At 39.6% G+C, this 67,138-nt stretch overlaps 6 protein-coding genes, 1 long non-coding RNA gene and 1 other non-coding gene across 10 annotated transcripts; 3 read left to right on the top strand and 5 right to left on the bottom strand.

Annotated features, from left to right (window-relative positions):
- Positions 1-2,174: 2,174 nt before the first annotated feature.
- trnak-uuu (transfer RNA lysine (anticodon UUU)) lies at positions 2,175-2,247 on the top strand. The gene has a single exon. It is a non-coding gene; the product is annotated as a tRNA-Lys (tRNA).
- A 4,600-nt stretch (positions 2,248-6,847) lies between these two features.
- On the bottom strand, positions 6,848-9,848 carry zmynd19 (zinc finger, MYND-type containing 19). The gene is made up of 6 exons (XM_063480638.1): positions 9,593-9,848; positions 8,493-8,552; positions 8,298-8,404; positions 7,479-7,619; positions 7,138-7,318; positions 6,848-7,045 (listed from the first exon to the last, which is right to left on the bottom strand). Exons 1-6 carry the CDS (start codon positions 9,641-9,643, stop codon positions 6,902-6,904), a joined length of 684 nt encoding a protein of 227 aa, XP_063336708.1. The 5' UTR covers positions 9,644-9,848; the 3' UTR covers positions 6,848-6,901.
- A 9,017-nt stretch (positions 9,849-18,865) lies between these two features.
- bspry (B-box and SPRY domain containing) lies at positions 18,866-27,311 on the top strand. Its single transcript, XM_063480637.1, has 6 exons — positions 18,866-19,111; positions 19,749-19,847; positions 22,243-22,473; positions 23,581-23,606; positions 23,700-23,824; positions 26,272-27,311. The coding sequence occupies exons 1-6, from the start codon at positions 18,893-18,895 to the stop codon at positions 26,805-26,807; spliced, it is 1,236 nt and encodes a 411-aa protein (XP_063336707.1). The 5' UTR covers positions 18,866-18,892; the 3' UTR covers positions 26,808-27,311.
- Positions 27,312-29,268: 1,957 nt separating this feature from the next.
- LOC135933490 (uncharacterized) lies at positions 29,269-29,887 on the bottom strand. The gene is made up of 3 exons (XR_010573764.1): positions 29,823-29,887; positions 29,450-29,671; positions 29,269-29,342 (listed from the first exon to the last, which is right to left on the bottom strand). It is a non-coding gene; the product is annotated as an uncharacterized LOC135933490 (long non-coding RNA).
- Positions 29,888-30,023: 136 nt separating this feature from the next.
- Positions 30,024-31,534, bottom strand: LOC134631702 (ATP-dependent RNA helicase DDX54-like). Its single transcript, XM_063480260.2, has 4 exons — positions 31,528-31,534; positions 30,822-30,883; positions 30,362-30,493; positions 30,024-30,266 (listed from the first exon to the last, which is right to left on the bottom strand). Exons 1-4 carry the CDS (start codon positions 31,532-31,534, stop codon positions 30,024-30,026), a joined length of 444 nt encoding a protein of 147 aa, XP_063336330.2.
- Positions 31,535-33,108: 1,574 nt separating this feature from the next.
- On the bottom strand, positions 33,109-41,158 carry LOC134631701 (ATP-dependent RNA helicase DDX54-like). The gene is made up of 7 exons (XM_063480259.1): positions 41,082-41,158; positions 37,842-38,025; positions 34,401-34,549; positions 34,196-34,309; positions 33,996-34,106; positions 33,789-33,880; positions 33,109-33,625 (listed from the first exon to the last, which is right to left on the bottom strand). Exons 1-7 carry the CDS (start codon positions 41,156-41,158, stop codon positions 33,384-33,386), a joined length of 969 nt encoding a protein of 322 aa, XP_063336329.1. The 3' UTR covers positions 33,109-33,383.
- A 2,254-nt stretch (positions 41,159-43,412) lies between these two features.
- On the bottom strand, positions 43,413-50,482 carry coq4 (coenzyme Q4 homolog (S. cerevisiae)). Of its 2 annotated transcripts, none has more exons than XM_063478487.1 (7): positions 50,302-50,482; positions 48,601-48,756; positions 47,507-47,603; positions 46,361-46,463; positions 46,114-46,243; positions 45,504-45,597; positions 43,413-43,837 (listed from the first exon to the last, which is right to left on the bottom strand). In XM_063478487.1, exons 1-7 carry the CDS (start codon positions 50,363-50,365, stop codon positions 43,660-43,662), a joined length of 822 nt encoding a protein of 273 aa, XP_063334557.1. In that variant the 5' UTR covers positions 50,366-50,482; the 3' UTR covers positions 43,413-43,659. The 2 variants fall into 2 exon arrangements, with proteins under 2 accessions (XP_063334557.1, XP_063334558.1); XM_063478488.1 differs by having other exon boundaries at positions 48,601-48,753.
- Positions 50,483-65,269, top strand: traf2b (Tnf receptor-associated factor 2b). Of its 2 annotated transcripts, none has more exons than XM_063478485.1 (11): positions 50,483-50,609; positions 56,018-56,220; positions 57,291-57,369; positions 57,617-57,715; positions 59,642-59,803; positions 59,910-59,984; positions 60,151-60,229; positions 61,637-61,845; positions 61,955-62,258; positions 62,515-62,663; positions 62,751-65,269. In XM_063478485.1, the coding sequence occupies exons 2-11, from the start codon at positions 56,045-56,047 to the stop codon at positions 62,967-62,969; spliced, it is 1,551 nt and encodes a 516-aa protein (XP_063334555.1). In that variant the 5' UTR covers positions 50,483-50,609; positions 56,018-56,044; the 3' UTR covers positions 62,970-65,269. The 2 variants fall into 2 exon arrangements, with proteins under 2 accessions (XP_063334555.1, XP_063334556.1); XM_063478486.1 differs by lacking the exon at positions 50,483-50,609 and adding an exon at positions 50,884-51,035.
- Positions 65,270-67,138: the final 1,869 nt, after the last annotated feature.

Below are 67,138 nucleotides of genomic sequence, written 5' to 3'. Positions count from 1 at the left end.
GTCAACGGTTCAGGCTGCTGGTGGTGTGATGATGTGGGGGATATTTTCTTGGCACACTTTGGGCCTTAGTACAATCTGAGCATCATTTAAACACCACAGCCTACCCAAGTATTGTTGCTGACCATGTCCAGCCTTCATGAGCCCTCTATGACAACTGCATGATGCTATCATGTTAATATAGGTCAGACTATCTGAGGAATGTTTCCAGCATCTTGCTCATATCCTTAATGCCGTCATGCTTCCTATGCCATGAAGAATAAAAGTACATTTGAAGGCAAAAGGGGGCCCAGCCTGTCACTAGCATGTGTGCCTAATGAACATTGATTGTGCTGTTTAAATAAAAAGAAAAATAAGTGTGAAAAATAAGTTCAACAGTAAGTAAAAAATATATATAATATGGGAGACAACAAACAGTCATTCTGAAAGGAGTACTTATATATTAGAGAGGGTCCATTTAAGATTTTCCCCCAGACTGAAGAAATTTAAGTGCTGTACTTACACATGATGGGGAGATTTATGTTCTGCAGTGGTAAAGGTCCACAATTTAGAGCAACACACAATACCAGCATTAAGTCGTGCAGTAGACAAGGAACACACACACACACACACACACACACAAAGCAAAAAATGTATTCTTATGGAAATACACTTTCCTCATTTCCATAAGAATAAGGTTTTCTCCTCTTTGTTGTGCGTATGTGCAGAACCTGACCTCTGGGTGTTTCGGATGTTATCTCGACGTTTAAAAAAGATGGTTTAGCCAGTGCTACCCAAACTTCTTTGCCTAGCAGACACATAACAAAGGGCACCTAAACCACCACATGTGGGGCACTTTCAGCACAAATGCAGTCTTTGAACTATCAAACTTTTCATTCAGGATTGTATTTATCTCCTTTGTTGGGTACCACTGGGCTTCACTGTTGAACTACTTCACCAAAATGGTCTCTAATCTATACTCAGAAATAAAAATTCTTCTTATTAGCACTACAAAAATGTCAGATAGCTCAAATCTCAATAATCTGCAAGTGCCCAGACTCTCTGCTGATGTCTGTGACCGGTCTGTTGAACTCTGACACCACAGTGGCCTAAAAGATTTAAAGACCTGAGAGCAGTTTCTGTCCTAGAAGAAAAAGAACAGGCAGATGGAAAGAATCCAACTGCTGAGACCCAAGAAACAACACCAAGGGTAGAGTTACCGGGAGGCCACAGCAGAGCATCCGAACATCTGTTGCTTGTTACAGAGGAGAGAAAACAAAGGACGAAGGGCCGCTGGAGATACATGAAGCATAGACTGTAAGAAAGCATTAGCTCTCAAGGTGGTGACTGTGATAACGCATATAAGGTTTGATTTATTATTCATCATACTTTCACAATAAGAGCATAAATATTGAGATTAAAAGTGAGTTAATAGGCTTAATAGGTTCAGTCAGTGCCGAAGCAACGTGATGGAAGACAGCAGCTCCATTAAAGAGCGACTTCCCCTTTAATCTTCTCAGCTTCTCTGTGTTCATGCCTATAACTAATAAAGCAAATTTTCACAATAAAATGTCAAATGTAACTGAAAATAAATACTGATCTGATGACTTATTTTCTTCCTTTCCCTTTGATTTATCCAGTGGCTCTGTTTAAGACCCGGGTCTGTTGTCTTGAAACGTGTAAAATAATACACCTGGTATGTTTTTGGTCAAATTTTGGGTTTGATACTCTTAAGTGTATTTATTTTTACTTAAAGTGGACTAGCTTTGCTGATTCACAGTTCAAAATAATCTCTTTCCCGCCATTTAAGGCAACTTGCTCCTGATTGGCTGCCCCTCTCAGGCAGCACTGAGCAATGCTTGCAACACATGCTGACGTCATTATTGCAAACTTGGCTACATTTTATATGCATCTCTTAAGACATCATATGCATGACAGAAAATAAGGAATGGTATAACAGGGCTACACTTTAAACTGGTTTTTGTATTTTAAGTATTAATTTTAGTGGGTTATTTACAGGACATGCATATTTGTGTGAGTTTGGTCTAAATTAAAACAATAATAATATCAATAATGAAAAGGATATTTCACCCCAGGAGGTCTTTTGGACTGAATGAAAACATATACAGAGTATATGAAAAAAATAGCTAAATACACTACATACTGGTAAAATCGACATTTTAGCTATACCCGTCAGAGCCCGGATAGCTCAGTCGGTAGAGCATCAGACTTTTAATCTGAGGGTCCAGGGTTCAAGTCCCTGTTCGGGCGAAAGATTTTGACGTGGAAGAGAACGGAGCTGAGAAAACAAGTGCTAGAAGTTGAGGTAACGATAGAGAAAGTAGTAGCGAGCGGACTCTGCCGTACCTGATTTTGGTTTGTCCAAGTAACTGCAGGGTTAGCCCTGACTCTTCTGTACTACTTCTGTACTTTTTATTTTATTTTTTATTTTTTTAATAAATGTCGTGTAATGTTTCTTTGTCGCGGGAATGTTCGTATATCAATGTAATGACATAAAAAATATTATAAATATTGTTCTGCTTCATTCTAACCGGCTGGTTAGTTTGTTTTACACTCCTGGAAACACACAAAGGAAACCCGTTCAACCAATCACATTCATCGCACTTTGATCTGCGACAAACTGCAGCGATGTCCACGTCTTCTCTATCAAGCTGTGGGACAGCAAGCTTTAAAGTTTAAATGGATCCAGTTTAAAGTATCAGAGATCTAATGTGCTGCTGTCACCTTAGAAATAATCAACAGCACTGGGAGCTCACTCAGTGACAAAATCATTAACTTTATTTAAGCTGATGAATTTGCATTTACAGCAGTGTTGGATTTTGCTGGTATATTTTTATGCTCTTTAGATATTGTTTTTATTACCCTTTGATGACATCTCTGGAGTAGGTGGCACTCATAGTGATGATTTTCTGTGGAAGAAAAGTCATATGATCCGTGGACCTCCCTCCTCCCTTTCTGATTTGTCAGATGCTGCCAATGCCACCCTATTTGTGTGATCATTCATCTCGATCGTAAGTGAATTCAGAAAAGGGAAAGATGTCCTGGGTATGCTAAGTGAGCTTCGTAGTATAGGGCCCTGGTGACTTGGTAAGTACAGGTGAGGAGCTGATGAATTAAGTGAGTAGATGGAGGAAAGTTAGAGAATCGGAAAGTGCAGAGGAAGTGAGGGCAGCTATGAAGAGTGGAGAGAGAGCAGTTGCCTTTAAGACCAGATTGTTTAACACCATGCCTGAAGAATGAGGCATTGATGGTCAAGAAGCAGGCTGATGTGCAGCGCTGTTATAACTAAAAGAGTTGTGAAAGCTCAGTTATAAAGAGAAGTGATGAGCAGCAGTATGGCTGGTGCCAAGAGAGGAACTGTGGTACTGCATGAGGAAGTCTGGAGTGAGGGTGGTGAGACTGCGGTGAGGAGTGCAGGAGGATTGACACACAGGTTTAAGATGGGGAGTTGGATTACATCACATATTGACTTTGAGTTCATTTTTGTTTGCGATGGTGATGGACAGGTTGACAGATGAAGTCAGGCAGGAGTCTCTGTGGACTATGATGCTCACACCTGCAATGATGTATGGTTTTGAGGCAGTAGTACTAACAAAACTATTCTTAAAATGCTAATTAATTCAAGTTAAACAGAAAGGCAGCACATTTTCAAGTATAACTCAGGTGAGAACTGGTGATTGTAGTATTTTTTGATCGGAGCATGACAAAAGTTACACAGATGAATCCCTTCCACTCAATTAATGAATTATTCTAGTACTTGGAGGCATTTCTTTGTGATACCAAGAGTTCAGATAATCAAAAGACACTTTAGGAATCAGCAAACCTGCTCCGTTCAGGAGTCACCACAGCGGATCATCTGCCTCCATCACCTCTGTGATGTTCTTCTTTTCCTCCTGCCTTAAAACACTATCCCTCCTCTGCACCAAAACCATGTCCAAACCCACTCGAGCTGAGCTGTCCATCTGATGTACTCATTTGTAATCCTGCTAACTTCCAGAGAAAGACTGAGCATCTGCACCTCAGCCTCCTGTTTGTTATCACAGCAGGTCTCATTATGGTCTTCTAAACCTTCTCTTTCACTGTTATATCCTTCCGTCACAAATAACCCTCTGACACTCATCTCCAACCACTCCACCCTGCCTGCACTCCCTTCTTCACCCTTCTTGTGCCCTGTCCATTGCGTTGGATGGTCAACCACCAGTCACTTTTACTGACTTTTATTACTGATCTCTGCAGTGCATACCTCTACCTGCTCTCACTGTATGTGGCCCCTGTATGCACATCAAACCAAACTCCACCAAATGAGGTTCATTTTTATTTATTATCATTTAACATTGGAAAAGCAACTGTCGGTTATCCCAGTTGTACTTCCATTCACATATTGTAGCTCTTTATTTCTAGGTGATTAATGCGTATATTCTTACCAAAAAAAAAATAATAAAAATTTGTTTTAGACACAATCTGTACACTCTGTCCAAATCCACACCACACCCTTCACCTCATCTACGACAGGTACGCCAACACGGGAGCCAAATTTTAGTGCAGTGTTCAAAAACTTTCACATTCGCACACGCGCGCACACCAAGAAAAACAAATAAATCACATGTACACATGCTTATTAAGTGTTGGGAATTCTCACCTAAGAAACAAGAGGACACATTAAGCACGTGTGCATTGTAGGTAACACAAGGAAGGCAGGTGATTTGTGGATAAAGTCAACAAGGACCACCGTGTCTTTAAAAAAACAAAAAAAAGCTCCAGAGCAGGAAATGGTTCAGTTCATCAAACCACTTTCCAAACTAAAAGTCACAAAAAGAGGGCCGTGGGAGGGATTCAAGTTTTACACTCCAAGACGTCTCTCACGTGGAAGATTGTTTGTTTTTTTTGTGACATGACTGTGTGCAGTGTTCTCATGGGATTTACAAAAAAACAAAAAACACTGGGAGGGGAACAGCCAGGACTCAATCATCCATCTTAGAATCAGGAAAGTAAAATAAAGAAATCAAGTAACAGCGATGAAATGTTTCAGCCCCTCCCATCCAACCTCATCACCTCACAGATATACAACAAAAAAAAGGTCCCACAATGAGCACTTTTTATAACGATGACTGTTATGCCTTCAAATATCACCAGGACAAAAAAAAGTTTCACAATCAATTTTTTAAAATAAATATAGCTCCATTGATAGATTTTCTTCAAAAAACATAACCCTTAGCACAAACACGCATGCGAGAAACTGAGCACTAGCTCCTCCTCGCCAATCAATGCACACACACAGCGTAACCCTGGAGATGCAAAAATACAGTTTGAAAAGGCAGGTGTCTGTTCGGAAAAAAATAAAACGGAAGAAACAACCCCCTCCCCCCCCAAAACTGAGCCGAAGAGGGATTTATACCAGCTGACAGGAGTGGTAAGCTACGGAAGGTCAGAGAAGACTTTGGTAAAGTGGTAAAGATTATTCTTACAGGTTGAGCTATTGAACATCAAATAATAATTGCTTTTATATTACGCCATCAGTGCTCACTTTTACTGGGACAAATTGTGTGTAAGAGCATCAACAACACTGGTCGTACTGAAGCTGGTTTCTGCCAAAGTAGAAAACAAACAAACAAAACAAATAAAACCCCAACAAAAATGTAATTAAAAAAAAAAAAAAAAAAAAAAGCCAGTTACTTTCTCAGAAGACTGAGTTCATAAGTCAAAATTTCAACATAAAGGCAATAAATTTAAAAATGATTTTTAGTTGTTTTTCCCCCCCCCACCCCAATGTATTTATTTTATTTTATTTTTTTACAGTTGCAGAAACAAGCTTCCATAGAAACCACATTTTTTTAAAATGTTAACTGGAAATTCTAAAAAAAAATAAAATAAAATAACAAACCACCTACTTCCAGCACTGAAACTGAAGTCTTTAACCATTAAAATTATATATATATATATAAAAAATAAAAAAGTGACGCCTTTATTTGGCAGCTACTTTATTACAGAACAATGATCTTACTGTCAGACCACCAATTTATAATTAAATAGGACATTTTTAAATTAAGTAATATGGCCCCCTTTAAGTAGAGCAAAGATGTCCGTTAACCTCGACTCATTAGCAATGGTGACCACCTCAAAGTCCTTTTTGTACATGTTGGCAGCACAGGCGCTCACACACACAAACACATCCACCCATGCACGCCCACATTCACTCAATACTGGTAGTGTGACTCGGTGAAATCTCTGATAATCTGTGTCGTGGTTTGCTGCGTGGGGAATACAGACAGGGAGGCGGCGGCGGCGGCGATGGCAGCTAAAGTGTCAATGACTGTGAGCGCAGCAGCCGTGTGCACGAGAGAGGTCAGAAAAGGGAGCGATACAGTGAAAAGGTCCATGTCCCATTGTACCAGCTGAACAACAGATGCTGCAGCCCCCAAGTCCCCTGTTTGGACAGACGAAGTGACATCCAATGGGATGACGGCGGTCTGTATTCCGACTGTGGTCCGGAGAAGCTTGTTCAGTTCATCAACAAGATGACTTTCCCCTCCTTACATACAAAACCGTAGCAGCAGGTAGTGCCCGAGGTTCTCCCTCGAGAAAAAACAAAGACCCCCCCCCCCCAAAAAAACAAAAATAAAAACAAACAAAAAAATCCCATCCCTGTCATCCACATGAAAAGCAAGCTATGGAGAATTACCAGTCCTGGGAAGTGGCAGATGTCTTTTTGCGTTATTCTCCGTGCCCTCGTCTTCTCAGTCCTGAACTCCTTCAATCACTCAACCAATCAACATTGTCTCTTCTCAGGAAGCACCCCACCCCCACCCCACGTCGCACTTAATCCCCGCTCCCCCTCCCAAGTGTAACCCATTCCCTCCCCGATGATCATCCTCCTTCTCCCCTTCCAAGCAAGGATGAAGACGGATCACCGCTCGGGCTCAGACTCCAGGGCCAGCGCCCGCTTACGCTCACGACACTGTTTCTTGTGGGCCGGCCAGTCCCTCTGCTGGCACTGGGACCCGCAGTAGCGCGCCACCTGGCAGCGGCCGCATATGTTGAACTCCCGCAGCTGTGGAAAGACAAGGAAGAAGATCATCTTTGGCTCTGAGAGCACGGAGCTTTCGAATGGGAATGCTTTGCTACACGAGATGGAATACATACCCTCCTCTCAATGAGCGAACAAGGAGGGTAGTGACATTCGTAGTAGGTGCAGGAACACTCCTCTTCCTCCACCAGCTCCCCATTTGCGTTGTAGTAACGTGTGCGACTCAGCTCCAGATATTGCTCTTCCACAGGGTCGGCTGGTACCTGCTGGATGGCCAGCCAGTAGAGGGACTGCTCTCTGTACAGATAACATGAGAAATGTTAGGCATGCATTACTTGTTTGGATAACCCTGGAATAAATCACAAAAGGATTTAAGACTCATTTCCCCTAGACATCTGCCCGGTGTGTCCTTTCTAGCATTTTCACATGTACCTATAACCTATAACCAATGTTTTACCTCTGCTTGCTGGAAATCTCCTCTGGTTTAGGGCTCCAGCCTACTGGAACCAGTCGAAGGTTGTCTAGTCGGTTGTCCACCGTCACAGAGTTGATGTGGATAACTTGAAAACTAGGGGCGATGCCTCCTCTGTGCTTCTCCCTGGGTAAAGACATTAAAAGTTAGCCAGTCTGCAACCAGCAGGACAAAAATCTGATCTTGGATAAGAAGAGTGTTTATTCCAAGGACTCCTCAGTAAGGAGCTGATGCTAGCTCAGAACTTAAGCTCTGAAGACTTCTTATCCAATATGAAGCATCACTGAAAGCAAAGTCCTCTACAGAGCTTGAGCATGCACTGGTTTACTATACAACCTCTATTTCTCACGACTAGTGATAAAACTGAAAAGCTAGCTCGCTAAACAGTTGATGGTTTAAGTGACACCTGTGACGCTGCGCCGAGAGAATTCTTTTTGCCATTTTAGCCCTTCCCCTACTTTTGTTAAGCTGAAGCAATTCTCATGAGCACCCACTTATCTTATCTGACAACTTTTAGACTGATTAAACTAAGATGAGCCTTACAATGGAGGGCGCTTTCACAAGAAGCATGCTCATAGATTTTCCAGCAGAGGATAAACCACAGAAGAAGCTACTTCCAGCAGGCAGCTCCACATGTTTGATTTGGCAGGTTGTCTATTTTTAAATGCCAGATGCAAGTCCATGAGCTTGCAAACCTGAGACCTGTCGCTTGTTAAAGCAGTGTGTAAACGACTACGGTATGGAGTCACAGAAGAAAAAACAAAACAAAAAAACAACGCCTTGACACAGTTTAAACAGACTTACCAGAGCAGCTCGTGCAGCGGCCTTCCTGCCCAGCGGCCTTTGCCAACGTCAAAAGCATAAGCAAAGATCTTAGCTCCATTGCCATCTGCATCTACTTCCATGCGCGCCTGAAAACAGAAAAACACTGCTCTATATGTTTTTCTCCTCAACTGTATCCAGATATCAGAGCAGTAGTGAAAAATCAAACACGCTTACCTCAAAGGCATAGTTCTCCACCAATGGTATGTCCTGCTCATCGATCAGTGTGTACTTTGTCTGAAATAAGAAAATTCAGGGTCATTTTCATGTTTAAACCTACAACTGCAACAACAGCATCCCCACTCTCAGGGGAGCTTTATTGTTTGTGAATTAGCACTAGCAGAGTCATAAACAGGGGCACTACTTCTAGGACAAGTTTCAACCTTCCAAACTTTTTACACTGACCACAGCAGCAACACGTTTACGAAGCAGTCCCAGCTGTCTCACAGACACCTGAGCTCTTCTCCAGCAACACAACATGAAACAGATGAAACCTGTGTGACACTTTCTTCTTTCTATGATTGCATGTGTGTGTGGCATTTCCACGAGTGACATCATGTGTACAGCTGAGTGACCGGAGCCCTATCACTCAGCAGGTGGGCAGCCGGCTGCTCACGGTTCAAATACGGTTTATTCCCAGTGTGTCCCGTGACTTCAGCGTTAGCAGCTGGGAGAGCTTTCTGACCCACCGCTCGCCAGTTTCTGCTTCAAGCGTTAATTAGTACGATTAAAGCCAAAGCCGACACAGGCACAGATGTTGGGCAGTGTCGTCCTGCCGGTGCTTTGTCACACTGCACAAAAGAATCAGTTGATGGCAATGGCTTCCTCATTAGCCGACACTTGAGGGTAATCCTAGTAACATGGCTAGCGTGGCTCTGCTAACTGCACCGCCGAGTGTTTGGGTATGACACGACCGCCGAGGGGTTTCCACTCCACCGACAGCGGCTGTGACAAAAACTGAGCACGTGTTTACGTTTCTGGCGCTGTTTGGTCGTTAAATGTTAGCCAGCGGCTAGCGTAACGCGCTACATGCTAACTAGCGTTAGCGGCGGAGTTTGAGAAACCAGTCTGGCTCGGCACGGCCGGCTTTTCTAATCCGCTCAAACGCCTTTAAATCGGTAAAGCCGAACTACTCCCGCATTTGCGACTGCTTCATAATAATCAACTCGGTTGGCTAGAGCTGATTGAGCATCGCTAACTATATCTTTTCTGGTGACTTTTCTCTTCCCCGCGGGCCCTCCCCCGGCCGCACATGGCAGCCCTGGGATCCAGCTCACCTTCCCGGCCACACGGCCGAGCCGTACGATCCCGAGCTTGAAATCCGACATCAGGAGGACGGGCGGAGGCGACAAGAAGAAGCGCAGGGTCCAGCCTAAACTGTATTCAGGTTCAAAACTCGCCTCTCAGCCCCGTTTGCCAGGTTGCGTTAAATGGTTGGGTATATTCTCTGAGTCCGGATCTCTCCGGCAGCAGCCCAGCCTCGGTGACACACCGCCGCTGGCGCAGGAAAGCCGAACGAGCTGCCGCTGCTGGGAGGGGCGGGGCGGGAGGAACCTCTAACCGCAACGTCCAATCAAGCGTGACGTTAAGGCTTTTTAATACAACACGTCACCTCACGCTGCCAAATAGGAAGCGGCAGCTTCAAAATACCGCCTATTTTCAGTTATAACGTCATCACACTCTCGTGACCACTTCCAGCCATTTTCGCGCGAAATGTTTGATGGCTGGGTAGGATTATTGCAGAGGGCTTTGACGTCATGATGCGTCGTTTGCTGCTAAATTTGGCGACAGGCATTGAATGTGCATTGCGTATGCCTAAAGAGGAGGCTAACAATGATTCATAAGGTAAACATTGAGCCCAGTGGAATAAGAGAAACTGGTACACATGGATAAAAGAATATCATAAGACTGGAAAAATAGAGATAAATATAATAAAGAGCAAAGGACAAAAAAAGAGTCAGTAGAAAGCTGGGCCACTTACTGTTCAGGATCAAGGATAAAGTACACAGTGTATTCAGTTTATAGCTCAATGCAAGAACAAAAACATAATAAAATGAGAAAATTGGCCAGTGTTCAGATGACAGTTTACCATTACTTTAGCACAGGGGTGGGCAATCTCAGTCCACGAGGGCTGGTGTCCCTGCAGGTTTTAGATCTCACCTTGGGTTAACACACCAGAATCACATGATTAGTTCGTTACCAGGCCTCTGGAGAACTTCAGGACATGTTGAGGAGCTAATTTAGCCATTTAAATCAGCTGTGTTGGTTCGAGGACACATCTAAAACCTGCAGGGACACCGGCCCTCGTGGACTGAGATTGCCCACCCCTGCTTTAGCATCTAAGGAGCAAAAAACAAATTGAAAAACCTGATATGGAGAGCTTAAAAAGGTAATTGCAGTTCTTTAGGTTTGTGAAGACGTTTCATCTTTCATTGATTAATTTGTTTTACTAACAAAAGGTGGAGAGAAAATCTGTCATCTCGGTCCAAAATGTGAACATTTGCGTCCTCAAAAGACTGCCCATTGTCCTTTAAGTGCAGGCTTAGAGATGAGTCTTGGGCCCATGTGTTTGTGTTTGGTTTTTTTTTGCAGTTTGGTTTCTCTAATACTGAGGTATGAACACGCCTCACTGCACTGCCCAGCATACACTATGTTGTTTACCTTGTGTTTGGGAGTTTGGAGAAAATTCTTCCAAGTTTCTCTGACAAACCTGCTACACAAGGGTAAACAATATTGCTGTCCAGCTGTCTTTCTGTTTGTCCCTAGTTGGCGTCTGCCCTTCTCTTCTGTGCATTTTTGATGATTTAATGAAGGCCCAGTTGAGATAACCATATGTTTCAAGAGCTTTCTTTACATGTGTGGAATATAGCTGACCTAGCCAGACCTACCATGACCTGGACGACTGAGAACCTACACAGACACACTGAACCTGATATAGTTCTTTGTGGATTTTGAAAGATTGGTTTCTTTTTACGATCACTTAATTTACTGACTGCATAACATTTGCTCATAGTTAATAGAAGGCATTTCTTCCTACATTGTGTAGCATTTCTTGCTACACAACCCCATTACATTTTGGCTTTTCAGCACCTTATACTGGATTTTGTGTTTGTCAGCAGTTGTGATATGGTGTAAAATAAATGCACTGTTCCCATATGAGTGATCTTTTTCATCTTGTTGCTTCAGTTATTTCAGCTCAGTTTTTACTTCCAAATACTGCTTCATTTCAGTCTTTTGTTATGTGTGTTGAATCACGCTACAGTAAGCTGTAATTCTTCACGGCAGCATTCAGTCATGAGAAACAGAAATTCACAGGTCCTTATCCCCTCCTGTGAAAAACTAAGTAGACCTAGTGATTGAGTAGCTTGTAGAACCATCTTTAGCAGCTATAACTTGAAATACTGGTTTTCTGTATGGGTCTATCCGTCTTTCACATCACTGTGAAGGAATTTTACCCCGCTCTTCTTTATGACGTACTATTCATTTACACATAGCTCTCTTAAGGTCACACCACAGCATTTCTGTCTGGACTTTGACTGAGCCATTGCAACACCTTCATTCTTTTCTTTTTCAGCCACTCTGGTGCAGATTTGCTGCTCTGCTTGGGTTCATTGTCCTGTTGCATGATCCAGTTTTAGCCAAGCATTAGCTATCCTGGACAGACAGCCTCAACAGACAGGCGATAACAACTGACCATCTCTGTTCAAATGAACGAGAAGACTTTGTTCAAGTGCTTGTCTGTTCATTTGTTAGCAGGAATAATCAAAAGGATTTACATGAAAAAATTAAATAAAATTACCAGAAGTGGACTCTAATTTTGCTGCTGTGCTTGCGATGATTGTCATGTTGAATGACTCAGTTTTAATCAAGCTTTAGCTGTCGGACAGCTGGCCTCACATTTGACTCTAGAATAATTTGTTCTACAGAGGAGTTCATGGTCAACTCAATGACTGACAGATGTCCAGCTCCTGTGGCTGCAAAACAAGCCCACATCGCCCACATCTCCCACCTTTCTGCTTGACAGAGAGTATTAGGCATTTGTGCTGATATGCTGTGTTTGGTGGAGGAGACCAGGGTGGAGATGCTCCAGACATCTCCACCCTGGTCTGGTCTATTCAAAGGTCATTGCTCCACAGGTCTTGTAGTTTGCTTGACTTTGCAAATCAATATGCAGATGGTGGAGTTGCATGAACACACATGGATGCTCCAAACCATCCAGCAAACTACCAATATATGTGCTTTTCCAGAGGTGGTCACATTTGATTATCAGTAAATCAAATGCATGTCTTTAACATCCAGGTGCTACTTAACCCCTTAATTCCTCGAGAACCAGCCATGGGGGGTAAGAGAAAACTTTCCTCTTCATATGACAGCACATGGCAGTATACAACAGGTTGCACCAAAATCAGAGGGACTTTGGTGGGTTCTGTTTATGTTTTAGTCCTGACATTTGTACAGTTAACACCTACAGATATCCACAAACACCAAGAACTTGGCAACAGTAGGAAGGAAAAAATCCCTTTTAACAGGATGAAAGCTCCAGGAAAACATCAATCTGCTGCTGTCTGTTGGGACTGAAGAGAATGAGAAAAAAAAAGAAACTAAGAGTATAGAGACAAAGGACAAAACCCAAAATATGGACATTCTCCCATCTTTTCAGATGGGGACTGAAAAGATGGGAATGAAGAGGAATCCTCAGAGTGCCATGAGTCCCCCAAGCAGCTTGAGAATATAGCAGCAGAGGAACCCCAGGGTCACCTGATCGTACCCTAACAAGAAGCTTTATCAGAACAGAAATTGTTATGCCTAGAGAGTATCTGTCTTCTGAATCCAGACTGTGAGCTTGTTCCACAAGATTGTGATCTGAAAGCTGAAGGCTCTGCATCCCAAACTTCATTTAAAAACCCAAGGAACCATAAGTAACCCTGTAGTCTGTACTCTGTTTGGATAATATGGCATTATGAGGTCTTTAACATATGGTGGGGCCTGATTATTCGATACTTTGTATCCTGTCATTTTAAGTCATTACTATTAAAGTAATACTTGGTTCAAGAGAGCTCTGACTCTTAGCAGCCTGGCTACATTGCTGAAAAGAAATCTTTGGTTGATATTAGATATATATTAGAGAAGGAAGTAGATATAGTGTAATTACATTTATTAAGAGATGATCAAACAAAAGGCGGTTTTCAGGAACTACTAACCCAATTCCAAAAAAGTTGGGAGGCTGTGCAAATTGTAAATAAAAGCAGTCTGCAATGATTTGCTAATCTCTCAAACCCTTTTTTTAATTGACAACAGATCATAGAAAATATATCAAATATTTAAATATTTAATTATTTCATGAAAAATATGGGCTTATTTTGAATTTAATGTATGTAAAACATCCCAAAAATGTGTTATGTGGTAACAAAAGCCTGCAAAAGTAGGTGGTACTAAAAAGAAACACCTGCGGGAATATTTTGCTTCTGGGTATAAAAAGGGCATCTTGGCGAGGCAGAGATTCACCAGTCCACAAAAGACTGCATCCACAGGTAGTGGAACAATTACAGAATAATGATCCACAGTGTAAAAATGTGACGACTTTGAGTATTTTGTCATGAATAGTATGTAATATATTAAAAGGTTTAGAGAACCTGGAGAAATCTCTGCGCGCAAGGATAAAGGCCAAAAATCAATCTTGGAAGCCTGAAAGCTTCAAGTCCTCAGGTGGAAATGCACTAACACAGGTGTGATTCTGTCATGAAAATTACCGCACTGGCTCAGGAACACTTCCAAAAACCATTGCCTATCAACACCATGCATCCAAAAATGCAGGTTAAAGCTCCATCATGCAAAGAAGAAGCCATATGTTCTTTGGTCAGAATTTGAAATTGGTTTTGGAAATTCTGGCTGCTGCATCCTCTAGACTAAAAAGGATTGGGACCATTCGGCATGTTATCAGCACTCAGTTCAAAAGCCTGCACTTCTATAGTGTGAGGTGCAACATTTCTCTACCAAAAGCCCATCAGCTAGCCTTCTTAGTTTCTAGACCTTTTGACCTGTTGTTAAAAGAAACACAACCCTGTCCCAAACATTTTTGAGATCTGTTGCTGCCATCAAATTCAAAATTACTTTTCCAAGTTCAAACATTTTGTTACTTTGTACTTTGTAGGACTGAGAAGCAGCACTGAACTCATAATACAGCTTTATTTATGGACTTCCCTACATAAAAATATAAAAGAACTTAAACTGGGGAGATACTAGAAAATTGCTAACTAGGAAGTTACAAAGGTGAGACAAGGGACAACAAAACAAAGGAAGACTAAGACAATATATACACACAGATAACGAGGGAGGAGGAAACGGGCGGAAAACACAGCGGGAGCAAACCAGGAATAACATGACAAGGGAAGTTAAACTCAACACAATGCACACGAGACAAGAGGTTATCACAATAAAACAGAAAACATAACTACCTTTGAGACTGAGCCTAAAACATGCAAACTTTACAGGAACAGAAGACAAACATGGTGACAGAACATAGAGAGACGCAGGGATGTGATCCTTAAAGATAAAATGGCCACAAAACACACAGACAAACAACACCTTGGGTCAAGACCCAGGGATCATGACAATTTACAGCATCCTAACAATTTTGCAATTGCAGAAAAGAGACAACAAATTAAACTCGCAGGTAAGAAATGCAGTCTTAGATGCCATTAGTTTTATTCTTCAAAGTGAATGTGCTGAGGAAAACATGGAAAATCTGGAATATGAAGCCATTAAAAATGAATCATTTTTAAGGAAGCCTATCATGTAGAGTCGTCATTTAAAATAATCTTTGTGGTCTCTCAGTCTGGAACCTCACACCAACACACGTTATGTTTAGTTAAGGGCAGCCAGCGCCCTCTGGAGATCAGGAGCAGTATTACAGAAACCTCAAACCCAGCAGCTTGAGTTAGACTGAAAATGTAGAAGAAATGCTTAATAAAAGAGCAAATATGTAAGAATTTCTGAATTTCTTGATTCCTTTTCTTTTTAAGTTATTCTCTTGCACAGATGGCCTCACATTTGACATATACTTTGGTATACAGAGTTGCTCAGGTGCTGTTACTGCAAAACAAGCCCAAATGATCTCCCCTCCCCCACCATACTGACAGTTCATATGAGGCGTTTGTGCTGATATGCTTTGTTTGATTTTTGTTAAATTTAGATTTTTGTGGTGATGTTCTTTATGGCCAAAAATTGTCTCTTTGGTCTCATCTTGCAAAGGACATTGTTCCAGAAGTCTTGTAGTTTGTTCAGGTGCACTTTTGCAAAGTTAAGCCGTGCTGCCACCTTCTTTTGAGAAAGAAGCGGCTTTATCCTGGCAACCTTTCCAAACACGCCAAACTTGTTCAGTGTTTTTCTAATTGTGCTATCATGAACTTGAACATTTTTCATGCTGAACATTTTTCAGGCATGTAGAGTCTGAAGTGTAGCTCTCAGTTTTTTTGTAGCTTCTCTGAGCACTGCACACTCTGACCTTGGAGTGAATTTGCTGGGACGTCGACTCCTGGGAAAACTGGCAACTGTCTTGAATGTTTTCCACTTGTGAATAATCTTTCATACTGTAAAAATGGCATAACGGTATAATGTATAACTTTAAATCATTTGGTAATGGTCTTATAACCCTTTCCAGATTGATGGGAAGCTGCAGTTACTTCTTTAAGATCACTGATCACGAAGATCATATCAGATGTAACTTTATTTTCTAATGGAACTCATCAGGATGCATCAAGAGACAGAAAGGCATGAGCTTCATTTGTTTTTTGTTTTTTGTCTGGATTATTAAAAATCTTTTTATTGTTTTCCTTCTTTTACTGTGTAATCACATAGTCATCATTCTCCCACAACAAACTCAGTGTGCTGGAAACCCTTAATCATTTCATGATATAAGCACCTCTTTGTCTTGTGTTTACTTGTTTCTCCTTTACAAAACAGCTTTTTATGTCAGTACAACAATGGTAGCCCTGTTTCTCTGCTGTTCTCAGTTCAAAGTGAACTGAGTGGAAACCCACCTTATCTGAGCCAAAAGGCATGACGCTGTCCTGTCAATCACTCCTATTCATTGCTCTAAAGACATGGCTCTGGGAGGAGTGGGTGGGTCGGGGGTGGGGGTAGGGGTGTCTCTTCCTGCTGGTTTGAGTTTCTTGAGATCTGATCTGTTTGCTCCAAAATGTACAGGTGACTTTCTTGTTACTATTTAAAGTGCTTTTGACCATTATTCATTTTTCCAAAGGTCTGTCAGTTTTTCTTTGGACATCAGCTGCTTTTTCACTTTTCACTTCACTCCTTGTACGTGACCATTTTCCAAGGGGTGTTTTTTATTTGCTGAACCGCGTAACACTGGCAAGTAAATCATTCAAGCATAAGAAAAGCATCTAACTGAAAGGATGAACCAGAGCTGTGTCTAAACATGAAAACTGGGCAAAGAACCAATTTTAAAACGTATCTTAAGGCACTTTTTTTTTTTAGCCTATCACAATAGCACATCTACAAAAGAAGTCAAAGATAGCACAGTTTGACAGGCATAACATTGCTCCAGAAAGGGGATTGCTAGTTAACTATTAGCTGAATACTTAATATATGTCAGCATGGTGTGCAGTGTGACTTAAAAAAATGGAAAAATCTGGAAAAGTGGAGGACAAAAAAGACATGCCAAACCTAAAACAAAACCTATCTACATTTCCTTAAGAAACAGGAAATGAGAGATACATCTGGACCTTCAGTTGATCTATCTGCAGTTCACTAAAGCCTCATCAGAAATGGTCTCAGCTGGCTGTCATTAATCCATTCTTAAGGAAGGGAAACAAGGAGTAAAGGCTAAGTTGTGCCAAATTACACAAGAACTGGACTTAAAATCAGTGGCAACAGGTCTGATGGAGTGATGAATCCAAATTTGAAAGTTATCTATATATGGAGTTCATCAGGGGAGAGTCACAACACTGTGTGTCTGTGGAGTCTTTAAAAAAACTATTAAACACTTTTCTGTTTAATCAGGGCTATTTTTAGTCTGTTTTTCTTATTAATTGTGTTTTAATTGTTGTACAGCTCTTTGTGATGTTTATATCTGTGAAAAGCTCTCTATAAATAAACTTTACTTACTTATTTACTTACCTGAATAGAAAGACACACAGTGGAAAACTATGACTCATTGATTAGAGCATGAACCTCAACATTAATGAAGCTGTGTGGGATCATGTGGGCAGAGAACAGAACAAAAGGAAACCAACAGCCAAAGAAGAGCTTTGGATGTCCTCAAGAAGCCTGAAGCTCAATAAATCGCTGCACCTGTTTCTCATCCTAGCAAAATGTAATGAAATAAGAGGCGGCTAAAGAGTTTTTTTGGATGGCACACCTTACAAAGCAAGTGGCATTTTTTGTTAATGGACTTGGCTGTGGTATGATATGTGATAGCAGACCATCTTCCAAAGTGTACATTGGGTATTCCCAGGTCTCTCTGGATTCACTGGCTTTTCCAGGGAGTGGGTGTTGCTCAGTATTGCTAAATGAACTGTCTCAAGGTGTGGCCGCACCGCCGATCCCTGCACATAGTCATAAAATGAACCATGAGTTTCTATCACACCTGTCCTTCCTGAAAAATATAATTACGCTCTGCTCACACACAGGTATCTAACAGACACTCCAGTGTCTTATTGTTGCATTGATACGGTCTCAGAAACTCACCATAAATGAGCCAAAATGAGGAAATAAAGCCTTTTTATTTTACACGTGAGAGTTTTACTTTGTTTGAAGTATAGCAAAAATCAATTTGACACATTTTAAGTATATAAAAAGTATACCTAATGTCCCCTGACCTGTTCTACAATATCCCACTCAGTTTTTACTCATGCTGAATTTTAGGGACTTTGCTCAGTTAGTAGGATTTTTTAAAATTATCTGAATTTCTTCTGAAATAACCACAATGTAGGGCTATGAATGAAAGTTGACTAAGGTTGAACTCCTGCCCTTTGAGCTGTGCTTTATTAAACGAAGTAATTGTTTTAAAACCAAAGGTGTTATCTGCATATTGAAAAAGAAAAAGAAAAAAAAGGTTCTAAAGTGTCCAAAATCAGGAACACCAGTGAAACAGGGAAATGAGAGACACCATAAATATGTAACCGCAGGCTATTAGGCCATAAGGCACACAGGCCTATAACACCTGCTTGTATGATGGCATGATTTCAGACTCTGCGGACGGCTATCAGGTGACGCTCGTGTGAAAACCAGCGGGGCAGAAGCTTTTTTTTCTTTTTTCTTTCTTTGAGCTCTGACCTCTGAGATCCCTGTTACTTCCGCGTTCCGCTCACCTGTTACACCTGTGTTACTGCTACGCTCTAGATGCGGCGACTCCTCCTCCGCCGGTGCACCTGTCCTGCTTTCGTGCCATGACCGAGGACTTCGAAACGTGTGATTTAACATGCTCGTCCCCATCGGGTGACCCAGAGGAGACTCTAAAAGCTAAAAGCTGGAGTATGGAGTGCGAGCAGCCCATTTTCTCCGTGCTGGGAGGCGGAATGAAGCTGCAGAAGACAGTCGACGCTCCGCGGCCGACTATGAGTGGCAGTCCCGGAAAAACCTCACTGGCTGCGGCCACCTCCGACACCGAGTCCGGGATCTACTCTGTTGAGAGTGAGCTGTGTGTGGACCACGAATCCGAGCTGGACTGGTTCTGCGGCACCGAGCAGAAACTCATCTGCTCCCACTGCGCCACCGTGGGCTCCTGCCAGGGACACACCGTGACCCCTCTGGCCACCAGAGTCACCAGAGTCAGGGTGAGTCTCGGGCAGCCAAGCAACAGCTGTTTGAATATATTTCACTCATATGGGATTTAATAGTGATCATTTTCAGTTCAGGGGTGTATAGCTACAATAAATACACATTTTCACCCGGAATAATCTGCCTGCAGGTCTCCAAATGGCTTCAGGAAGGTTTCACTTTGTCTGAGTGGAACTACCTTTAAGGGCAACTATTTTCTTCTAACCCTATTTACCATAAAATGACATTTTTCTGACTAAACTTAACAAAATACATGTTTAAAAAGTAAAAATACTTTGATTTAATTGAGTTTTTGTGAAAGATTTTGCCCATCGTGACTGAGAAAGTGTGGATTTTTATATTTCACCTACAGTTGTATAACCATAACAGTTATCCAGATAACAGTTAATATGAAACAAAGTGGCCCGGGTGTTTCCATATTTGTTAAGTTAATGTTTGTGTAGTTCTTACGGCTTTTTTGGGTGTGCCACACTTTAAGTGGCTGATTCCTCTCAGCGGTATTTGAGAATACAGGATTTTCTTGTTGTGTTTCCAGCTGATGAATTCCACGTGGTTTTTAATGTGTTTTTTATTCCTGAATTGCAGACAGTGTGCAGCCTATTTAGGTTTTTCTTTTTTTCTTTTTGTTATCAGAACAAACTGGTGGACGTGTGTGAGAAAATGCAGCTGCAGGCCCTGAGGATTGAGAGGTTTATCGAGCAGACACTGGCAGCCAAAGAGCAGAAGCTTCAGGTGATCCACACCCACCCAGGCTCACCACACACTCATGATGATCTCAGCATCCAAATGCTATGTAGCCTGTTTAGCAAGTGCATTGTGTTGACATTGGCTGGATCCTGTTTCAGATGTGACTTTTTGGCCACGTTTTGGGTTTGTGTATAATGATAGAAATTTCTACAAGCTGCTATCTGTTTCTACTGATTAGTCAATTTATTGATTTTTTTTTACTATTAGTATGATATACATATATAGATCAACTCTCTGAGCCCAAAGTGAAGTCTTTATTTTGACTGTTTTGTCCATCTAAACCCAAATTATTCAGTTCACATTAGAAGCAGAGAAACAGAAGCAAATCCACACATTTCAGAAAAACAAACAAAACTGGGACATTTCTTTGATAAATATGCAAACTAATTGATTATTGGTAAAATTTTCTTTGAATTTTTTTGCACGTAAAACAAAACTTAACATGCATTTACCCGTTTATTCCTTTACATGACCGTCTGTGTAAGTTCTATAAATATTAGGAGGCAATTATTTATTTTCTCTGACAATTAAGTGTTAACCCGGGAGTATAATAATGAAAAGATAATGATAATATATTTTATAACATATGCTTCACATGGTTTAAAAGACTTTGATATAATCACTGACTTAAAAATATATAAAATTGTAACGGATGAAGACTGTAACAACAGAGAGGAAAAAAAAATACTTGAAGCATGGGGCAAGTCTTGCTGATTCAGTGCACGTAGCAAAGTCTGCAGCCTCTCTTAGCTTAATGGGTGTTCAGGGCAAGTCGTGCTTGTGCACTAAAGAGACCAAATCGAGCCTCAAGCAAACAAGAAAAGCCTGATAAGTGGAAAACTACCACCACACCTGAGCAGGAATCAAATGTTTCTGTAACAAAATAGCTTTACACAGTGGGGGAAAAAAAGAGCGTGGTCAGTGAATCTCTGTACACTTTGCTGTGCTTGGTCAGATGTGCGAGTCACGAGTATCATTAACGAGCTGTCGTCCGTGCCCACCGTCAAGTGCTTGTGTCACTGCTTATGAGCAGCAGCAGCTTCCATTAGGCGCAGGTGTAGGCCAGTGTTTGAGTTATAGGATAGAATACCAGATAGGAAGTGGGCATTAAAAAGAGAGACTACATCACAGTATGACGAATTTTATCAGAATATGCTACGTGCACTTGAATTTATTACAGCAATGCATTTGACTGCAAGCAACTTTCTAGCTGTACGTTCACACAGTGATTTATTCTGAATACTTTATGAACTGCAAATCCATGGCTCATTTGGAATCACCAGCTAATCTAGCATGCATATGTTTGGGCTGTGGGGGGAAAGTTACCGCCACGGGAAAAATTCTCTTCACAGGTAGTCCAGCAGGGATTTGAACCGGGAACCATCTTGCTGTGAGGCACAGCAAATTTTCCTTGGAGATGTTTAGTGATGACACAATCAAACAAACTGAAACGTGATAAAATCATAATAAAACCATATCGGAAAACCTGCTACACCACAGCATTTTCTATTTACTTTTTATTTTTATGTAATTTTGACTTTTTGTTTTTAATTCACTTTAGTTTCAATCGGTTTCCAAAGTTGTTGTTTTTTTTTAAATTTCAGTTTAGTTTGTTTGGCTTTAGTTTAGTTTTTATTAGCTTCTGTGCTAGTTTTAGTCTTTATTATTGAATGCAGGGCATGTGTCAAGGGCGAGATTTTGGAAACTCAGTGCAGGTGTTACAGTAAAAACTTTTTAAAAAACAGACTTGTAGACCTTCAAAGTCTCAATAAACACATCCACCACTGACCCATCAGGCAAGTTGTAATAAAATTGTTACCAAAATAATGGATACTAAAGGAGGGATGTTACTATGATACTAATGAGATTTCACAAAACGTTTCACTTAGATTACATTTTTTTAAAGTCTGTTTTTTTATTTTTATTCTATTTAACTAAAAATAATACCCATGCTACAGCAGGCCAACATCTCAGATAGCTGACACAATTTGATTGGCTCACGGTGTGCCGTATGTATATTGTCATGTTATTCAGTTCAAATATGAAGATGTGAAAATTAGTTGTGGGACTGTGGATGTGGGTTTTATGGCATTTTTCACGCATTTTTGATATTCAAAGAACTTTACAAGTGACCCTAAATGATTAAAAGAGAGTAAAAACCATGTGAGACTAATTCACGTGAGATGCACAAGGATAAAGATTTCAATTTTGCAGACAGTAAATGTTTCATTTTCAGTTTTCTCATGCCAGATTTGAAAGGAAATCATTTTAAAATCATTGATAAATCAATAAAGGATTTATCATTTATGCAGTTGGATTCCAAACCACAAGTATTCACTTCACACTCATGCATTTCTTCTTCCCTGCTGTCTGTATGCAGGCAGCGGCGAGCAGGGCGAGGGAGCAGGTGCTGGCTCAGGTGAGCGCGGCACGTGAAGCTCTGGAGGAGGAGGAGCAGCGTCTCTTGGAGGAGGTGCAGAGAGAGGAGGAGCGTGTGGAGCAGTGTCTCCTCACCCAGAGAGCCCACTGGGGCCAAGCGTTGACGAATCTGACGCAAACACGCTCCCGCCTGGTGCACACGCTGACGAACACTCCCGACGCACAGCTGGTGGTGAGAGACTCGGGAAGCTTTGGCAGGAAGGGGTCAACAGGGGCGACTAATAAGTGTATCCTGATAACCAGTGTTGGTCAAGTTACTTGAAAAAAGTAATCAGTTACTAATTACTAATTACTTCCCCCAAAAAGTAATCCTGTTACTTTACTGATTACTTATTTTCAAAAGTAATTAATTACTTAGTTACTTAGTTAATTACTTTTTAAAAACACGATTTACAACCTGAATAGGTGACAAAGCGATAGATCTTTCAGTCCAATTCTACTTTTTCTGCATAATCCATCATACAAAATGTAATCAAATGGAAACGTCTCTTTTTAAAACTTTAAACTTTAAATCTTTTAACTTTATGCATCAAGCAAAAACTTAATTATATGCAACATTCTCTGACTGGAAGAAATTTGTTTAACATTTAAACCTATTTTCTGCACATTCCAGCACATAAAATAAAATATTTTTTTGTATTTACACTCACTCTTTCAAATAAATGCAAGTAAAACACAGCAGAAAATAAATAAAATCAAAGACTCAGCAGTCCTGTTGCTCTATTTTCACCTATAAAGCAGGAGTGGGTTAGGCGGAGGTTTACCCTGGTGCAGGTGTGCCGCAGCGGTCAGTTGAAGACTCCGCGAGTTTCTCTGTGAATTTCACATTACGTCGTAGCGCACTCGCTGCTTGCTTGGAAGTTTAGGGGTTGTTTTCGCTGTAAAAAGAAGTTTTCTTCCCACGCACAACGGACACTAATGTTTTTGTCACTTTTTATGGAATCAAACTCAAAATAAGGTCAGTACTTCCACGCTTTGAACGCTGCATGCTATACTCTCTCCCGCACTCGATATATTATGATCTGCACACAGCTGTTGTCACGAACGTCGCACTCGCTTACGTCACTGTCATGAGACATTCTCGCAAAAAATCGCAGTTTTAGTAACGCAGCGTTCCTACGTGAAAGTAACGGTAATCTAATTACCGTTTTTGCAATAGTAATCCCTTACATTACTCGTTACTTGAAAAAAGTAATCAGATTACAGTAACTGCCCATCTCTGCTGATAACAGTCATAATCACTGAGAGTAATCACCTGCTTAATGTTTCATTTTTTCAGACCAGTGTCCAGGAGATAGCTGAAAGGTAATGTTTCTTTTTTATAAAGCAATATTTTGTGAATACTATTTTCTTGCTCAGGAGCTGTATCATTAAACCTCTTTTCTCTGCTTGTCTCAGGGTGGAGGAGGCAGAGGGGGTCGGGGAGCCCTGTGACACAGACCAGCTCAGCCTGAACCCGTGCTGCACTGAAAGCAAGCTGCTGAGGGGTCTGTGGGCTACTGCAGTGCTGCTCGGGCCAAACGGTCAGTAGGTTTATATAATACTTATTAATCATTTTATGTAAACGCAGCGCGTTCAAAATTCAAAAGCATAAAAGTTTTCACTGCAGCACTACAAGGTGTATTTACCAACCTTAAAAATCTATGAACAGAGTGGATTTTGTAGAGTATGCTCAGATCCACTCAACAGAAGGAGTGAGAAAATCTGCAAGAAAGAAAGGTGAAGAAAAAAGTATAATATCCGATTACAGTTTATACAGATGTAAGAAAATGGCTCCTGTTCCATTATTGATTCTCATTGGCTCGACTTTGAGTGTCACCACCATCGCTAAGCAGCATATCAAAGATATTACATTCATGCTGAGGGTCAAATGGTTATTCACGTTGGAGGTATTTCCCCTGCTTCGTGTGATAAGTGTTGGGATCATCAATCAAAAAAAGGAATTATTACACAGAACACTTCTCTTAAAAGTATTGCAGTATGTTACTTAATTACACCTAGGAGGAAGTAATTTGTTTTACTACTACTTCATTTCACATTTCTCCATAAAATCACCTTAAATGCATTGTCTCATAATCAGCATTTAACTTTATAAACCTGAGGCTGCAGACACACACATTCTACTTTAGACACATGAACAGGTAGAAACAGAGGCTACAGCCTGACTGCTCATCATGTTGTTACCTGTTAAAGTTCAGGGTCTGGCTGTTGGGCTGGGGTCAGTGTTCACTCAGCTTTAACATCACTCTGGGTTCTTGGCTAGCTTAGCGTCTGTGTAGGTGCTTGCAAAGTCGAGATTGTGTTAGCAGCATAATGCAGATGTTTCTGTCCTGGATGCAACCCTATTCTTTAACAACAGTACATTATATTCCATAAACTAAATATCCAAAATATGGTTAAAACCAATTATGTTTTTTTGTTTCTCACATAAAAGGAAAGTAGTTATTGTACCGCCGCAGTGAAATGGCAGAGTCAAACGTAACTGAAACTCAATGATTATTCTAAAATACTAAATCTAAAATGTGACGGTTAGTAAACTTATGCCTTGAAATGAGGCATAAAGATAATTATCATTTTAATTTTAGTTTAGCACAATATTTTCTGAATTAATTGATTTAAAAAAGTTGTGTTATTTATTAGAGAAATAACAAACTGAGTTCATGTTTTTATACCCAAATTTGATCTGGCACTTGTGTCTGAGAGGTCAGGAGTTCATGAAGAACAACATTCAGCTACTAAAACTAATTATTCTATTCAGGAATCCAACTAAATAATTTGGCATCTTAATCTAAAAATAAATGTGCTTCATTTTTTCCCTGCTTTTTTGTAAAGTAGTGAATTTGAAAATTTAAATTATATAATTACATTTACAACAATTATACTAGCATTAAAAATATAATTTTATTAAAAAAATGTTGGTAAATATCATTACTCTTCATTTGCAGCTGTTGCATAAATGTTACATGTGTTGGTCTACTAAATTTGTAATAAAAGTTTTAAAAGCAGGGATGTTAGAGCTTGTTTATATAAATAAATTGAAGATGAATCAATTCTGGGCAGGAAGAATCCTTAGAGTCCTTATTTGTGGGTCCCCTGCAATGCTCACGTCCTGCTCTACTATATAAATGTTATTGTAGTCCATTGTAAGGTGGTTGCTAGGCAAGTTTATAAATGTATGTGTGTAAGGAGTTTTTGGGGTGTGGTCCATCTCCTAAAAAAACGGATAGATTATCTTCAGTTAGGTGTTACTGTGGTGAAATCAAAACAAAACGGTGCTTTTCTAAGGTGTTACTGATGCACAAATTCTACAAGTGGATCATTTTAGGTCATTGGTAGGTGGTTGCTAAACAACATGATGACATCATAATGCGTGATATAGATAACAACCTTCAGACACCTAAGATATACATGCGTGCTACTCCTGCTATGTAGGGTGAGTATGCAGAAAGACAGAGATTTCATAATAAGATGATGACAACATCACTCTCATTGTCAATACAGACACAGACTGACGCCCTACAAAATATCCCTGTTAACTGTAGCAAATTGAACATAAAGCACATACAGTACTTACATTTATTTTTTAGCGACACAAATTTAAGCATGTAATCACACATTTATCTCAAAAGATGATCTGATTTCCTAATGTGTGTGTGTTTGTTGTGCCTGGACATCTGAATGTAGGGTAAACTGAAACACATTATACTGGTGCAAGTTAGAAATTCAGGAGTTACTGGTATATCAGGAAGATCTGGAAGATGAACGGGGCAGTACTGTAAAGTAATTCCAGGTATTCTGTGTTTGGAGAAGAGGCCATGTGCCATCTGTTTGGCAGCGCTCAGAATTTGCTTGATGTCCTGTTTATATTCTCTATATTCTCTGTATTTACTGCATATTCTCATGTTTAATAGCGAAACAATATAAAAACAAAAACATGATAGTAATCCACCCTTTTCCTTTCTTCTCACAGCTTATGGATCATCATGTTTAAAGTTCGATGAGCGCACAGTCAGCCCTCTTCTCTCTCTGTCTGAGGACTTCTGCACTTTAACTTTCCTCCACAAAAAACCGCGCCAGTCTCCACCCTACGACCCAGCACGATTTGACTCTTGGCCCAACGCCTTAGGCTCGGTGTCTATGTCCTCTGGCACCCACAGCTGGGTGGTAGACGTGGGCCAGAGCGGCGCCTTTAAAGTCGGGGTCTGCTACGCCTCCCTGGAGCGCAAAGGTTCTGGGAACGAGGCTCGACTGGGCCACAACAGTCAGTCCTGGGTGCTGTCTCACTACGACGGAGACTACTCCTTCTGCCACGCAGGGAAGAAGGTGCCGCTACAAGTGGCGAGGAGGCCAGAGAGGGTGGGCCTGCTGCTGGACTGGCAAAGTCAGATGCTGCTGTTTTACGAGCCACACTCCTGCGCTGTGCTGTACTCAGTCTCACAGAACTTCAGTGCCCCGCTGCTGCCAGCCTTTGCCGTGACTGACCGCAGTATCACCATACTGCACTGATGGACACACACACACACACACACACACACACACACACACACACACACACACACACACACACACACACACACACAGTTATATAGTGCCAAAATTGCTAAATGAGCATTAAAGATGTGAAGAAACCACAGAGAGAAACAATGTCCTCTAATGTAGATTTAATTAGCAGCTTCACTGTCTGAGCAGTAATGAGAACTCCAGACACAGCCTCAGTTTCTATTTATTCAGTCCTGCTGTAGACACCTTTATTTTTTACTGCTTCTTATTATTTTAGGCTTAAATGTATTTGTGAGCTGATCACATTATAAAGTAGTGTTGTTATAGTAATAACAGTTTTTTTTTTTTATAAAGAATATTTGTGTTTTTAGTATGATTACATGTTGCTAAGAAGTATCCACAAAGAAAACATCGCTTATTCTGGTTGATCCAGGACTATTTTAAATGTGGAAAAGAAACTCACTTCAACAATAATCTGAAACTGTTTTGTATTGTCAAAATTTTACATGTTATGTGGTGAGTAAAGGAGTTACTAAACTTGACTCTTTTATTACTTGAGTCTAATATTACCCTGTTATTTCTTTGAGCCGCAGCAGTGTTTGATGTTGTGTATGTGTGGCACGTCCACTGGGATACAGTGAAGCACAGCGTAGTGTTTAAGTTGGTGTAAGTTGGATTTTTGGTACTTTCGGGCAGTGGGAAAGGCAATCAGGAGGAAGCTGGCGCAAATAATCCAGCTACTGGTCATTTTCCACATGTAAATGTATGAGAATGATACTTCTTGATAAATCTTAAATAAAAAAGGGCATTTGTGAAGGTTCAAAGAGAATGAAAAAGAGAATGAAAAATTAAAAAATGAAGCATTAACAAACAAAACAGACCAACAAACAACACAGGTGACAAACATAAAAAAACAAGCTGGATGATAATCAAACTGGTTGGATTCAAAAGCCAAAGTAAAAAAGTGAGTTTTAAGACGTGATTTGAAAGACTGAATCGACTCGGAAGTATGAATATCAACAGGAAGGTTATTCCAGAGTCTAGGTGCTGCAGTTGCAAAGGCACGATCACCTCTGGATCTCAGCCGAGACCTTGGTTGTACTAAGAGCATCTGACAAGAAGATCTTTGTGCTCTTTTGGGGTTATACAAGTAGAGGAGTTTAGTTAGATAGCTAGGTGCCAAGTTGTTTAAAATTTTAAAAGTAAGCAAGAGAATTTTAAAATCAATGTGATATTTGACAGGGAGCCAGTGTAAGTTAGCTAAAACTGGAGTGATGTGATCATACATTCTAGTACCAGTTAAAAGGCGTGCAGCAGCATTTTGAACTAACTGCAAACGATGGAGAGAAGAGTGCTGGAGAGAGTTGCAGTAGTCCAGTCTAGTGGTGATAAATGCATGAATAAGTTTTTCAAGGTATTTCAGAGGAAGATAGGGCTTCGCTTTGGAAATCTAACGTAACTGGTAAAAACTGGTTTTAACCACTGTGGACACTTGCTTCTGTAATTTGAAAGAGCTATCCAAAAGTACTCCGAGGTTTCTTACAGTGTGGGAGAGATGGCTAGCAAGAGGACCAAGAGTATCAGTTTGCTGGCCCAAAGGGCTATGATTATCAAAAATAATAACTTTGGTTGTATTTTCATTCAGGGAGAGAAAATTATTTGATGACCAGACTTTGACATCATGAAGACAGTTAAACAGTGGTTGCAGTGGGGCAGAGACATCCAAGTTCAGGGGAAAGTAAATTTAGATGTCATCGGCATGACAGTGGAAGGAGATATTGTATTTTTTGAAAATGGATCCCAAGGGCAGCATGTACAGTAGAGTTGGACCCAAAACAGACCCCTGTGGGACACCACAGTAAATACGGAAAGAAGAGGAAGAGAATTGCCCCATAGCAACAGAGAACGACCTCTAGCCTTGATAAAAGAATGTTATGACCAACCACATGAAAAGCAGAAGTCCAATCTAGTAAAACTAAAACCACAGAGCAACCCGAATAAGCGGTTAAAAGAAAATCATTAAAAACTCTTAATAAAGCTGTCTCAGTACTGTGGCGAGGTTTGAAATCAGACTAGAAGTTTTCACCAATATCATTAACATCTAAAAAGGCCTGAAGTTGCTTAAGAACTATGTTTTTCAGGATTTTGGACATAAAAGGGAATTTGGAGATCAGCCTGTAATTAGAGAGAGCATTAGGGTCAAGGTTTTTCTTCTTAATAATGGGTTGCACAACAGCATGTTTGAAGGCAGTCGGTACACAACCTAATGACAGTGATGCATTCAATAAAAGTAAAATACAGGACCCAATAGTCTTCAAAGCTTCCTTGAAAATGCAAGAGGGAAGAGTGTTATGCGGGAAATTAGAAATTCTTAAGTGATCAATTATTACCTTTAAGGCAGAAAAAGACACAGGCTCAACTGCTGAAAAACAGTCGAACATTTAGAAGCTGGAACTTGGTCTATCACCGCTTTGGATTTGTAGCTCTTGATGGCATCGACTATTTGAAGGCACTCCAGTTCCATTTTTTCCAGACCACACCCTGAAACAAATTAAATCAAATTCTCTGCCATCAGTTCCTCACTATTCCTTTTGATTATTTTCATAATTTCTCTCTTCTTTTTATAGTTTATCCTCCTTTGAACTTACCAAGTACTGGATGGACACCCATGCAGGACAGATCTATGTTTTTAACCCGTCTGATGGACTCCGGCGAGGGGTTTGGCCGCGACTTGAGGTACTGCTTGTAGGCGTTCTCTGAGACACGGAGCAGATTTTGCAGGTCCAGGGAGTTTTCATGAGACGTGATCAGATGAGCACTTTCATCATCCAAGATCCTCTGAGGGACTCGACCAAACACACCTTCTGAATCTGGAGTACAAAAAGAAATGCAGACATTTCAATACAGTGACAGATAAAAAGAGCACTAAATAAAGTTTATTAGCAACCTCAAATGTGTAGCACATCAGTTAAACAGTTCATCTGTCAGTTTAAGACCTGACAGGCATGCAGTAGAGTCTACCTTGTGTGTGTTCAGGTGAAGCAAACTGAACTGGTCGCCCTAGGAAGAGGTGGAGGTCGTAGACATAAGGCATTTCATCAGGACAAATCAGACTATAGGCTGTGCCACTTCGGCCCGCTCGTCCCACACGCCCTGATGGGAAAAGAGAGGGGAAAAATACACGTAATGCTGGCCTAATCATTTCAAATTAAAGAGGCTGAATCACTTTGTTCGTTCTGCACACAGCTGCTCACCACCTCTGTGCAAGAAAAGTTTAGCCTTGGAGGGGAAGTTGTAATTGATGACATTATCCAGCAGGGGGATGTCTATACCACGAGCAGCAACATCAGTCACCAGAAGCACCATGGCTTTCCGATGCACAAATTTCCCAATGTTGATCTTCCTGGCGGTCTGATCAAGGGCACTGTAGATGTAGGCACACTCTAAACCTTCTGACGACAGCAGCTGGACATCAGAAAAAAATAAGAAGTCAACTAAAGCTCTAGTTTTTAAAACAATATTTAACACTCTCACAAATCTATGCTACACTGTTATCTTACCTCCTTTAGGTACTCCACATGGTGTTTGGTGGCAGCAAAGACCACTGTCTGTTCCTGAGGCTTCACTACATTCCTCAGGAGGTGGAGCAGCAGAGCCGGCTTGTCATCCACACGCAGGTGGAAGAATGACAGCTGATGGAAGTTAGAAGAAATGAAAACATGCTCAAAGCCATGGAAACATCCAGGTGACTGTAACGACTTTTGCTTTTGGCTTTATATTTAAATCATTCAACATTTCTGGGAGAAGAATACAAAATGTTTGAATAGCAAGTGTCTGAAGACAGAGCAACAAGTAGGAAGACCAAGACACTGACACAGAAGCTGATTTAACATAAGTTAGCATGTAGAGTAGATGCAATAATCCTGTACTGAGGTTGTAATAAATAATGCAAAACCTTCCATCTAATTTCTCAGATTAAACAAAAGGTAAATAAAACAAAACCAAGTTCTGCCCTTTTACCTTGATCTGATCACTGAGCTTGGAATCCACATCCAAACGAATCAGTGCAGGTTCTGTCAGGCCTGGGAAAAAAGTTTGTATACACCGGTGTGAATATAATTAGGATTATTTGCCTTTAGATGCTAAAAAATATGGAAGCTAAGTTGAATGAATATGCTTTATGATGAGAAAATAAGCCAGAAAAACTTTGAGAATCTACACCGTGGAGGGTTAATTTATTACATTAATGTGTACAGAAAAAAATTGATCTTCAGTTATACAAAACATTTCATAAAACAGACTGGAACATGTATTTGGGATAAAAGCAACTAAACTACCCTGGTTTTAATCATATTTACCAGATAAATTCCAGTTTTTTTCCACATAAATCCAAACAATTTTCTGTTTTTGTCCGGTTCTTAATATTGGTTTGTAAACAAAGGACTACAAAATTTTAATAACACATTGATTAAGTTTGCCCAGTGACACACTTTTGTAAGCCTCGTTTTAATGGTTCTTTTAATACAAAAATAAAGATCTTATTTAATTCTAAAAGTCCCTTTTTTGTGTGTAAATGCATGAATGGCTTTTATGCCCCATTATATCTATGATGTGCTGATTGTGAGTTGAATAGACAAGATAAATTCCACAGGGTGTACATGCTTATTGTGCATATACATGTAAATATACAGATACAATGAATAATAATATCTGTAAATACATCTACGGTTCATTTTCTAGAATATGATCATGTTGCAAAGCCCAAAATAAATATTTGTAGATGTGTGTGCATGTAAAAATAAGGTTAATGGACGATCGCTTATATTTTCTTCATATTGCATAATCACGTTTCTACATGCTACATTCACTATAGAAATATAATGCATTTTATTTGAGTTAATTATTTAGCTAGATTTTATATTGTATGCACTGCTTTAGTTGGTAAATTATATGTAGCCTTATTTTCTCTCTCTCTCTCTTTTTTAACAAGTAACTGAGCCTAAAAGTTATACTAACAAATTAAAATGCATTCATGATTTAAATGCTGCGCATGTGGTCATGTTTTGCACCCGCCAAGCAGCTGAAGGAATGACAGAAGTCTCTTTGGTCGGATGATTGACTGTTGGATCTTCTGCAGGAAATAAATTGCATGATGTATTGAAATATGGTCAAAAAAACACTCACATGTGACAGAGCCAGCGCATCACTGATGAGTGAAAAAAGTCTGCTACATACTATTAGTTATGAATATAACCCCTGAAGATTAGTGCTTTTTAAAAACAAATAAATAAACCTTTTTTTTAATCAATCGACTTAATGTAAAAAAAAAAAAAATACAATAAATATTAGAGAAAAAGCAGATACTAAAATCCACTCTAAGTTAAAATTTCTTGTGTAAATTTATCTAGTAATATCTTACATTTCCAATTGTATTAATAAAAATAAATGTGGATCTTGTAGGCATATAAAGTAACTGATGGCTTGGTCATTGTTGCTTTTTATAAAACATTAATTATATTTCTTATTTTGTTGGTTTGCTATTTTTGTTGGTTAAGTGAACATGCCCAATACAACTATAATAAAACTGGACATGTAAATGATGTTTACTATTAGGTCTAAACTTCACATAAGCGGAGATGTTAGAATTACTAAATTACTTAAAGAAAAAAAAAACTTCTATACCAGAGCAATAACTGAAAAAAAATAATATACAATAACACAATACAGACTCACTAACCTATTCAGCTGCTTGTGAATGCAAATATCTAATCAGCCAATCACACGCCAGAAAGAAAAAAATAAAAGGTGATTTAAGTGACTTTGAAGGCAGCATTGCTGTTGGTGACAGATGGGCTGTTTTACGTTTTTCAGACACTCCTGATCTTCTCAGATTTTCTCAGGAATTTACAGAGAACAGTCAAACTGAAAAGTGAAATAAACATTTCCCTGGGTAAAAATGCCTTGTTAATGCCAGAAGTCAGAGGGCCATGGCCATGCTGAAGGCAAGAGGAATTCTAAGCCAGTTTCTCAACCCAGCCCATCTGATATCAGTAACCACAACACTTTCAAAGTCAATTAAAAGTCGCCTTTCTTGCCCGTTCCGATGCTCGCTTTGAACTTTGAAATGAGACCACTTGGACAACAGTAATGATAAATAATTGCAAATAGGACATGTTTACAGAATTTAATGTCATTTTTATACAGCACCTCTTATTTTAAGAAAACATAGGCGAGACGATTCAATTCAGCACACAATATTTAATATCTGTATTTTACCATTTTGATAAGACATATTTCAGTACTCCAAAACACTTTTATTAGACTGCCAACATGCTTACAAGTAGTAAATCCAGGTTAGTGGATCATAATTAAACATAACTCTGTGGCAAACGCAGAGTTCAGCAGGCCATCAAGGAAGAAGTGACGTGCATTTCTGCAGTGTAAAGATGCACAAATCATTTTCTCCTTAATCTACAGTCACACAAAGCGCCAGGAAAATCTTTGGTGATGTTCTCAGATGATTCTGGCGCTTATCACCCAGTTCCTCGTGATGTCCTCCACACCATCAACCCTCTGTCCTCCTCACAGTTTCTTCCTCAGCTTGCCTTTCTTATGGCCACCCCTTCCAAAACCTGACTTTTTAACTTCTCCGAGCCACTTTTTGTTCTTGGAGCGGAGCTTCCTCATCCCCCCGCCCTGCAGGAACTGGTGCTTCTGCTTTTTCTTGCGCTGCTTCATGATCTGATCCTTTGTTTTCAGCTCCGAGCGTGCTTTGTGGTCACCGGAGCTCTGTACGTTTGGACCTCGTCGGCCACGGCCACGACCTGGGAGAGGCACGACACAACAAAGAGGTTGGAGGTTATAGCTTGCAAGGCTGGAAGAGGGACTTGAAGTATTTACTTTTAGAGTTGAGTTAAAACATGGTGGCTGATGGTCTATATTTAACAGGCAGACGTGTTTGTGCTATTCATTTTGATGCCTTCCTACCTCTTGCTGGCTTCCTGCCTCCTCCGCCTGTTTCTCCATCTGATCCAGATCCTGTATCATCAATCTTGTATTTTTTCTTCCACTCCTCATAACTGACATGTTGTCAAGTGATACAACATCTTCACAGTACAGCTTAACATTGTCATAAGAGTAGAGAAGAGGGTCATTAAGAGCAGCAGACAGAGAAGCTTTTTGTTGGAAGGATACAAGTTCTTCCTGTTCTTCTTGTTACTGATAACCTGACCGCTGTCTGTTTTGATCTTCTTCTTCTGGTCTTCTTTTCCCGTTTCTCTCACAAAACGCTTCCTCTTACGGTCCCTAAAAAAAGAAGGGGGAAAAAAGACTTTAAATTATAGTTTTAAATGACCATTTTATGGATATTGAGTCAAACATAGGGAAATTTGTACCATTTCATCATTTTCTTCTGCTGGTTAAGGCGATCGCCTTCATCTCCCATGAGATCAAGGACAGCTGAAGAGGCCTGCTGTTCAAAAGCACTGCCCTCTCCACCGAGACTCAACCTGTCGACGCATAACACAGGACAAAACAGCATAAAACACAAAGCCATTCACAGTTTTTAAAGAAAACAGATGCAACAGTTTAATGCCTCACCCTCTCTCAGAGTCAAAGTCTTTGGGTCTGTAAGGGATATAATACTCTTCATCTTTGCCCGACTGCCTCTTTTTCTTGGTCTTTGGTCGTTCTTCACCATCTTCCTGCTGACCTCTTCTTTTACCACCTACCACCTCTGAAAACACCCCCTGGTGGAAATAGAAAGAATTACATGGTACAAAGTGACAAAACATGATACAGAGATCCTACTATCTTCCTCTTCTAGTTTGTATACAACATCAACTACATCAAAACTGCACTTTATTTTGCTTCTTCTTCATCAGACAGCACAAACAACTTTCTCATTTTGACTCAAATATTGGTTTTGAATGAAAATGATGAAACAATCCTGGGTGTTTATTCAACTTGTGAGCAGGTTTTCTAATCCACCGTACTATAATTATTGACACTAGTACATGTTCATGCTGCTGGCAAACTAATACACTTAAGAACATATAGCAAAGCAAAAAAGTGAAAAGTAGGTCTTGCCTATATAAATAAACATAAGACAATTGTGAGACTTTGACATAGTAACATCTGCAGTAATATTTACACCTGTGATGACATCTCACAAGCATTAGCCTTATTTTGAAACCAAGATTGTTTACACAGAGTTTGTAATTGCAGAGAAATGCTCCATTTATTTTGGTCATTTCATTTTCGAGCAAGAAGCTCACCTTTTTTCTTATACCCTTTAGATGAATAGAGTTTTTTAATTAAATACATATTCTTTAAATAATGTTCCCTCTTATAAAAAGTAGGATAATTTAAAAAAAATTAAAAAATGTATTATACCTCTATTACTTAGAAAAAAACCTGTTTTTTTGCTGTTGTCTGTTATATAACATTAGGGATGCTCGTGGCAATTCATTTCTTAATCAGCTAAACAGGTCAGTTAAGAAACAGTCAAATATTAAGTTAAATTTCAAAACGGTTTAAAAAAAAATATCCCCATTCCAAAATGTCACACAACAATCTCATTGGCTCACGGAGTGATGATGTCACAAGGACAAAGGACCTTTGATCCTTTGAAGTTTTTCCTTAAATAGGGGTGAGAAACAGCAATTTGTAGTTCGTGTCTTCGCAGCATTTGTGTTTGCAGCCTTCAAAACGTTCACCACAGAAACTTTTGGAAACCTTTTCAAAGTTGTCGTGTACAACCTTCAACATGTATCCAACAAGACACCAACCAAGGCAAAAAGATTACGCCGCTTCTCCTTCCTGTCGTGGCCGGCCAATTTCCCCAAATGACCTCTTAGCCGTCCAAAGGGCATTGCATGACAGTAGGAAGGAAAACTACCATCTCCAGAATAAAATTCAACAAATTGAAGAAGAGAAACTTCAACTGGAGGAGAAGTGTAGACAGATGGAAGTGCAAAATAAAAACCTGGAGGAAAGACAACAACGCCAGCCCGACATAACAATAATTAATGAGGGCTGGGGAATCAAGTTTGGACAAGCCCGAGAGCAGATTGTCTTCCTAATTAAAGAAAACAAGCAAAAGAGCGCAGAACTAAAGGAGATGTCTGACCAGCTTAAAGACAGCAAAGCTACTGTTGAGAAGACAGAATGGGATCTCCAGTATATGGACCAAAGGAATCGGCTGCTCCAAACAAAGTTCGATGAAGCTGTGAAAAAAAATAAAGAAATCCTCCAACAGAAGGAAGAACAGGAGAACAAGCAAAGAGACATGCAGCACCAACTCAAAGTCACGGAGGAAAAATACAGAATGCTGAAAGGAAAGTTGGATGATACACTGCGCCAAAATAAAGACCTTCTTCAAGAGAAACAGCAACAGCAAGAAAGATTGAAAGAAGAGAAACGTATTGCCGAAGACTTTGAGGGTAAAAATCTAAAACTGCAACAGTTTTGTAATGAACTGAAGGACAAAACAAGTGAACTAGAAGGGGAAAAAGAAAAACTGGACAAACAATGCTCACACATGCAGAAAAGGATGGATCAAATGGCAAGAAACAACTCCGAGCTCACTAAGGGGATATTGTTGGAATACAACAACTTGAAGCGCAAACACACTGAAATGCAGGCGCAAAAGCAAGAACAAGACAAAATACATGACGACCTGCAGCGTACGCTCCAAGAAATCCACAGAAGAAATGAGGAGTTACAAGACATGCACAAAGAAGTACAACAGAGAAATGCAGACATGCACAAGGACAAGCTAATGCAGGAGGCAACATCCAAAGAACTCAAAGAAAAGCTTGAAGAAAAACAAGCAACATTAGAAGAGCTGGAGCAAACATGCAAGAAGCTTGAGAAGCAAAACGCAGAAACAATTGATGAGTTGAGAACCCTCATCCTGGAGAAAAAAGCTCTTGTAGAAAAGTGCATGAAAAAGAAGAACAAACGCTTCCGCTTGCCCTGGAGGAGAGACTCTACTGCTTCCTCACCTGATGTAGCCTCGTCTTGCTCCACCTCTGTTCACCCCCCCAACCAGTCCCGGCAGTTGACTGTCCCCTCCTGAGCCTGGTTCTGCCGGAGGTTTCTGCCCGTTTAAAGGCAGTTTTTCCTCCCCACTGTCGCCTAGTGCTTGCTCAGAGGGGATTGTTGGGGTTTTCTCTCCTCTACCTTGTTTCATTATTTACTTGTTAACTTTTTGTTCTTACTTCATTTTACCTTGTTTCATTATTTACTTGTTAACTTTTTGTTCTTACTTCATTTTACCTTGTTTCTTTATTTACTTGTTAACTTTTTGTTCTTACTTCATTTTACCTTGTTTCTTTATTTACTTGTTAACTTTTTGTTCTTACTTCATTAATAAACCAATTAAATTTATCCTTTGAGTATTTGTCATCTAATCTTTTCATCTAAAACATTTTCAAACATTCATATCTGTCTTTTATGTTCTTGAAACCTCATAAATGGTGAAGCAAAAACCCTGGAACATGGTTTGAAACACTGAAATTGTTTCAGCTGAAACTGGCAAAGTCATACGTGTGTGTGTGTGTGTCACTGGTTAGGCCATCATGTTTAGGCTCATTCACTCAAAAAATTATAGGCGAAATCTTTAAAACTGTATCATTGCATACACATTTTCAATACATTTCAATCGCACAAATGCAGAAATAATTATTTGCAGTATCTTATCTGATTTATTATGAGAATGTCATGCATGATCATTTGCACCCACACCACCAAAAATGGGGGCAAAAGGGAGGGGATCGCATTTAATCACGAGAGGTCAGAAATAGAAGTGCTGCAGAAACCTCTGAATCTCAGCTATAAGCTCATGTAAACCATTTCTACAATCGCCAAACAAAGAGCAGTTACGTCACCATGAATCTGTGGACAGGTAATATCCACATTTTGATTTATGATTTCCTGGAGTTCAATGTGTGCTTAATCCTTTATGAAACTGATGTAAACCTGCAACTACAACGATCCAGGGAAGAAAGAAAGAAGCAATACTTCACCCATGCTTACATTTAGATCACTCTCATCCTTTTCTGTGATGTCACAGTCAGCAGTAGTGGTGGGGTTGATTGGCTGCTTCAGCCTGCTTTCTAGGGCTCGGTCCTCTCTCTGCTTGCTGAATTTGTCCACTAGCCGAGTGTCTTTAGAGCGTTTGGCCCACACCACCTCACTGGCTGGTGTCTTACTACTGGAGCTGATTTCGAAGATGGTCTATTTCAGGAGAGAATTATATGTTTCTTTGCTTACTAGAACACTTTTTACCAGAAAATGCAGCGCTGTGACGTGTCTGCATCAAACTCATGAACGTTATAATACATTCAATTAACACTTTATCAGGTGCATCTTGCTAGTACATGGTTGGCTCTTGTTTTTGGTTCTTCGTGGGATTCAACGATGCTGCAACCATTCCTCAGACTTTTCCCCCCATATTAATATGATGACATCACAGTTACTGCTGATTTGTCGGCTGCTCAACTGTGATGACAATCTCCCACAACAATAACACTCAGGTAGGCTGTGGGTTTAACTAAGGGAAACACAATGAACCAATAAATTATCCCCCACACCATTACACCTCCAGCAGCCTGACCCATGCTTTCATATACTTTACACCAAATTCTGACACTCCTATCTGAATGTTGCAGCAGAAATCACGGTGTGGTCTTCTGATGCTTCGAGGTGTACATCTCTTCTGCATACTTTGAATATAACAAGTAGTTATTTAAATTGCTGTTGCCTTCCTATCATGTCAAGGTAGGGGTGGGCGATATAAACGATATACGATAGAAACGATATAGATTTGGCCAACGATAGAGATTTTGACTATATCGCTCTATCGCGATAGCGCATGTTGATGATGTCATCAAGCTGCGCCTGTTTTGGTAGAAAGTATCACAGCGGCTACAACCATTATCATCAGTAAATTATGTTCTCCTGACTGAAGTTTGGCCCGTGTATAGCATCCTGCTATGCGATTGCATGTGTCCCTAACCACCAGAATCCCTCACGTTAACTTTTATTGAGTGGAAAAAAAGTTGCCGTTCATCCTCCAGCTTCACTGTGCTAATGTTATGCTAACATAGCTGTGTCGCTAGCAATCGCGTAGCACAACATTATATACCAGGTAGTCTAACTTCGGTAACCCTGCAAACGCCACTGCTGTTTAGTTTTCTGTCTTCATTTATGTTGGAAGTGGTAGCAGAGCTGTACGTTTTAATTAGTTTCAAAAATCTCTCAGTCAGAACATGGTATGAAATGTTTAGGTATAAACTAGCGAGCTAACTTCCTGTTAACTTCTAACTCCGTTAAATTTAATAAATTCTGTTTTCACGGATGCATGGATGTTAAACTTAATTGTTACACCCGATAAAGCAGCAACGCTGATGATTTAATTAAAGATGAAAGAATTTAGACTGTTTAACTCTCAGTGTTCGTTTGACTTTGGGACCTGAAGGGGATGGAGTTTTGGACCCAGATTACTCCTCACTACGGCGGCCGTAATGCTCTGACAATCCATCAAGCAGTCCATCAGCAGGCTTACCAAAGTTGTACTAAAACATTTTTTAACAGATTTCTACACGCCAAAATCGGTTCAAGGTCAGTGAGCACAACCAGAATTCATACATAAGGCACACTCTAGATTTTTGAGAAAATTAAAGGATTTTAAGTGTGCCTTATAGTGTGGAAAATACGTTATACAGAAGAAAAGAATATATCGTGATATATATCGTTATCGCACATGCTTCAAATTATATCGCGATATGAATTTTAGGCCATATCGCCCAGCCCTATGTCAAGGTCATGTTTATTTATATAGCACATTTAAAACAATAAAGTTGATCAAAGTCAGCTGTGTAAAAGTGCATTAAAAGTATATGGCTACAAGAAAAATTACACTAAAACATTAGGAAATTTTAATATAATACTTAACATTAAAATAAAATAAGATTAAAAAACTGAAATAAAATCGTAAATACAAATACAATCAGACAACAAAGGATGAGGATGTCAACTGGTGCCAAATTCCAAGAAGAACAAATGTGAAAATAAATGTGTTTTTAATGAAGATTTAAATGTGTGTGCTGTCTATTATGACTGGCTATCATCTTAATGCATTGGTGGCATGCGATTGACCGACCGGATATTTGAATTTGCGTGCAGCTTAACAGGGTGTGACTGACAGAGTGGCCAGGGAGTATTTTCCCACTCACTGAAGCGCCATCTACTTTTTAACCACTAGAGGGCACCACTGTCCGACCTTAGAAACCGACATCATAAGCTTGATGTTGGTTGTGATCTCCAAGTTTCCTCTCAGAACAGTGAGGACCACGGATAGAGTCAGTCATGCAAAAATACAGGATATTCCCAAACTGGGTACATACTGTCAATGAGAGTCTGTGAAACAACTTCCCCAAATTTTCAGATAAATGAAACTGACGTGGCTGCCCAAGACTGCTGACTCAGACAAGTGGCTGGTGGTGCAGTGGTTGGCACTGATGCCTCACAGAACAAGTTCCTGGATTTGAATCCACCAGGCTTTGGCTTTTCCGTGCTCAATTTCTATGTTCTCTGTGTGATTGGGTACTCCGGGTGTCTCCTGACATCCAAAGACATGCATGTTTGAGGTTAAATGGTAATTCCAAATGGGTCATGGGTATGTCTGTCTCTGTGACAGCTGGAGTCAGCTCCAGCCCCCTCATAACCCTAAATTGGAAAGTAGATTGTACATACACGAGCACCAGAGAGGAAACATGTAAACCTCCAAAAAGCGATCCCTAAAGGTTGACTCTGTTCATCTGGACGTAGCGTTTTCAGTGGGAGAAACGTTTCGTCACTCATACAAGTGACTTCTTCAGTCTCAGCTGATTGCAGTTTTCCACAACCTTATCAACAGTATATTTGTGCACTGACTGATCAAAGACCGTTGATCATGATACTAATCATAATACATGATACTACAGTCCATTACAGTTCTTCAGGTAGTCTGGCTTCTTCAGGAAGGCACAACATTACATGCTGTTGCAAGATTTGCTGTATCTGGAGGAGATATCAGGAGATGGGCTGCTACAGGAGGAGAGCTGGACAGGGCCATACAAGATCGTCTTCTCCGTTGTAATTTCAAACATACATTTCAAAGACCAGGAAGAGCTCTCCAGAGCCATAAAAATGACTTTCAGAAGGTGACTCGTGCATGCTTCTCACGACACCATCAGAATCAGATTCCACGAGGGTGGCATGAGGCCCCAGCACCTGTGCTCAGAGTACAGCACCTGGCTGCTCAACAAGCATTCACCTAAGATCACCAAAACTGCCACCATGTTCTCCATGTTCGCCATGTGAGATGGTGTGGGAAACATTTTACTACCTATAATATCATCAGTTGGAGAAAAATCAGTCAGTCTGGATAAGGAGATAGCAATTGTTGACGTACAAAACCATTCCCTATTCAGGCAGTAGAGAAATGCTTCGTCATTAGGATGTGAAACAAACGGTTATTTCAATCTTACACAGTAAATTTTCCAGCATGTAGCAATCACTATAAGACCGTAGACTCTGCATACAAAAGTGTCTTCTGCAACAGATAATTTCATTTATAATGAGCGCACTTTAACATCTGAGACAAAATCAGGCATTTGCCCAAAGAAAATTATATTTTGTATCTGAAATACTACATTGGAAAAGTTAAACAAAGATTTTCTGTTCTTATATTTTTGAGCAGTGAATTAGGGACAGTTTAAAAACATCTCTTGTGACCTCACTGACATGTATGTTTTTACCAGGAAAGATGCTTCTGTTCGGCCGTTACAGCTCTACAGGTGTACAGAATTTTACTTCCTCCTCGTGTCGTTATTACTGTAAAAAGGAGAGTAAAGTTTGCGATAAGAGAGTCAAAAGGTCAAGGAATACAGCTGCCCTATCACTCACTCCTTTCCCCATCAGAGTTCATGAATCATCAGGTGCTTTTGTTCCTCAGTCATTTGACAACTGCATTCAGTTTTGCAATTAGTCGCTGCATGGATATCAGATCAATATTAGCATTTATATAAACCCTAAACAACTGGCAATATTTACACATTAAATGGCCACTTTATTATGTACAGTGTTTTACTTACAACTAAAAACTACCTTTTGATTATCAAACCGAACATCAGAAAGGGGAATTTAAGCTACTTTGAATCTAGCATGTTTGTTATTGCCAGACAGTATGAGTATTGCAGGAACTACAGATCTACTGGGATTTCCTGCACAGCCATCCCTACGGTTTACAAAGAATGATCTGAAAAAGAGAAAATATCCAGTGTGTGGGAGTTCTCTGAATGACACTGACTGGAAGGAAACAGTAATTAAACAACCACTTGCCGAGCAGAAGACCGCACCAGGTGTCACTCCTGTTATTGAAGAACCAAAACCTGAAGCTTTGATTCATGCAGGCTCACCAGAAGGTTAGAAAACATTGCCTGCTCTGATGAGTCTCGATTTGTGCTGCAACATTCAGATGGTTGGGTCAGAAAACTACATGGTGTGAACTACATGAAGTCATGGATCCATCCTGCATTGTATAAATACGTTGGTTCATTTTGCAGACCCGTAGTACCAGCTGAGGGTCTGTTAAACCCTACAGCCTACCTGACACTCAATAACTCAGGTGTTGTTGAGTGTCTGATGACTGCTTCCAGCAGAATAACGAACCATGCCACAAAGCTCAAATAATCACACTGGTTTCCTAAACATGACAGTGAGATCTGTACTCAACTGCCTCCAGACACTAGATCTGAATCCAATAGATCACCTTTAGGATGTGGTAGAACAGGAGATTTTGATCAAGGATGGGCACGAACTGTGAAACTATCACGTCAATATGGACCAAATTCTCTGAGGAATGATTCCAGCACCTTGTTGAATCTATGACATGAAGTATAAAGGTAGCTTTGAAAGCAAAAAGAAAAGCCAACCTGCTACTAGCAAAATGCACCTAATAAAGTGGCCACTAATGTATTATAACCTTACAACGTATTGCTCAATCTGATCAGCATTTTAGATTATTTTTGTTTTGTAAATTCAATTTCAATTTGTGTCCTTTGGGGATTTTTAGACCAATATAATAACAAAACATAAAAAACCTAAAACGTAGTTATACTACAAGGTATGAGAGACCTGAGCATGAGATTTAGCAAAGGTTGGCTCCGCCCCAGTGGAGGTGTTTCGCTCTTTTCCCACCCCTCGCGACTCCCAGAGTTGGATCATACTATGATTTTGCTAACCTGCAATCTTGTTTATAATCCTATTTAGTTTTTTTGTTGTAGAACATAGAAAGTGAAAAGTACCAGGCGATAAAACAAAAAGTCAGAATACCCGAGAGCACGTTTCAAGTTTCAGATAATGAGCAATGACAGATGAACAAGTGCAGATATTTTGTGTAAACACATCTTTCTGTAAAAGTACCATAAATCCAACTTAAACACTGTGATGTATTTCACTGTATCCAATGAACTCTGCCACATGCACACAATAGAAAACACAGTGGCTGAGGTTACAACTTCTGAGTAAATATATAAAATAGTGTCAAAAAATAAGCCTGTTTTAATAACTACAACAACTTTAATAATTCTAGTTACATGGCAGAATCAGACACAAATAAAAGCGTATCATCAGCTGAGATCATCTTCCGTTAAAACCAGAAAAACAGGAAAGGAGATTTTTCAAATCTTTGCCAAGAGGGAAATTCTCCCTTCCCCTCAGCATTACAAATTTCCACAGAATCTTTTAGATATTTCTGGTTTAGTCTCTTGTAGAGCAATTTCCAGAAAATTCATTATGTTTTCCCTTTTCAGGTCTTCTTCTTAGCCTTTGGTATGACAGGAGGTGGCTCGATGTTGAGCTCTCGCTGGAGGTCCTCGAGGTTCTGCTCCCAGCGCCTCTCGTAGAAGATGCTGAGGACGCAGCGGGCACGCCGACCGCTCTGCAGAGCCCACGGGCCCAAAGATGTGAAGAGTGACTGTAAACGACTGGGAGAGGCCAAAACAAAGAAGAAAGATGAGAGCGTCATATAACAATAATGAGGAAACCTGGCAAATAAACAACAAAGTCCCCTGATACTGAGGAAGTTCACAGGTATTAAATGAGGAAGACTTTATGATTTGCAGGCAAACAGCCCACATACATTTCATCATTCCACACCCACGCACAGTTTACTCACTTACAGGATTTTACTGATTTTACTGTTTCCAGATGTTTTACTTTGGACCTTTTACACTGATCCACTAAATCCGAGTACAAAAGGACTTCTGATCGTCTCAGTTATTTTCTCCATTGTGCTGAACTGAAAGTGAAGAACTGTTATTAAGACGAGGCGGTCATTCGATGATGACAGCAAATGCAAGTTTGGCTTCTGGGTAACTGAGATGGTTTATTGCTTTTTATTTCAAGAAACAATGACACGTCAAATACTCCAGAAATGGACCTAGATGGATTTACATACACTACATTGCCAAAAGTATTCGCTTGTCTGCTTTCACAAGCATATGAACTTGAGTAACATCCCATTCTTAATCCATGGGGTTTAACATATTGGCCCACCCTTTGCACCTATAACAGCAGAGTGCATGCCTAGGTACTTGATTTTATTCACCTGCTGCCATGGAAGTGATCAGAACACCTGAATTCAATGATTTGGATTTGGGAGTGAACACTTTTGTCTACAATCTAACATTCACTTCCACTCCACTTGGAGAGGGGTCTGGGTTTTCACTTCTCCCTCTGGCTCCCCTTTTTATTTATTACTCAACTATTTGTCATATTTCATGAGAACAACTGATTACAACATTGAATTCCTTCCTGTTGAACTTGCTGTTCCCCTTTTAGAACAATATTTATCTGATCTTTAATAACTGGATTTCTTTCTCTCTCTTTTTTAGCTAGATTTCTGTTGCAGGAAGAGAGCTGACTTAAAGTCTGGGTTAGTTACCAAGGTAACAGATGCTCTGGTGGGGTTTTTCACTGAGCCCTGAGTTTCTCTCTGACTCTTCACCTCTTGCTGAGGCAGCTCTGATTTCATTTCCTTTAATATCAAAGCATCCAACAGAGCGCATCGATGTTCATGTTGAAGTTCCAGTTAAATATACATTTTTTTAGCCTTTAATGTGACCGATTTGTTATTAAATAGTAATGGATGTAGAGCACACCTTTATATTTGTATCATTAGTTATTATTAATCTCTGGCTTTCTTCAGTGTGTCATTCCTAACTGAAAGCAGCAGATGCCTGGTTCTCCTGGAGGTTTACTTCTGTTAAAAGGGAGTTTTTCTTTCGTCCTGTTGGTCATTGGTGGGAAGTCTTGTTGTTGTTTTTTCTCTGTATTATTGTAGGGTCTTTACCTTACAATATAAAGCACACTGAGGTGACTGTTGTTCTGATTTGGCGCTTTATAAATGAAACCGAATTGAATTAAAATACTGCACTAAAATGGAGAATCCTGGTATCAGAGCTCCACTGATGATGTCACATTTTTTCATAAGCTGCACAAAAATTTAATCATATAAGGAGTTTAGTTCTAAACTCAACATTATTGCTGCTTTTTGAAACAGACGGCAGCCTGTAATCAGACTCAACCCAACACTTACAGAAATTTCAGCAAGTCAGTCAAACTGTAACTCTCCTGTTATCCCAACTATACCTGGCATTTAGCCGTAGTGGCCCCAGCACAGCTCCAAGAGCACACATGGGAAGCCCGGTCTGAGCAGCTTCAAACCATTTCACAGCGACTTCACCTGAACGGAAGACACAGAAAAGGACACAAACATGCAAATTAAAGATTAAATTAGGAGAAAGAAAAGGAGAAGTTGTCAGCCAACAGTTTTTTTAAAGTGTATTAAAATAACTTCTGTGTGAACCCTATTTCTCTTCTCAGAGTTTTTGGCAGGTTTATTCTGATATAGAATCGGTCAAATAGGAGATGCCTGCAAAACTGAAAGCTCAGGTCAACACTTCATATCAAATGGACTTAAAATGTAGGTTTAGAGATTTGTAGGTTTGTAGAGACAACTGGATGAGAAAACTTGGGAGAGAAGAAATGAAGTTCAAATCTCAAATCCAGTTTTGCTGTAAAACTGGAAATATTTGTTCAGGCATGCACAGAATAACTCTTACTGACATACAATTATGTATGCACTATATAAAGACAATGCGTGACTTGGCTGTGAAGTTTCTATAAATAAACTTTTACTTTGCAGATGAAAGTAAATGTCAGAAAATAGCATTTTCAGATTACACAGAACTCGACTCACCCAGCATGTTAGTGGGCATGCCCAGTAAGGTGTGCAGCAAGTCGTGGACCTCTCTGTATCTCTGCATGACATAAGCTAGCTCCTCGTTGTCCACGAACTTCACGTCTGCTCTTGAGTCAGGAGTCACATCCTGAGGGAAAAATTAAAAAACGGAAGAAGGAAGGAAGCGTGTTTATACCAAACAATAAGTGTTTACAAATGCACAAAAAAACATGTATATATGCACATCACATCAGCAAATACTCACATTGTCCTCCAGAAATCTGAGGTATTCCCTCCCAAAGGAGCCGTCAGGCAGCGAAGCCATCTTTGTCAGATCGAGCATAGACAGCCGGATCCTCGGCCTTTCTCTGCAAGATCAAATCAAATAAGAATAAAGCGCAACACTAATTCCAAAAAAGCTGTGATGCTGTGTAAAATATAAATAAAAACTAATGCAATGCAAGCTTAACCATATAGAATGTTTAAACTGAGAAAAACTGAAACCAGCTGCTGGACTTTTGGATTCCAGCTGCTCAGCAGTCCTGGGTCTTCTTTGTCATATTTCCACTTTAGCATCGTCTTGCTTTCAGGCCCTCCCTGAAAAAGATATCATCTGGATGGGAGGGTATGTTGCTCTAAAATCTGTATATACCTTTCAGTTGCCTGATGTTACCTTTCCAGATGTGCACTGTTGCACTCCCATACCGTTAGAGAGAGATGCAGGCACTGATAACAAATTGAATAGTCGCTCTCCTCTTTAGTCTTGCAACATCCATGTTTTCGCCCCAAAAATTCTAAATTTGGATTTTTCTGACTACAGAACTGTCTTTGTCTTTGCCTCGATCCACTTTAAATGGATAGCTTAGAGAAGACAGCAGGGTTCACCATGCCGTTCAAAATGATTTCTGGAATTGTTGCAGCGCCACCTGACAGCCCAAAGACACCAGAAATTTAGTACTAATTTTGTCCTTGCCTATGTGCACAGAGATTTCTCCAGATTCTCCGACTAAACTGTTGATGATGAGCAACTCAAAGTTTTCACAATTTTACACTGAGGAACATTAATTCTGAAACTGTTCAATGACTTGTAGATGCAGTTTTCTGCAGACTGGTGAACCTCTGACCATCTTTACTTCTGAGGAATGCTGCCTCTTAAAGATGCTCTTTTTATACCCAGTCAGGTTCCTGCCATCAAATTATAAAAATGATACATTTTCTCTGTTTAAACATTTAATTTGTTTTCTATGTTCTATTGTGAATAAACTACGGGTTTATCAGATTTGCACATCACTGCATTGTGGTTTTGTTTTTTGTTTTTTTACATTTTAAACAGCGTCCTTCGAAGACAGGACACATATTTTTAATGTGCCCGAAGCAGAAAGCACTCTGACGTTCTGCCACACTGACTCACGTTAGGACAGCGTAGCCTTCAGGGTCATTTCTCATCCTGTCCCTGAGCTTTATGAGTGCTAGGTGTCCCGTTGTCTCCCCCAGGACTGCAACCATGTCTGTAAAGTACCCAGAGTTTCATGAAATCCAAGGGCACCGAGTTCAACATCATGACAGTACAGTGAAATGTTGACGATATTTTTATTTACAGTAAAGAAACCATGTGTTAATTCTAAACAGGTCACTACTGTTTACTCATCATGGAAGCAATACTCAGAAACTTCACAAACTTTTAATCAGTCTGCTTTAAAGACGGAGCTGGGAAAGACCTCTGTGCCTGTGAAAAATGCATTTTAAAAAAAATCCATTTATTTATCAATTTCTTTTTGGACATGAATCGATACTAAGCAGTGGATGTCATGAGAAACCTCACTAAATGTCAGCTGACAGGTGTTAAGACTCTGTTCCTTCATTGGAGTTTCAGGGTAACTAATATGTGGCTGTAATTTGTATTTAGTCTCATTTTTGTTTCCAAGACATTTTAAGTCACGTACTAAAGGTCTCCAGAGAATAAGCCCTTGAGAATGAATACAAAACGCTTAATCAGTACATGGGAAAAGAGTCTAATCAGTGGTATCATTTCTGAAAAATGGAAAACAATCCCGCAATCTGAAGCCACATCAAGGTCAGACTTGTTCACATCCCTATCAGTTGGAGACTGGCTGACATCAGTTTTACCAAGAAGCCTGAATTCCTCAAAGTCGCAAGATACCAAAAATACACTGCTTTTTTTATTCTTACATATTTTGTGCTACTTTGTTCTTTTTTTGGAGATCGAGAAGACAGTTTGTACAGTGAAAACACTGGTTTAAAAAAATACATGTAAATTAAGGTTATTCAGACACAAAGGCAAAAAAGTTCAAATGTAAATGTTGGCACTAAATTTTATACAGTTAACTCCAAAGCCCCTCAGTCCAAAAACAGCTGTGCTTTAAGGTTTATCCGTGACCTTGTAAACAGCACTTTGATTAAACATCCTCATCTTAACCGATTTATAGTCCCTAACACACAGAAAGAAAACCAGTGCACACGGAAATGCTCATGTGAGTGTCTCACCATGTCTGTAGGGGTTCTGCAGTGCCGCCACACCTGACCCAATGGACAAGAGAGCTTTTTGAACGGCGGTGGTGGGAATATGTCCAGGGTACAGTCCATCGTAGTGGATGTTTGCAAACTCAGTGCTGCTGCTGTGCAGCTGCTGAACACAAACTACTAAGGAAAAGATGGAGTGGTATTAAATACTGGACTATTCTATAGAGACATATTTATTCTATTGCTGTTATAACAAAAAATAACTAAACCGATTATTGATAGTGGAGTGTCTAAATACCAAAACCTTTATGGCAGGATAAACCATTCAGAGCATTTATTTGTAGTAACAGACTGCACTGCACATCAAAGTTATTAGAGTTAACTAAAACTAGATGATAGGGAAAAAAAGAAAAGTTTTAATTAAGTAAAATTAAAATAAAAACTAGACTTTTGAAACAGATTAAAACTAAATGAAATGACTTTTTTGAACCTGGAAAACTGACTAAAATTACATTTAAATAAATACAGAGGAAATATCCTCAGTAACTATCTGTTAGTATGGTAAATATTTTATAATAGCTTGGCTGATGAGGCATTGATGGATATGTGTATTGAGACTCTGGATGTCTTGAACAATGTGAATCAACTGCTTTCAAAAGATGTTTTTTTTAACTTAATTTTTATTAACACTTAAACAATTAGTCATTCGTTGTTATATTACAGTTGTCACATGGTGGCAGAATATAGCATTCACAAAATTACTTTTTTATAATAATAATAATAATAATAATAATAATAATCATGCTTAAATATAAATCTAAAAATTATAAATAGATAGATGAAGCTAATGTGTTTCTCTCCCTTCATTGTTCAAATAATGCAAAAATAGGTTTCCGTCTCCTCATAAACAAGTCTTTCCGAGATATGTTCCATTAGATAGAGTTCCCAAATTCTAACTCCAACCACATATGATATGATGGAGGGTTGTGTTTCAGCCATCAGACGAGTTTTTATTGTAATACCTGCACTGATTTTCCTAAATCTTTCCTCTAATGTGTGGCCTCAATGGAACAAAGATTATAGGGACTAAAAGTAACATTGAAACCAGTAAAATTAAGTATTTTCAAGCAATAAAACCTACCTGAACTTAAAGTGAAAAACTGATTGACGTAAGTGATAAAATCAAAAACTAAAACACAAAACAATAATGACAACAATGTTGGCTCCTTCTGAGAGAAGAAAGCCACAGTCCTGTCTTGTGTATGTGTTTTGGCAGAAACGTGTGCTTAATTTACGTCACATTTTGAGTCTGCACACGCCATGAATGATCTGCATGAGCTACATGAGAATAGATGGCTCCAGAAACACATGGGACACAAAGCTGGAGAACACTTTGATTTATATGAATTATAAATCACTGACATTCAGCACTGTTTGATGACGTGTCAAAAGATCATCCCAGTGTAGGGTGAGTTACATCCAGGTATATGTGGTGTTCGCCTGCTACAACGTTTTCTTAAGAGTGATTTAGTAAACAATGATGAACATTTCCCTGATGTTAAGCTAACAGTTGGTTGACATACTGCTAAGTAACGCGTAGCCCTGTGCCTGGTGCATGCTGACAGCGAGGCTCCCACACTACTTATTTCCTTTATCAACTTACCACCAGGTTTATTTTTAAGAACACTAAGCTGTAACACAGAGGACACCTGCTTAAACTCGTACCTTTAGAAACTGTAAAACAGTGTCGCCGCCGGTTGATCCATCGGAAGGGTATCAGCGGCCACATTCTTTTGCGGTAGTACGCATGCGTGAGTGGAGCACTTGTTTTCGGCTTCGGAGCAGCCCAAACTACGTTGAGAGGGGTGGCTTTGGGCTTTCATATAAAAACCCAGCCGTTACTGCGCCCTCGCTAGCAGCAGCTTAAAACTAAGTGCGCTTAGTGACACACCCGTCCGTGAATTATGATAAAGGGCGAGTTCTAAGTTGAGTTGCGTTTTCCCCTCGTTGAGAAACACAGGCCAGACTCCAAGGTTAGTCAGTTTGCATGCTGTGAATCCCTTCCTATAACTCACTAGCAGTTAGCTGTCTGAGTAGGTAAACGTATAAGTCGTAAAAGCAAACACACTTTAATGTTAGCTGTTTGAAGTTCGCAGGTGCTCATTAAAATAATTAAAGTGTTTTTTACGTCCCAAAGTACACAGTTGCTTAAAAAAAGCAATAGCCCAAACTCTAAAATAATATTTAAAATAATTACAGGAGCTAATCTAGTAAAATAGATGCAAAACAGCCTACATTACAGTGGCTAAGCTCGCTGTAAGCTCTCTGCTACTGAACGCGCTCGCCGGGTTTATATGGTTTCCAATGCTTACGTGGTAAGGGTGTAGCTAAGTTACGAGGTGAAATAGTGTCAGTGGTGGTGACGACTGTAAGATCCGCTGACAGTCTTTGCGAACTCGGTGAGTAAATATTCAGGTTTGGGCTTTTGTATGAGAAAGGGTCTGAAGCACCCTGCATTTTCACACTGAACTCGCAGAAGTTCAGCGTTAACACGCAGGGCAATAACATGGCGAGCTGAGAGGACGAGTCTCCCCAGGAAGAAGATGTTTTTTAGGCTTTGAGCAACGCTGGGTGTAGCTTTAAAGAGCAGCTGTGGTTATTTGTCTGAGACAAGTTGAAATGTTGAGACTGAAATTTTGTACTCTTTGTTGTTGTTGTTGTTGCTTTATTTCGTTGTTGCTGGTTGTGTTGTTCGTTTCACAGAAAAGTTCATGCTGCTGTACATGACAAAGGTCACTTTTCAAGGTTTAGCTGTACATAGGCCTCGTGTGTGTTACCTTTATATAACTTAAATTCTTGTTTCTGATATTTCAATGCACAGTGTTTCATTGTCTGTTTCTCTGACAAAGATGACTAGTTTCCACGCGATCCAGTGATCGCGCTGAATTGATGTTGTAATTACAACATTATCCAAACACGAGCTTACATGTCTTTTCGCTCACAGCAGGTTGCCTCAGCTTTTCAGTTAAGTTTTGTAAGAATTAAGTTAGGCTTGAACTTCTTACGCAATACCAGTAACAGAAAAGTTACTCATGATTTAATGTGAATGGGGTGAGTGGCAAAATTGAATTGCGTTCAAATAAATACACGCAGGAAGAAAGAGCTTCCAAAGAAAAGCAGCGTTTCCTGCCTTAACATGAAATTATTAACAGTGTATTCAAATCATATATTTGTATATGTTCTAATTCAGGGTGAGATAAGTAAAGCTCTAAAAATAAAGGTTCAATAGAAATCTAGATTTAAAACACACATACACAAACAAGATGCCAAAGTATTTCATTTTGTTAGAAATTTCTAAGATTTAAGTAACAGTTAAGAGGTTAAATTTATGTGAAGCACAGTTCAAATAAAAATGAAATGAAATGTTCCACTCTAAAAGCTGGATCTTTAGACAGTAAGCTGATCTTGGCTGTAATGTGATTCATCTAACTGAATGAAGTAAAAAGTCTTAAAGGTTTGTAACTTAAATTCTGGTAGATGAGTTTGTAGGAAGGACACAAAGCTTCTTTTTTTTAGCTATGTGTATTTGCATTTACTTATATTATGTTTATTTATTTATTGAGTGATGTATTGGAGTTGGATTGTTAACTATTTCCAGTTTCAGTGTTAATACTCCCACTGAAATTAAACATAGGGGCTTTCCTTGCATTTATTTTTTGATTCAACATCCACTTTCTGTGTGGTCTTACTTCCCCCCATGAAAGTTAGTCGCTTTGTTTGAAATGGATCTAAATTGGTCTAAGGAAAAATCCACTGAAAACATGATTCAGATATGTTCTGCTTGGAGACCATGTCTGCAGAAAGTTCATTGAAAACTCGTGACCATCAGGACTGGTGCTGTTTTGTGGACACAATTTGGAATTTACCACTTTATTTCTTTGTGGGGAAAAAGCTGAGCTGTTTTGTTGGAATTGCATACATCATTCACATTTAGTTAAACATTAACATTTACTTTATGGGTGTTGTTCTGTTCACTTTAGGACCTGCTTTGACTTAAGAACATAAATGGTTGAATGGTGAGACAGCACTGTTAAGCTGTGTGGCTTTTGCACACAGTTTTACCAGACTGATAACATATTGTGTTACCTTAAGCCTACAAACACCACAACCTTAAACAACCACATTTTCAAGTTGTGACATGCAAAGGTGCACTTTGTCCACATTCTTTGCAGTTTTCTTTGACATGCAGGCATGTATTATATATAATTTATACACCTGTAAAACCCATTTACACATGCAGTGGGTGTGTGGAAATATATCAGTAAGAGTTGTCATCTGCTGGTTATGGGAAAAACAAACACTAGACATTCCCCACACATTTTTTTCATGAGGGAATTTTTATTTTTATATATATATATATATATATATATATATATATATATATATATGTATATATATATATATATATATATGTATATATAAATTGCATAATACCAACAGAATAAACATTTACAGAAATTTATGACAGAAGGGATATTTGCAAAGACAAAAGAAGCCCTGGTGCTGTTCTTTATGCAGTGGGTGAAATAACTGCCACTACATGCTGTACTTTTAGTCTGAGGTAGACAATTGTAGGAAGCGTGACGTGAACTGTGCCAGATTATTACTGGCACCGATAAGTGATTTGGAAGCAGACAGTGCATAATATTCTGGTGTCTGTGAACCAGGTGGGGTGAGTTTTCTGCCAGTTGGGCATTTTCTTTATTCACTTTTTTCTTCACAGATTTCAGTCTAAAATGATTTCCTACCATGAAGTACTTTAATGGAAGAATTATTTTAAACAGAATTAGTGAGGGAAGATATTGTTTAAATATAAATGTAAAAAATATGTTTACCATCTTCTGATTGCCAGAGTATAACTCTTGATAATTTCTAAGACATACTGAACACAGTTAAAGGAGGTATTTTAACCAAAGACCATGAGGGTTTCCTAAATTTGGTGCCTTAACCAGGTATAAAATAATATAATATATAATGTCTAATATATGTAGAGAGAGAGTGCTGGCAAATCTTTTCCACTTGTAGAATATATATTCAAAAAGGAGCTCCAAGTTAATGCATTTAAAAATGAAATTCATGTAAAGCCCAGATATTGAGTACATTGGAAAATTTCTGTTTGGAAAGACATTTTTGCTGGACATTATATTTTAAAATGCAAAGATATTACATGTTGAACAAAATTTAGTTTTGTTTTAAAGTTGAGCTGATTGTGAATTTGATGCCAGCAACATGGTTTGAAAAAGTCAAGACACAAATTGTGTAATCTGGTGAAGCATCAAACATCTATTTGGGGTAATTGGAAAACAGGCAGCAGTGTAATTGGGTCTTAGTCTTTTAAAGTAAAGATGCAGAGGAACTGAGAACTCTGTGAGAGACTCCCTGGGAAAATTTAAGCATAACTTCAAAATAATTTGTGAATTTCATTGTCTGCTTTACAGGGGTTTTAAAAAATGAAGGCAGTCCAAGGGAGCTCAGGAATTTGCTGCACGGTCTCAGAAATACTTGCAGAAACAAATGATGAATCCAGTTTGTTGCTGCTGCTGTCACAAATTGCAAATTATGCATAATTACTTTATTTTTTTAGAAAGTTTACCATAGAAACAAGATACAGAAACATCATCAGCTTTTTTTTTTTTACACAAAAGCTCATTTAAAAGTCAGAGGTGAATTGGAAAACTGCCCAGAATTTGAAATTCCTTCTCGAAGTCATGGATGGAGTCCTGTGATGAAGTGGCAAACTGACCCTGATTGACCCCGAGTTGTACAAGCAGTTCAGAAAATGGATAGATGGATTTATGGATTGGAGCCTCCTGTAGGTTAAAAACAAAAACGGTACCATCTAGCTTGTACGTGTAGTCGTTTGTATTAGTGATCGTGGCTTGAGTGAAGTGCACACCAGCAAAGTCGCCATTAATGCAGAATGACATGTCGATTTTGGAGTGACACATGCTGCTATCCAAACAGCTTTTTCTCCACACAAGTTGAGCCACATTCTGCAAAGAGCAGTGGGATGCAACACATAACAAACATATTCTGCATCGTAAAACCAAAATAATAAGTGCGTGAGAAAACGACTCAGTGATTCTTTTTGATCCCTGAATGCTTATAAATAAAAAAAAAAGTAATGTAAATCGCTGGTAAAAATGCCTTTGCTCTACCCTTTGTACATGTTGGAGACATCAATTCATTTAAAATCTCAATTTCAGTATTTGATATATTTTCTTTGTGCCATTTTCATCAATATACAGATGAACTGATTATACAGCATCCTAGCATTTTAACAAAGGGTTCATATAAATATTATAACTACACACCACTCTGTATGCATTAAACTTTAAAGAACATACAGGATGATAGGAGCACAAACACGTTTAATGGTAAATTTGACTTAAGTAGCTAATGTTAAAACGATTTTAAAAAGGGTCTGTGTCTTTCTCGTCCTTGAATTTATGCCACTGTGTATCACTGCGCAAACCTTCAGTACCCGCTATTACTTAGTTAAACTTACTCAAGTTGAGCACATGGTGGAGCTGTGGCCAGCACCCCTATAAGTGCCATTCCTGTAAGAAACCGTGACTTAAGTGATCTTTTAGTGTTAACACTTTAAAGTGAGCTTGAAACTGAAACAAAGGTAACAGAAACTATTTGTGGAGGGTGAGAAATGTTGACAACATTGCAGGAAAAGTATTTAAAGGAAAGACCCAAAATACACGTGGGAAGAAAAGCTGTGCTGTCTGATGCCTGGCATCATTGTTTTTTCTGTGAAGTACAAAAGATATCAGCAAAGCTCCTGTAAATGCTGTGTTTGCATTTCACACCGCATTAAAGTGAGAAATATTTCACTAGTATTTCTCAGTAGAAAGATGCTTATCTGATTATTATCTGGAAATGCTGTACAACAAAACCAAGTTCTACATTTTAAAGTTACTCAGCTATTTGTAAGCTGGACATACAAAGAAAATTGGCAGGGGATTTTTTTTAAACGGGTTTAGATACGTGTTTAAATAGATTAGGTTGTATATCCTGATGCTGCTTCTCCCACAGTTATGTTTATCCCACCAATCACAAGACTTTTTCTGGTAACTCAAAAAGAAAAAGTACCTATGTCTTTAAGTCATTTGACTTGCTGATCTTGTTGCAGCCGTTGCAGCGTTAAGGAGGGTTTTCCATATTTTTGAATATTATTACCATGCTTTTCTTTTTTTGTGTCTTACACAGATCACACAGGTCACACAGATTCTCATGGTGATCTTTTAAATAGTTAAGCTTGCCAGCGGGTAATTCGCTGCTAGTTTGAGTTTCTGGGTAGTTTATATTCCATCTGTGCAGTTAGTTCCTGCCTGGTTAGTTGACAGCTGTTTCTCTGTCTTCTCATTAACAGGATATAGCACCAGATTGATGGAGAAGAATGGCCCGTATTTCTTTGGACTGTCCCAACTCTTTACCAGGGATTCCCCTCAGTGTCCTGTCAGTGCCCATGGAAAATAAATATAAATGTCAGCAATGTCTCCAGGTCCTGAGGAAGCCTGTCCAGGCTCAGTGCGGCCACCGCTTCTGTGTACACTGCTTCAAGCAGCTCACCAGGTAGACTGGAGGTCCTTAGACCAAACTGCTTACCCCGCACCTAATGTTTCCTATCTTACTGGACATGCTTCAGCACATCCTTTCCTCATCTTTCCTCAACTCTGGGAGTTTTGTCCAGACAAGATCAGTTATTAATGCAGACTCATGCCCCACATGATGGACCTGTCATACTGATGTCTGTGAATCACAAGGATGTGGTGTTGCTGATTCATTCTAAAGGTCTTCTTTCTAAAACCTCCTTTCTGAGTCATTCACACACTGTTAATGCATGAGGTGTATTTGTAATGACTACCCAATACAGTGTTTTCATTGCCTTATGTATTCAAATTCATTACAGAGTAATCGTAATGAATATTAACGAAAAATAATACATGAGGAAAAACACTGGATTTGTAATGAATATTCACTACAAGTACAAAGAGGTGACACACCAACGTATTTGTAACGAGTATTTGTGATGTGTATTCGTTACAGATACATACATGGATACACTAATTAATTTCTAGTTGATGTCCATTTCAGTTATGTGTTATCTAATGTTTAATGAAAGTATAATTAAACAAAATGTGACAGAAAATGTGGAATTTTACCATTATTTAATTTTTTTAAAAACCGCCAGACTCTATGTTAATTACCCAAACATTTACACAACAGTAACACAAGTGATTGTGAAATGTGTGGATTTCGCATGTGATTTGTCCGAGTGCTTTTATGTGTTTCAAAATAACCAGATCATGTACGTTATAAATTCACCATGTGATGTGACGCGCACACACGTGCTCTTTGTTTATGCTTGTGTGTGTGTTTTGGTTATTCATTTAATCGCCTTCAAACTTGCTAAAGCAACTTTTTTTGTTTTTAGTTCTTTTTTTTTTCTTCTTGTCCCACTGATATGATGCTTACAAGCTTCTTTTCATTGCCCTTGTATTGATTAAACGTTCATCTGCTCGAGCTGTAATCCACACTGGTCAGCAGTTGCTCCAGTTTTGGATCAGCAGGAAATTGTTGCTGACTGTTGGTGTCGAGCAGCTGCTTTTACAGTAAAGTCACAAACCTGTCTTGTTTGGTAGTTCTGGCCCAAAGCCATGTGAAGCCTGCCGTCAAGAGGAGATATACGAGGAACCCATTTCCATTCTGAACAGCAGTGAGGTAAGCCTTTATATGTATTCAGGTTTCAAACCCACCATCTTTGTTATGCTAGAAGTAGTCAGCATGTGATATGTTACTGCCCTTTAGAGGAAAAAAATATGACTGCAATCTGGCGGGGGTTTCCCTAACCACACAATGCATCAATGCATCCTACTCTTGTCTGCTTTCTTTTAAGACTGAGGGAACATTGAAGGCTTTATGAGTTCACTGATCTCTTTGTTTTTGCCCTTCCCCCCCCACCTCACAGGCTTTCCCAGACAATGCAGCAGGCCGAGAAATAGCAAGCCTGCCAGCCAGGTGTTTGAACCAGGGCTGTAACTGGACTGGATCTATTAAAGAGTATGAGGTAAAGTATGAAATCTGTCTTTTCCTGTGGCATGGGCATTGCTGCCTTTTACCTGGGTGTAGGTTTACGCTACCAAAAAAGAGCCTTGTCAGTATTTATTAATCTACGTGAGAGGGTAATCTGACCTATAATCTGCGTTCCCGGGTCACTGTGTTCCCTGAAAAAACCTCAGCTTTCATAGCACGCTCTGAACGCTATGTGCTGCGTCGCTGCAAACAGGAAGTGAAACTTAACAGGCGGCTGGAAAGTCCCAGCCTCTCCTCATTTATCAACAAAAGCTCAGTGGAAAGTACCAGAATGGAACAACCCTGTTGAGCTTAGCGTGACTGGGTTACTGACCATTAAACCATAGAGCTGTTAAGGAAACTGCTTGCATTCATTCAGTTTAACAGAAACCCAGATTTCATTGAACACAGACTGGTGTTTGTAAAACTGCATGAAAGACACGTGAAGTAAATAAAGCTGGTTAGTGTGTGTGCGACTGAGCCTTGTGTGTGTGTGTCTGTCTGCAGCTGTGTTTCTACTGTAAGCATCAGTTTTAGATGAGCTACGTAGTTTGTGTAGTAAGCAGATGGCACCATGATGCTTACACTGTGAAAAGGATGTTTACAACAATTCTTGTCTGTTTGTGGTTTTAACTAAGCGTACCAGTGTGACCTAATCTACTTCAATTTTGTGAGTGTGCATGTATGTGTGCGCGTGTGTGTTTTTCACCTGGGAAATGTTATAATGATATGCTGTTTAAATGAAAACGCTAGGCTAATGTGTGGGATTTGCACGGATTGGAAATGGAATCCCAAGCAATAGCATGCAGATGAATCTTCCTCTTATTAAAAAACAAAAAACAAAAAAAAAGAAGGCACCAAAAGATCAAAACATGCCAACCTCTTATTGTTGCTTCACAAACGATTATTATGCTGTGTGATACACCCACTTTGCAAATATTTTTGGCCTGGTATCTTAGTCACTGTCACTGTGTGGAAAAAGCTACAAATTGCTAGCCGCACACACCCATAGCGAGGCCTTCTGAAGCTGGGGAAAAAATAGTCACATCAAGGCGTTGGAGTGTTGTGCCGAGGACAGGGATGAGATTAGGAATCTTCTAAATGTGAGTCATTTTTATTGACGCGATCCGGTTTAAGATTTTTGAGCGTAGCAAGTCTGGAAAGTCAGCAGTCAAAGCGAAAAACAGGCTAACGTACCTGAGCTTCTGCTTCTGGGTCTGCAGCATGCCTTTGGTAGTCATTCTGAAAGACGGCAACTTCCCTGTTGATTAACCCCACCTTAAGCTCCGCCCCGCCTGTGTGATTCCCGGTATTTTTAAATGGCGAATACACAGCTTTAAATATATTTCTTTAGTTATTCTACTTCCCCTTTTTTATTTTTGTACTTCTCTTCATTATAATCCTATTTCTATGGTACATTTTCATCCTTTTTTTTTTTTTCTATCAGATGTTTGTGGAGCTCGCTTTTTGTTTAAATTTCGTTTTCTTAGCATGTCATTCGAAAGTAAGAAAAGTGCATATTTTAATGGGGGTTGCAATGAAAAACAACTAAATATCAAAATAATCTTGATCACAATCGTGTGCGCAATCATAGAACCGTAGTTATCTCTTTCATACTCAAATCAGTGTATTGTGTTTTTACTTTCACTTTTTTTGTCAGTTGGAGGTGTATTTTTTTTTTTTTTTAAAGAACAAAACAAAAAAACACTTGTTTTTCCACATAGAAGCTAAGGATACACCCTGTACCAGAGCAGCTACACCTGCATTTAAACACTTCCTGAAAAGCGGTTATTTATCAGTGATTGTGAAGGGTTTGGCCCAACTGTCAGTTTGCTCTTTCACGATGCTGAAAACCTGCTTTACACGTAACAAACAGGCAGTTCGAAAATAATAACAAATAAAAAATGTCTGTTATTTTTAGGCTCAGCACGAAGGTCGCTGTGAATTCGAGCGGATACTGTGCGAGGGCTGCCAAACCCTTATCCTTCTCACGGAGAAGGACAGACACAATGAGAGAGAATGCGAGGCAAGAACTCTCAACTGCAAATACTGCAAAATGACCTTCAACTTCAAAGAGATAAAGGTGGGACATAAAGAGACTACACTAAAATACACTGTTTTTTGTTTTTCTTCTTCTTTGTTGGCATTAATGGACACAAAGTGACGTTCTGCTATACAATGCATTTCAGGCCCATGATGAGATCTGTCTGAAGTTTCCCATGCAATGCAAGGACTGTGGAAAAAAGAAGATACCAAGAGAAAAGGTTAGCGCTGTTACCTTCAATGTAATCTAAGTGGTTTTAGGGCAGTACTCCCCAAAGTCTCCTTATGATACTTAGTTTCTTTTTGACTAGGAGTCCTTCACTTCCACTTTCCTGTTGATGCATTGTTTATAAATGGTCTTTTCTCTTTGTTCATTCTGCCTTTCAGTTCAATGATCATGTGAAGTCTTGCGCCAAGTCAAAGAGCACGTGTCCATTCAGTGAAGTGGGCTGCAAGTCTATGGTAGGTGCAGTTACATAATCACCTAAACTCCTGTCTTATGTTTTATCATAGAGGGTTGACCAGTGTGATCGAACTCATTTTTCTCATTGCGTTGTAGTAGTTTGATGCTTATTTGTGGTTTAATAAGGAGTCTAAATGTAAGTCCTGTACAGTAAGGTAGTAATGTGGCTTATACTTTTGCTGTTGTAAGTAAATCAGATGAAGGAGCTGGCCTGGCTAAAGTCACAGGATCACTGTTTGGTGTTTTTACTGTTTTGTTTTACATCAACATAAGATATAATGAGTGGCTGCTTTGTGCCTGATGTATGCCGTGAATCTGTGTAGAGCGTATGATGTAGCCTACGTAAGCGGCACACGCTGTTTCCAGTATTTATACCTGTGCAGACTGTGTAGTTATACTGATTATAGGGTTTCAGGAGCGTAGATTTAACACAGAAGTCTAAAACCACTGTTAGAGGTTTAACTTCCAAAAGAGCCAGGGAGTTTCCAACTAAACAAGGCTAATCATCTCCCACCAGCTGCTTTGTATTTGGAGCACAGATAGATGTGAGTTATCTCGTGAAAGCTAGAATATGTTGCACACAGAAAAGATTTCGGTGGGGGTCATTGGATAAATTGGTCTCATTGCGGAGCAGATTTAACGCTATTAAATGCATTTTCTCATCTCCTTCTTCCTAATGTGTTCCCTGAGGTTAGTCACATGACCCTTTCACATGAGATATTTCGCGCTCTGTGCTTTCGTCAGTAGTTTAAAGTTGGCTGAGCTCAGTTTGGCAAATGTGATGTGATATGTTATTACACCCAAGCACCAATGAGAGTTTAGGAGCCTTTGAATCAAACCATCGTGGCAGTTAAGGAGGTGTTTGCTCATGCTGCCAGGAAGCCGTCTAAAAGATTAGATAAGGCTGTTTCTTCAGTTCTTCTAGAAGCAATCAGCACTACTCAGCAGGCATCTCAAAAGGCCTCCAGACACATACTTAGAGCTATTTTAAGCTTTATCTAAATTGGGTTTACTTTCATTGAGCCAACAGAACAAAAGAAACTGCATGTAAATACTCAAAAGTGAAACCTGTTTAAAAATATATAAAAAATTCCCCGCTCGCCCCTGCGGGTGGTCTATCCTTCAAGCTTGGGTCCTCTACCAGAGGCCTGGGAGCTTCAGGGTCCTGTGCAGTATCTTAACTGTTCCTAGGACTGCACTCTGTGGACAGAGATCTCCGATGTTGTTCCTGGGATCTGCTGGAGCCACTCGCCTAGTTTGGTAGTCACCACACCTAGAGCTAAATTTGTCCTACTGAAGGCACAAACTGGACACCACAGCTCAAGCACTCGCCTGGGACTAAAACTAACTGGTTTGACCTTTGTCTCAATAAAACTTAGACGAGCTCTCCCGTGTTTCTGTGTCAGGTAGAGAACGGGAAGCTTTGTGACCACGAGGTCAACAGTACTATGGAGCACTTGCGTCTGCTGCTGCCTCTGGTGCTGTCAGCGACTCGGGCTCGCGCAGAGGGCTCTGGTGCCGGGGAGTGGCAGGAGGACTCCGGAGTGGGCCTGTACAGGGATCCTAATGAGGGAGCCGGGCCCACGACCTCCGTGCAGTCTGTTGACCTGGAAAAAAAAGTGAGTCTCAACAGATTTGAAGCCGCTTGTAACCACTCTGCTCATTTTGTGAAATGAGAAAATAATCATTTGTTGCTTCTTCTTTTTTTTTCTTTTTTTTCACCGACAGGTGAACGCTTTAGAAAACATCGTGTGCGTCCTGAACCGGGAGGTGGAGCGCAGTTCTGTTACAATGGAAGCATTCGCACACCAACACCGCTTAGACCAAGAGAAGATTGAAAATCTGTCTAACAAAGTCCGACAGCTGGAGAGGACGCTGACCATGAGAGACTTGCAGCTGTCTGAGACTGAACAGCTGGTGCGCGAACTCCAGTTCTGCACCTACGACGGAATATTCGTCTGGAAAATCTCCGACTTCTCGCGCCGAAGGCAGGATGCCGTGGCTGGTCGAGCGCCTGCAATGTTCTCACCAGGTAGGATGGAAAAACATCACGGTTGTACACGTGTGGTATGCTTTTAGGTGAGAGGGATTTTTCTGTTTTGTTTTGAGGTCATACAGTTCACATGACATTATCTTCTGGCGTGTAGACGGGGGGGAATTCCACGCCGCCACACCCTTGTTGTTCTTCAGGGAGCGTGCATGGCTCTGCTGACTTCACATGATGCTGTTTTAGGCTCTGTTTCCATTTCTGACCCTTCTTTCTTTTTCTTTCTTTTTTTTCCACGCAGCTTTTTACTCCAGCAAATATGGCTACAAAATGTGTCTAAGGTTGTATTTGAATGGTGACGGGACAGGCCGGGGAACGCACCTTTCGCTGTTTTTTGTCGTCATGAGGGGAAAGTGCGACGCCCTGCTCAAGTGGCCATTCAGTCAGAAGGTGGGGAACCATTTTAATACGTTGACGCACGAAACTCTCGATGAACGGCACGAAACCAACTCCTCTTCTCTTCTTCTTCCCCGCCAGGTGACTCTGATGCTCTTGGATCAGAACAACAGGGAGCACATCATCGATGCTTTCCGACCGGACGTCAGCTCCTCGTCCTTCCAGCGGCCGATCAGTGAGATGAACATCGCCAGCGGCTGCCCACTCTTCTGCCCGCTGGCCAAACTGGCCGGAAAGAGCCCTTACCTCAGAGATGATACCATTTTCATTAAAGCCATTGTAGACCTGACAGGCTTATAAGGGTGTACTGTGGAAGTAACACCAAAAAACTCTTTTTGTTTTGTTTTGCTTTGTTTTGTTTTTTTTAAATACAAAAACACAGAAACAAAAATCTAAAACAAATAATTAATCATTTTAATAATAATATTAATAATAACAGTAATAATAGTAGTAATAATAATAATATATATATATATGACAAAAATACAATGTTATTATCATATAGGTTACTATATTTATATATTATCACATTAAAAGCATCATTAGGATGTCATTACACCTTGAGGGCGTGCGATGTGACATCTGCACTCATTCCGAGGATCCATCTGCAGTGAATCAGTGAATCAGCGGTGGGAGCTGAGAAAAGCTCTCTGAGGAAAAAAGGGTCTGAAGTCATCTGTTATCCTGATGTTACCCTCCTTATATCTGTATTGCATCTTGTAGATGATAATTTATCTCTTATATTATAAACAGCCTAATATCATAATAGATATAATACACCTTTAGCTTTGTGGGAGTGTGTGTGTGTGTTTTGTTTTTTCCACAACTGTGAGATTATCTCCAGTTACTATTTATTTATGGGTCGAGATAATTAAAGTTAACTAGTTCTAATAAAATATTTTCGTTTTAAAGGCACATACTTAGACAAATGGGAGATGTCTTTAGTTTTAGCCTGTGTTAGCTCTCATGCAGTATAGGAAAACAACGACCAATCAAAACCAAACAAGCGCTGATGGAAAGGAATCAAAAATACTAGATTATAAAAGCTCTAGTGTTGATGAGGTCGTGGTGCGTGCACTTGTCACTTAAACAGCTCGATCTGGTAAACATTTTATATCAAATTTTTAATGAATCTAAAGGGGATAAGACGATGATAAAATATGTAGCCCGTTTCAAATAATCCCTTAATACTGTATTACTAAATAATCCTGAAACATCTACTGTTACACAGAGTAGCAAATATATAAATAAATATATAAATATATATATGTACACACTTTATTGTATTATGTCAGTGCTACTGCTAACTATAATGCCTGATCAGTTGTACTCATACTGTACTCAATCATATAAAGTTAGTTTTGAATCTTTCATGACTCTGATGACTGGTGATTATTTATAAAGTGTTTTAAGGGATGCTAAAGTACCATTTGACCATAGGTACATTATTAATTTAACCATTTTTTGTGTGTGTCATTTAAGATAAAATTTCACAAAATTTTATTTGATTTTAATTAAAAGTTCATTTAAAGCATAACAATACTATTTCCTTGTTTTATTTTTGTCTTCTTCTTTATGACTTGTTTTTTAATCCTGTTTAAACCTAAACAGGATTAATTCATTATTAAAAATTAATAATTGTTGGATGTAGCAACATGTGAAATGTAGGCACAAGGGTGTAAGCACCACAAATAGCTTTAAGTCAAAAATATCTTGTAAACAAAAAAAAGGGGGGGTTTTTTTTAACCACGTTTCCTTATATTTGTCTTTTTTTTTTTTTTTAAATAACCACGTGTGAATGTGAAAATCCCCCCCCCCCACACACACACACACACACAGGAATAACACTACAGGTGATTCCTTTTATGTAAAACTCTGATGCCTTCTCCTAAAACAAACGGATGATGCAGAAGAAAAACACAAGCACCACGCTGCAGTGTCAAAAGCAAAGAAACATAGCTGTGTTTGTTGTGAATATACATGTGGTGTACCTGTTTTTCCTTGCTTCACGTTGTTCTAGGGGAACTCCAGCTATTTCATATATAATAGGTTTGATATCCAAAGTGCTCGTCAACCCATTCTGTCGTCAAGGAGGCGCTTTAAATGATGGGAAATGTGTGAACTTTTATTCATTTTAGGGCAGAGTGTGAACATAAAACCAAATTTAAGTAGCCTGTTTGCCGGCCTTCCTGCCTTGCAAAGAAACACAAAACCTGCTTTGGTGAATGCCCAAATCAGCAGAAGCAGTGCGCACAGCTGTCTTGTTGTTGCACCTTTGACTTCTGTGAGGCTCTAATAGAGGTCCAAAGAGTTTCCAATGTAAGTGTATGACAGTTTAATAACAACCTCTTCCACTCAGACCTTGTAGATCTGAAGGTACTGAGCTCCCTGAACAAATTCCTAAGAATGAGTGAAATGTTTCACTTGGATTATGAAATTTAAGACCACTCTGCTTCCCAGCAGCCTCAGCAATGCCTTTGTACCTCAGGCTAACATTGGTGAAAACTAAAAATGTTGACTGTGTTAATGTGTAGCATGTCAGTGTGCTGAATTACAAATAAAACCAGAACTGCAATTCAAGTGAACTCAAAGCGGTAAGCCCTTTATTTTAACCAGTCCATTTAAACCATGTTTCAGCCACTTTTTAGGTTTCATGTCAGTCACATCAGCTTCACCACACAAAGCATGTTTACCAAAAATGAAACCCCACTAGTATGATAAAAGAACACAAAATGACTCATTATACATGCCAGTGATGGTCTTCACTGAGGCTGTGGAAATGCCTCATCATGGTTGAGATAAATGTGGTTGGAAAGAACCTGCCAGAGGGACGGCGCACGTGTGATCGATGACTATGTGAGGAATGAAAATCATCTTTCTTCTGAAAGCCCCTGGGTTAGATTCTCAAGTATTTAGATGGTGACGCACTTTCTAATCTAACCTTCAAAGTCAGAGGCTGTGAGGTCACCAGATGATATCACAACAAGTGCAGCTGTGCCATGTTTTTGACCTATTTTTATTTTTTTTCGAGCCCCCTTATAACTGAAATTAGTTATTGCCGGTAACTGTTGATCCACTAACCTACACACAGCTATAACTGATACACTTTGGTTGATGCTTTTGTTCTCACCCATGTCCCAGAGTTATCGTGTATCATTTCTTAGATGGTGACCAAGAGTGAGTGCTAAACAAATGACACAAAACTGAAACTGTACAAAAGTAAACCCCCTTACTTATCACAACTTAAAATCCACGGAACTAGGAACTGTTCTAGTTTAGACTACATCTCTAAAACATTTAAAGTTGCGACACTGAAGAAAATCACCTACATATATAGTTGAAATTCATTTCATTTGAATTAAAACACCCAAATGTTGCCTGCGCAAGCAGGTGTGTCAAACCAAACTCTTTGCTGTCAAATATCTAAATATACAAACTGAATTCTAAAAAATCTGCAACACTGTGTGAAATTTAAATAAATACAGAATGCAGTGACTTTGTAAATCTCATTAACTCATTTTTTTTTAATTCATCATAGAGCATAAAAAATATTAAATGTTTAAACAGACATTTTATTGTTGCATGAAAAACATGAGCTCATTTTGAATTTGATGGCAACAACATCCCCTCTTCTGTCAACATCTGGAAGCGAGCAGACCAGCTACTGGGCTCTTTCTGGTTCTTGTCTGATATACGTAGGATCCTAGCTGCGTAAAAACTGGTGTTGCTCCCAATCCTGCAGGACTCTTTGTGCATAAAAGATTTCTCCAGTTTTTAGATGATTTTATAGATAGGTGATGAAATATTTAAAGACTTTGCTATTTTAATTCTGCTCTTTTCAGTCCCATCACCTCACACAAAGAAAATCAAAAACCCAGCCGATCAGTCTGCCTTTACAAACATCTGTCAAAAATGAATGAGTCTTTCTAAAGACCATACTGAATTCAAGGGTGATGCTCTAACAGGCAACAAGTCAGTGCAATTTCTTCCCTCGTAGATACTCTGCAATTGACTATAAGTCGTGTTACTGAAAAGTGGAAGCATTTAGGAACCACAGCAACTCAACCATGAAGTGGCAGACCACGCAAAGTCAAAGAGCACGGGTCTGCTGAGGACTAAGGTGCAAAAATCACAGAAAAGTCACCAACTCTCTGCTGACTCACTAACTGCAGAGCTCCAAACCTCCTGCGGCATTTACATCAGCAAAAGAGTTGTGGGCCGGGAGCTTCAGGGCATGACGCAGCTCCTGTAGCTAATGTGCAAGAAGCCCAGTGCTGTCTGAAAAGGTGGGCAATACAAGTTCAGATGCACAGGATAAAATTATTTAATGAATTACTTTAAAAAAAACCTAAATTTCCCTGCTGTATGGTTCACATATATCATCTTTATCTGTGCTGTAGGTGCTGTATCAAAAATAAAATGTCCAAATATGTCAAAAACAGAGACAACAGTTACCAGGGATGTACTTT

The sequence above is a fragment of the Pelmatolapia mariae genome, linkage group LG7 (assembly GCF_036321145.2).
Source record: "Pelmatolapia mariae isolate MD_Pm_ZW linkage group LG7, Pm_UMD_F_2, whole genome shotgun sequence".
Classification (NCBI taxonomy): Eukaryota; Metazoa; Chordata; class Actinopteri; order Cichliformes; family Cichlidae; genus Pelmatolapia; species Pelmatolapia mariae.
The sequence above is the reverse complement of the archived record's forward strand: the minus strand, read 5'-3'. Positions and strand labels throughout refer to the sequence as shown.

Excerpts from the sequence above, each read along its gene's own strand:
- zmynd19 (XM_063480638.1), bottom strand. The coding sequence starts at position 9,643 with ATGTCGGATTTCAAGCTCGGGATCGTACGGCTCGGCCGTGTGGCCGGG. Across the intron at positions 7,620-8,297 it reads CCGCTGCACGAGCTGCTCTG|GGAGAAGCACAGAGGAGGCA; the intron begins GTAAGTCTGTTT and ends GTCTTTACCCAG. Across the intron at positions 7,046-7,137 it reads GTTCGCTCATTGAGAGGAGG|CTGCGGGAGTTCAACATATG; the intron begins GTATGTATTCCA and ends GTCTTTCCACAG.
- bspry (XM_063480637.1), top strand. The coding sequence starts at position 18,893 with ATGAGTGGCAGTCCCGGAAAAACCTCACTGGCTGCGGCCACCTCCGAC. Across the intron at positions 19,848-22,242 it reads CCAAAGAGCAGAAGCTTCAG|GCAGCGGCGAGCAGGGCGAG; the intron begins GTGATCCACACC and ends GTCTGTATGCAG. Across the intron at positions 22,474-23,580 it reads CTCCCGACGCACAGCTGGTG|ACCAGTGTCCAGGAGATAGC; the intron begins GTGAGAGACTCG and ends TCATTTTTTCAG.
- LOC134631702 (XM_063480260.2), bottom strand. Across the intron at positions 30,494-30,821 it reads AGCTCAGTGATCAGATCAAG|CTGTCATTCTTCCACCTGCG; the intron begins GTAAAAGGGCAG and ends AACTTCCATCAG. Across the intron at positions 30,267-30,361 it reads ATGTGGAGTACCTAAAGGAG|CTGCTGTCGTCAGAAGGTTT; the intron begins GTAAGATAACAG and ends TCTGATGTCCAG.
- LOC134631701 (XM_063480259.1), bottom strand. The coding sequence starts at position 41,158 with ATGGAGAACATGGTGGCAGTTTTGGTGATCTTAGGTGAATGCTTGTTG. Across the intron at positions 38,026-41,081 it reads GTGCTGTACTCTGAGCACAG|CTCCAGTAGTAAGACACCAG; the intron begins GTGCTGGGGCCT and ends CTTCGAAATCAG. Across the intron at positions 34,310-34,400 it reads GACTTTGACTCTGAGAGAGG|GTTGAGTCTCGGTGGAGAGG; the intron begins GTGAGGCATTAA and ends ATGCGTCGACAG.
- coq4 (XM_063478487.1), bottom strand. The coding sequence starts at position 50,365 with ATGTGGCCGCTGATACCCTTCCGATGGATCAACCGGCGGCGACACTGT. Across the intron at positions 46,464-47,506 it reads GAAGGCTACGCTGTCCTAAC|AGAAAGGCCGAGGATCCGGC; the intron begins GTGAGTCAGTGT and ends TTGATCTTGCAG. Across the intron at positions 43,838-45,503 it reads CCACTACGGCTAAATGCCAG|TCGTTTACAGTCACTCTTCA; the intron begins GTATAGTTGGGA and ends GGCCTCTCCCAG.
- traf2b (XM_063478485.1), top strand. The coding sequence starts at position 56,045 with ATGGCCCGTATTTCTTTGGACTGTCCCAACTCTTTACCAGGGATTCCC. Across the intron at positions 56,221-57,290 it reads TGCTTCAAGCAGCTCACCAG|TTCTGGCCCAAAGCCATGTG; the intron begins GTAGACTGGAGG and ends CTTGTTTGGTAG. Across the intron at positions 59,985-60,150 it reads AGAAGATACCAAGAGAAAAG|TTCAATGATCATGTGAAGTC; the intron begins GTTAGCGCTGTT and ends TCTGCCTTTCAG.